At 32.7% G+C, this 52,930-nt stretch overlaps 2 protein-coding genes across 4 annotated transcripts in view; both read left to right on the top strand.

Moving 5' to 3' along the window:
- Positions 1–6,901: 6,901 nt before the first annotated feature.
- LOC127863655 (neurogenic locus Notch protein-like) lies at positions 6,902–46,290 on the top strand. Of its 3 annotated transcripts, XM_052403279.1 has the most exons (66): positions 6,902–7,040; positions 7,389–7,530; positions 7,844–8,139; positions 9,150–9,302; positions 9,535–9,667; positions 9,886–10,020; positions 11,483–11,616; positions 11,787–11,960; positions 12,229–12,272; positions 13,287–13,330; positions 13,490–13,581; positions 14,790–14,957; positions 15,214–15,260; positions 15,451–15,567; positions 17,103–17,231; positions 17,486–17,596; positions 17,707–17,802; positions 18,098–18,117; positions 18,268–18,392; positions 18,865–19,044; positions 21,021–21,067; positions 21,400–21,422; positions 21,632–21,732; positions 22,767–22,895; positions 23,254–23,312; positions 24,105–24,215; positions 24,863–24,976; positions 26,121–26,158; positions 26,337–26,443; positions 26,585–26,743; positions 27,011–27,054; positions 27,210–27,235; positions 27,536–27,654; positions 28,213–28,386; positions 29,348–29,412; positions 29,617–29,733; positions 29,901–29,932; positions 30,096–30,193; positions 30,658–30,816; positions 30,970–31,010; positions 33,042–33,067; positions 33,331–33,455; positions 33,758–33,919; positions 34,111–34,163; positions 34,808–34,927; positions 35,073–35,232; positions 35,455–35,604; positions 35,831–35,877; positions 35,976–36,004; positions 36,313–36,422; positions 36,691–36,831; positions 37,956–38,005; positions 38,226–38,339; positions 38,888–39,130; positions 39,489–39,754; positions 40,075–40,243; positions 40,538–40,639; positions 40,792–40,905; positions 41,110–41,220; positions 41,520–41,633; positions 41,939–42,021; positions 43,403–43,474; positions 43,702–43,783; positions 44,976–45,076; positions 45,580–45,645; positions 45,781–46,290. In XM_052403279.1, exons 2-66 carry the CDS (start codon positions 7,393–7,395, stop codon positions 45,859–45,861), a joined length of 6,990 nt encoding a protein of 2,329 aa, XP_052259239.1. In that variant the 5' UTR covers positions 6,902–7,040; positions 7,389–7,392; the 3' UTR covers positions 45,862–46,290. The 3 variants fall into 3 exon arrangements, with proteins under 3 accessions (XP_052259239.1, XP_052259241.1, XP_052259240.1); XM_052403281.1 differs by lacking the exon at positions 14,790–14,957; XM_052403280.1 differs by lacking the exon at positions 24,863–24,976.
- Positions 46,291–52,899: 6,609 nt separating this feature from the next.
- Positions 52,900–52,930, top strand: part of LOC127863654 (uncharacterized) — a 19,250-nt gene continuing 19,219 nt past the window's right edge. The window contains exon 1 of the mRNA XM_052403278.1: positions 52,900–52,930. This exon is cut by the window's right edge and continues 124 nt beyond it. The gene's annotated coding sequence lies outside the window, so the exon portion shown is untranslated.

The following is a 52,930-nucleotide window of genomic DNA, read 5'->3' as shown; positions in this document are numbered from 1 at the left end:
AAAGTGAATCCAGATTCGCAAGCCAGCGAATAAAAATTCGTTGTTGTCAATTTAGGTAAGCCAACTGTAGCTTAATACATGTTACGTTGTTAGTATAAGAATTGAATAGCATTTTTATGCATTTCATCGGCGTTTTAACTGACTAGAAAATTACGCCTAATTTACGTATAAACGCCTTAGACAAATGCGTCTTTTAGTACCCATTCCATCCGTCTTGAGTCGGATTTATTATGTACGAAACTAGCGAAATTAATTTAATAACTTTCATTTAATAATAAAACCAGGTGTTTGTAACACATATATACCATCCGACTTGCAGCCACATTGTAATTTCGACCTTTGATCTCTGGATTTGAAAATCATAAGATGCATTATTTGGATATTGTGTTAAAACAATTGTCTTGTTACACTGCCATTTTATATTTAACATACCTGCCGACCTAATAATCTATAGGCTTCTTTTATTCCTATTTAGCGCTCAAGTGTTTGTTGCCGGCTGAGGTTCTACATAAACGTACCCCGGAGACTCTTCAGTATACCGCAAAGTACAATGGAAATCGAAAATTCTCATTAAGTCACTGGGCTATACTCCCGGGTTATTTTTAGTGTTTTTGGTACCCTGAGAACTCTTAAGTATACTTCAAAGTACCCAGTGTAGTTTTTTAAGAAGTACCTAAGGCTACGTTGACCAATCGAGTCAAAGAAGCATACCAATATTTTACATTTGACATTTTGACATTAAAATCAAATGGCTTCATTCCACAACCAGTATACCAAATTGGATCGTAGGTCAAAGCGCTCTCTATATATCACGAGTCGCCAATATTTTTATTTTGACCATTAACGTTTTGATATCAACAGCAATATTCGTATTTTTTACAATTTACCAGTTTACTAACTTGCACGAAAATAGGTTTAATAATTCTCAAGGTATCGAGTGAGAACAAATTTACCGTGACAATACCGATATCTTTCACCTGTTAACCAAACCATCTATATGTGTCTTCCTTTTATAACCAAGTCACCATCATACCAATTAGCATTGTTCTACAGCGAATCGTTTTCTAGATATATCGTAGGTAGGAATAGTCTATGGACCTATGGACATACCGAACAAGCGATCGACAGACAATTGCCAATCACTGCCAATTCTTTTAAGGGGTTCATAAATAGTCTAAAATATAAAAATATTCTAAAAGATGTTGTTGTTGTTTTTTCATGAAACTTGGGTCTTAATATTAAAAGTTGTCACTCTATAGCTAACGGTTATCATAATTGCTATACATCAAATCCTATACATGTATTTTTTTAGACAAGAAGTTAACTAACGTCAAAAGTCGAGTAGATAAATGGTTGTGAAAATTGCCCTCTACCAGCGTCGTAGCCACGCTGAGGCACACCGAGGCAGTTGCCTCGGCTAACATTTGCAGAGCAATGTTGAGATAACAATGAAAAAAGGAAAATTTATGTCAAAGAATAAAATCTAATTTTTGGAAATTAAGGCAATTTAATGAATTTTAGGCACTATGATTTTCACAAACAAATATTAGCATTGAGTAACATTGGTTCATGTTGAGGCAGATAATTATTTCAATTTAATAACTTCAATTGATGCCGAAATGGCTCAACAAAATGATTTGAAAAATCCGTATATTAAACAAAGCGTCGCACTGCACACTTCGATCATGGTGGACATTGGAACGTACCGAGCTAGAATCGGTTGTTTTACGGCCAGGTCTGGGTCTATTTTGGACCTAGACAAACTTCGGGTGGTTGGCGTTTTCGGCTTTATTGGTATTCTCCTCTTTATAGCCGGCGTCGAGTTAAATCCGGGACCGTTTCAGGTGGTAAAATCTTTGTTTACATTAGAATTTTTAAATTATGATATACCGCCTATTAAACTTATTTGATATAAAGAAGTTCAAGTTCTTTTTAATAGTCAATGTAGTTGATTATTAGAACTGACAGAAAATGATGACGCAGTGCTAAAACAAAATTTTACACAAGAAAATTGAAAAAAAATGGCCAAAAACATTACTGATTTAAGTTGTACTCCTCATGCTAATCAATATGTTCTTGTGAAGCAATCGGTAACGCGTCAGACTCTGAATCCATTGACCACTATTATATTGTCACTGCGTTAGTTCTAACCCCAATAGGTCCGTTTTTCTCCAAATAACTTTTGATATGTGCTTATGATTGAAAACGCTTTTGATTTAATGAATTTAAACATTTTTTAAAGAGCCCTATGGTGCTTTCAAGTTCTACATGGATAAAAAAAAATCGTCCGTGAATTTGTTCTCGGTGAACTTGTCTGAACTACAACAGCAAGTTTACGGAAGCTGATTTGATGTAAACTCAAAAATAAAATATATAACAAACTCATAACGAATATGACGATAATTTAGGTATAAAATGTGGTTTAAATGACCTTTAAAACGCACCAGAGACGTTCTAGGTATAAAATGTTTTACGGTGGGGGGGGGACCCCCCTAGCATGACCTACGATACTGCCTCGGCTAAAATTTTGGTCTGGCTACGCCACTGTCTACTTGTCTGTTACAACAAATTCAATCAATATATAAGTAGAACAAAACAAATGTCGCACTTATTGATGGCAACAATTGTGGCTTTAGAAAATTCGAACCATGGAACAAATATGTTTAATATTAGATAAATTCATTCGCTTCAAAATGATTTTTCGATTGACTGTCATTCGTGATCGTTTGCGTAATCCTTGGGATCAAATCGTCTCTATTAGAAGACTATTCCCTGCCAATAACCAGTTTAACTCCTTTTAATTCTGACTAAGTAAGGTTGTAAAAAAGTTAATGTGGTGGATTGCCAAAAAGGGAAATATCTACCATAAGAGTATTTAAAAAAAAATCCAAAATTTCACAGCCAACTTTCAGATTATATTTTGAGTTTGTTACATTATATGCATAACGTTAAAATTGTGTTTTTTTGCTTTGTCGAATAACTACTCATAATTTTTTATCAACAAATGATTCAGATATAGCATGGGGTATTTATATAAATACAAATATTCTACATATTTTGGGGGAAAAAACTTAACTACACATTTGATTCAAGCTGGTATATTCACAGGTGATTAGCGTCTGGCTATGATATTTGGTGAAACATCATCTTGAATGATAAATAATCAAATTATAATGAAAAATAAACTTTTTTGAATAAAAAATAATTTCACTATCTAACAAGACTATTGACAAGCAATATATGTCCCCTACCGGATCCACCATTGTCAGATTTTTGTTGATTTTTTGTTGCCATAGCAACCATAATTTTTGACGTAGGCACGAAATGAAATGACGTGCATAATGTCCATATTGCCATCTATCCATGTTTCAAGTTTCATGAAAAAAATATGAAGAAATTTTAAAGTTATCGCAGGATCCAGAAAAGTGTGACAGACGGACTCACAGACAGACAGACACACAGAGTGAAAACCATAAGTCCCCTCTTGTGAAACCGGTAGGGGACAATTAATATATATTTGATAGTGAATTATTTTTTTCAAAAAAGTTTATTTTTCGTTATAATTTGATTATTTATCATTCAAAACTATAATTATATGATGATTCTTGTGTTGATATAATACTCTAGTCTCTTATAACTCGGTACCTTCGAGTGGCAGCATTTTATTATTATGCTTATGTTTTATTGTATGTTGTGATTGTATATATGCGGATGAGACTTTAATAAATTAAGAAACTTCAAAATGTTTTTTTCACTAATTAATATCATAGCCACACGCTAACCACCTGTGGGTATATTCGCAGTTATTGGCACAAGAATGTAAAATTCCTTGTAAAGCAGAGTAGAGCTACCCGTAAAAGGTGGAAAATTCAACAAGCTTTTTAGCGATTTGAGGTCAACAATCCCTCACACCTAGCTTACTAAACAAACAATATCTGATGCGAATATGCGAAATATTGTTTACCAAATAAAGCGCGCGAAGGCAGCAAACAGCACGTTTCGCTGTTAATGTAGTTAATTTTCACGAAGGTTCTCCTGATATTTAAATGTATGTCTTACGCTGTTAGAAAGGCAAACAGTGGGCCATATCCATTAATGAGTCAGAACGTCGAAACAGGGAAAGAAGGTTTATCTGTATGCGACGTTATTTTCACATGAAAGGTAGTCAAATTATGTCGATATGTCTGTTGCGTGGTTTTTGAACATTTGGGTCTGTATTGAAGCAAAATGTTTAAACTAATTTTTAAATTATTCATGTTTATTAATTGGTTGTGTTTGCTTTGATCTCCTTGTTTATAGATTTTATCAATATCAACCAATATCTTGATTCGGTTAAAGACTTATATAAATTATTTTCGATAATTTCATTCAGGAATTGTCTCATTGCGACCAATATTTATATTTGCACGATAATCCATTCCTTCAACGTGAACACTTTTACATATAATTCGCCGCAACATTTGCTCGGTGTTTTCGATTAAAAAAGCCATTCTCCAACATACGTGAATACTATTTTTCCATAGAAAATAAGCCTGTCTTCTCTCAAAATAAACTTCGTTATTGATCAATATCGCATTATATTTTAAACCGAACTAATTCGCTTTTATTTAAAATCTAAACTGAGAGTGAAACTTTATGGATTAATGCAGAATAATATCGTCGTTGTTCACGTTAGAGAGGCCCGGCGAATGTTCGTAGTTTATTGTTCTTGACAAAATAAAGTGTTACGAATTTTCCTGTTTCGCAAATTTGAAATACTTCACTGGCGTATATTTAAGAATATATTAGCGAATTACACATTTCTTCGTCAAATGTGCTCGCTTTACAAAACATTCGCTAATTATATCACTCTGTAAATCATTCTCAAGATATCTCGCTGAAACGAATGACGGTAACAAGACCGTAACGTTTTACCCGTAAACTTCAAAACTAAAAGGAATCTTTCTTTTCCACGAAGGAATTATCATAACAATTTGCATAGTATTAGATACAATTGGTTTCTAGATTTATTGACGGAACAAATAGTCTACCGACATAAATACAGTAGGGATCCAATACACGCATGCGTCTTCGAAGGGGGTAATAATTAATAGCTGTTAAAAATCAAATTTAAATCTTTACGATTTTTTTTCCTATCGTTAAACTTGTGTCTAAATATTAAAAGCTTTCACTAGATAGCCAACTACTATCATTATCGCTGTAAATCAAATCCTAAACATGTCATTAATTTTTAACAAGAAACCGCTGACGTCATATGCCTGGTTCGATAAACTTGTTGCGAAAATTGTCCTCTACTTGTATGATACAACGACTTAAATCAATATATACATAGAACAAATTAACCGTCGGACTCTTTATGGCGTTTGCTTTTTTTCAGATAGTCGGTCCATGGGATATATATCTTAAGCGATGGCCTGAGCAAGTAGATTATTGCTTCAAAATTATATCAATATACTGTCATTCTAGATCGATCTGCGTAATCCTTGGGATTAAATCGTCTCTATCAGCAGTCAGTTTCATGCTAATAAACTATTTAACTGATAAAAATTGTCTTTGTCTGATTCCTTTCAATTATAACTCGGATTGAACTGATGTTTTATGTTTAATAGAATAAACACGCAGCAATAAATGGTCCAGATGTACCTTGAAGTATATATTTTATGTATGCTAATTACCAGCACATAAGGTCTACATCCCTTTGGAAGAACGCTGGACCATACATCCGAGGATCGCAGGTTTGATCTCAGGTCCAGATATCTATTTTATATGGAAATCGGCCATATAATTAAGTGTATGCCATTCTCTCACTTCCTCTGATTGAAGCTGGTTGTCAGCTATTGGCATAAGTATGTGCAGGTCCTTGTCAACCGGTGTACCCGGGAAAAGGGTGAGATTTCAAAAACGGATTTTGGCGATAAAAAAAACAACACACAAATATACAATAAATTTAGAATTGTGTACGTTAACTGAGCACACTAAACAAAACATGTGTTGCATCATGCAAAATATTAGCAAGATAAATCGCGCGGTACCAGCATTAAGAACGTTTCGTTGAGTATGTAGGTTATTTGCATGAAGGTTCTCCTGACATTTAAACGGGTGTGATACGCTGGTTGGAAAGGGAAGCGATATGCTGGATTTAATAAACAGTGGGTCATAATTATTCATTAAAGAGTAAACACGTCAAATACAGGGTTATCACGATTGTTTAGGTCTGTATTTAAGGAAAGAGTTTTCATGGAAATTCGACTTAAAGACATAACATATTCTTGAATACAGTTGAATTTACAAAAACATTTTGAACTTCACAAATCTATGGGTTATGCCATCGTTAACATAACACTAGAAACACATGTGTATTTGAAAAATTGTTAGTAAGTGGGCTTTAAATGGAATATATATAATACTTATTTTCTCTCTCAATCCTTATGGTTAACCGACTATTAGTCATACATCGTTATAAACGTTAATCAATCATATAACTGCAATATCAAAAAGTCTTTGAATCGTCTCAAACTTTAATCGAAACAATAACCTACAATATAATAATATCTTTAAATTCAGTTCATGGTCATGAATTTGTGTAGATTGATCCTCTGGGAAATTTGTCCCCGTTCTAAATCACCATGACGTTCGTCTTTTGACTCCAAAGACCTCTGGGTAATCAGGATTATCACGAATTACAGATGAGAAGCATATGTCCGTAAGAAGATTAAGGCAATGGGACCATCGCTGATAGCAATCCGACATCTGCCAATACCGTCAAATGTAAATCCTTCTTGTCGTATCAGTGTTATCTTTAGTAACCTATCCAGTCACTCGGAATGTAGATCAGCTTACATGTTTTTGTAACAATGATACCATACGTTATTTTATACCACTTGTCGCGCAATTCGCCCCACAATCTCTTCAGAGCTTAGAAGAGTGGGGAGTGAACTAGACACATTAACTGAGTATGATATTGCATAGCGGGACGTTGTAGACTCGTTTATATTGGTATTTAAAGCCACTGTGAACGTCGCATGTTTACGGGCTGTAGAGTAAGTAGATTTTATCTAAGCATTGGATAATATAGACACGACTAACGGAATAGCACCTCATAGAATGCCAAAAGGCACAACATAATTATATTTGAATTATCCGTCTTTAACATGTTTTGAATTGACATGAATTGTAAAGGAAATCTTTCTTCAAGTGAACTTCTATCATCATCCAGTGATAGTTAATTATCTTTCTTTTCACATGTTTTAATAATATTGAATAAAAACGGTTTGTTACTCTGCTGTAGTTCAACGGTGTCGATAATATACGCTGAATTTTCCTTTAAAAATCGACGATGCCTTTATTTTTCATTCGCGAATAGACAATTACTAATGATTTGGTTTTAGAAACATGGGACACACAATGTTATTCCTAAGCGTGTTGCTTGTTCTGCTCGAAGCTACCCGTATGTCGGTTCAGACTCCAGTGTTTTACGGCGGTTACATCAACTATGACCTGGAGAAATTAAACGGCACGAATATGTACAAGGTTTGCAAGATAAATATTTATATTTGCGATAGACTTCTGCATTGTATTCACATAATGCTATGAAATGCAGAGAACTTCCATAGTATATTTCCATTATCAAAAAGGTGGCCTGTTTTTGAAACATTTAATATTTTATTCCATATCCCTTACATTGTTTGTTTTGAAATAAAATATACATTTATTATACTTCTTTCTCGAAGAATAAGTATTTTCAAAATAATGATCGTGTCATGCTAGTTGTCATTTTAGTGAAATAATTGGCCAAAATTGATATTCATTGAACTTTAATCAAATCAAACCTTCTCATTTCCAGGCTCAAGTGCAAGTTATCACAGGCTGGGAGCTTGGAACGGGACCTTGTGGAGACAACTGCAAAGTTAACCGGGTGGGAACTTCGACATTGGACACTAGGAGGTTAAAGGGCACTTTTGGCAATTACACATGGGATGCAAGAATAAATCAAACTACAATAAGCGGCGTATCAATCAATGATGTAGTTACGAATACAATGCAAGAAGTCGTCCTGGATGTAAGCGAGAGTGAGCAATGGGAACAAGATGTCGCTACATTTACGCTTGAACTTAATGGAACGCTCGATTTAGACATTAAGTAAGTTGACATAATTTAAATAACTAAGACATGCCATAAGACAAACCATACAATAAACAAATAAAAGCAATTGCAAAGTAATTATTAATTGTCGTTGTTTTTATTCGATATTTAGAACACCATATATTTGCATTATATAGTATTCTAGTATACATATTATCAAATTTTACGATGATTTATACAACAGGGTCAAATACTTCAATAACTTTTTTTTAATCTCGATATTCATTGTCAGTCGAATTTCTTTTGATTCCTATTTACCTCTTAATTCTTTGCTATATATAATAAATCTCCATTATTACACAGAAAGACTGATTTTTAAGTAATGAAAGAAAAAAGCACTGTTTAATAAAAGTAAAAACAAAAGGAAAGAAAATATGTGTTTTAATAGCAATATTTAACATACTTTCTGCTATAGAAAGAATCAAGATTCACAAACTCGTCATTTTTATATGCTTCTTTTTAACAACGAACATTGCTTTTAAGGGATAGAATAATTTGCTTACAATTGAGGAAAATGCTACCGAACATAAATGTTTGTAAGCAGTAAAATATTTAAATGTAGAATGTATTATTTCAATGAAATACACATTTTTATTCGATACAATTTGAACGATTACTCTCGAACGGTAATGAAACAAATTATTTTTCAAGTAACGAACAAAATATTGCGCAAAAGTGATACGTATAGCAGTAAACGAGTCAATTGTGAATCTTAGTATGATCGTTTACAGTTGAGTTACTTTAAATACGTGTCAAACTTACAAATGTATGCATATTTAATGATAAAAACACAATATGTATGGAAACGGGAATGGCATTCTGGTAGGCAGCCTTATTTCTTTCGTGCACTGACTTATAAACTACGGCGGTTGCGCACGATACGTCTCGTTGCAGACCTACAATTGGTAAAATGCTGCCGTTTTCCTCAATTTTAATTTAAGCTCTGTAAGGCGCAATATAAAATTACGTAGACAATGTAAGAATTCTTCGTTTAAACATCCTTTCAGTGTCGACGGGAACTACTGGAGGCACCTAACCTTACCAGTCCAAAGCTCGCTCTCGCTGCCATGGCATTTACAAACGCAAATTAAGCCCAACGTCAGAATCGACACAAAACAACCTAACCGAGCACCGAAGTTTTTACCCAAACCGTTTTACAGGTATCAGTTTTACATCTTTGTATTAAAGAGGTCAACAACACCTCATATAAAACGAAATACACGGCATCCGGCAGGAAACATATTGAACGACACCTGCGTATTTTTCTATGATGCGTATATGAACATTTCTTCCCTGTTCACTTGTTAAATCATAAAAACTATTCATTAGCACAATTTAAAAGCGCTACGTACCAAAAATATAAGTGTTGAATGGTTGAATGCTCCCTTGCAGAATTCTTCTAAACAAAACCACAACCATTCATTTCCCTGTATATGATGAAGATTATGACCTGGTAAAATGCCAAAAATCACAGGGCATAGAACTGGGGTCACTAACTTATCCAGACGGAATCACAGTGAGCACGGTAATATTTTTTTCAGTATACAGTGATGAGTAACAAGTAGATATTAGTTTAATACCAGTGCATGTGTTTTGTAGATATTTATGTTTGTATTGAAAGACAATGAGGAGTTAAACGCGCAAGACAAGAAACTTGTCATCTCCATAAACTGGCTTTACTTGTTAATTAACGTTTGGAGGAATTTTTAATTCATTTAAAATTATTTTTGTCTCAATCCCCAGAACTGCTCAGTTACGATCGCTGCCTTACAACGATACAGATATGAAAATGATTCCTGGATAGGAATCCCCATTTCTGTTAGGGACTTCCAGAAAACTAGCCCCGACTTTGGTGCACTTAGTTCATCTTCACTCGTGGTAATATTTTCTTGATACCATAGTTTTCGATTCTAGATAATCTACACTGATGGTAATATGTGCTTGATTTTCTTTTACTTGATTTTAGATAATCTCACTTACTTTCATTGCTGTGTTTTATCTATTGAGTTTATACTTACTCATTCGAATTATATCCTACCTTAAACAGCTAGCTATATTTACTGCAAACGTCACATAATTGCCATTTGGTACATTTCTGTAAAAGTTATATAACTCCTTTCGTTCAGATTATTATGCAGTTCACCAGAGATCTAAAAAAAGTTAACTTACTGTCAAAAACGCCATCCCGAAAGTGCATGACAAAGAGAATTCAATTTTAACTGCCACCCTTTGATAGAAGTGAGGTCTAGTTCTATTGCTATTCTTAATTCCGTCATTGGATTGAAAAGTCGCTCGGTCGCTTGGTCGTTTGGCCAGTCCTTTCAATAAGTTCGTTTCGTACCATTTTTACATACGATATTTCAATTATCTTTAATGTTTGCTTGGGTGGAAAGGAAGCTAGATGTATTGATATATTTTGATTTTATTCTCAACGGCTCAAAGGTAAAGGTCACAAGTGTTTCTAACGATATTAAGAGAAAGATTTTGTCTACTATTACTTTCTACCGGGTTGATATGCTATCATCTAAGTTGGAATGCAATTTATTTGGCTGGAAAAGGGAAGACGCCTTTTGCTGTTTGGGTCACCAGATCAAAAGTAATGGTAACGGAGACTTGTTACATTAAACTACTTTCCGCAAAACATATAGAATACGCGTTGACCCAAATTGGTCTACTGGTTGCTCGAGAGGAAACGAAATCGCCTATAAAGGTCCAGTTCTATAATTCAAAAGTCAAGGTCATGGCTTCAAGTAACACCAGAACAGTATTTTATCATATACAATCACGTGTCAACAGGCTATCAAGAGGAAGCATCATTTTAATGTCATCCAAATATGTATGCGGATTATTGTAGGAAAGAAATGAACCTAAACATTGTTAGGTCTATCCGTGTCAGGCTAGTACCACTGAGGCCTGTAACGTGAAACAGGTTTCACAAAATTCTAGTTGTCCTTTATCGTAGAATCATATAAAATAGTGCGCTGGTCAGTCTTGAAGACGAACATAAATGTCTTAAAACCATTATTTATCAAATTAATTCATGCACTCTGGTTGAGTGTGGCTCACTGGTATTGTCTTTCCGATTTGAACGTATTTAATATTTCAATAAACATCATGCTAATTAGTTGTAATTTTTGTGGAATAGTAAACAAAAGATTGATCCAGACTGATTAAACAATTTGGTTTTTTAAAATATAACAACGAAAATGAGATAAACGACCTGAATAGTTGTGCTTTGTTGTGTGGAATTTTATCAAAACTGCAACAATATTTGTTATTTATTGCTTAAACATAGACATGTGCATGTAATTATCTAAATTTCTAAGAGCGTTTTTGATAGTTCATTGTACACGTGACAACGCTCATCGTCGGCCCGCAGTTTATTTCTCCTACGGAAGCAGCTGCTACGAAATTTATCCTGTACATCGATTCAGCGTTCTTGATGGAAGTGTTTGCAAAGTCGAGCGATGGCGTGTGCGTACAACATTTAAAAAAAAATAATAACAGTTTGATATAAAATTAATAAACAATTAGTTTTTTTCCTCCTTGAATTTAACATTATAAGTTATAACATATTTGTTGGTTGTTATTTCAATGCAATACTATATAACGTGATGTTACTTTGTTCAAAATTGTGTTTTCAGTGAAATTAGCAAGTTTAATACATTGCATTTGAGGAACGAGTCCATAACAATGTCGGAATTAAAGCCGGATCCTGAAGGCCGAGATAACATTAAATACGTCGAATTAAAATGGACACCTTCAAAGGCCGATATTGGTCACCACATTGTTTGCCTTACCGTGACAGATAGTATTCAGTAAGTTTTATACTTCTATCATGTTATGCAACTTTAATTGAATTTATATAATATGACTTTACTACAAGTATGATTTCACAGTCAAACTAAGATGCGGCAAGTTAACTTGATGTACTGAAGAAAATGAATTCAAGTAGATAAAGAACATGTAATACTCCTATCTTTTGAACTTATTATTATTATTTTTTACCAATTCCGCTTTTTCCGAGAAAGCTATTAAATTAATAAGGCGGTTTGTTACAAATCCAGACGTATGCTTAATTTACAGAGTTACATCCAATGAAAGACGTTGTTTCAATTTACAAGTCAAAGGTACGTTGTTCACATATAAACACGACTTTTTGATTAGCATGAACAAAACTATTATTATTATTATATTTTTATTATCATTATTTTGATAATAATAATAATAATAATTATTATTATAAGTAGTAGTAGAAGTGTTATTATAATTATTATTAATATATTTATTAATATTATTACTATTATTATTATTATTATTATTATTATTATTATTATTTTTATTATTATTATTATTATTATTATTAATATTATTATTATTATTATTATTAATATTATAATTATTATTATTATTAGTAGTAGTAGTAGTAGTAGAAGTAGTAGTAGTAGTAGTAGTAGTAGTAGTAGTAGTAGTTGTAGTAGAAGTAGTAGTAGTAGAAGTAGTAGTAGTAGTATTAGTATTAGTATTAGTATTAGTATTAGTATTAGTATTAGTATTATTATTATCATTATTATTATTTTAGTAGTAGTAGTAATAGTAGTAGCATTAGTAGCAGAAGTAGTAGTAGTGGTTGTAGTAGAAGTAGTAGTAGTAGTAGTAGAAGTAGTAAGTAGTAGTAGTAGCAGTAGAAGTAGTAGTAGTAGTAGAAGTAGTAGTAGTAGTAGTAGTAGTAGTAGTAGTAGTAGTAGTAGTAGTAGTAGTAGTAGTAGTAGTAGTAGTAGTAGTAGTAGTAGTAGTAGTAGTAGTAGTAGTAGTAGTAGTAGTAGTAGTAGTAGTAGTAGAAGTAGTAGTAGTAGCAGTAGTAGTAGTTGTTGTAGTAGTAGTAGTAGTAGTAGTAGTAGTAGTAGTAGTAGTAGTAGTAGTAGTAGTAGTAGTAGTAATAGTAGTAGTAGTAGTAGTAGTAGTAGTAGTAGTAGTAGTAGTAGTAGTAGTAGTAGTAGTAGTAGTAGTAGTAGTAGTAGTAGTAGTGGAAGTAGTAGTAGTAGTAGTAGTAGTAGTAGTAGTAGTAGTAGTAGTAGTAGTAGTAGTAGTAGTAGTAGTAGTATGATATTATTATATTATTGATATTATTGTCTTTTTTTCAGACCGACTTTCGGGAGAATGGCAGAATCCAGCTCTATTACCTACAGTATGTATCTTTGTAAATAAGAGCTTTTTGCAATAACTCCTGGTGTGTTATTTATTGATATTTAAATGCTAACCGTCAGAGTTCATTAATAACAATGACGAAATGCGTATATAAATTCAGTTGTTGTACTACGTTTAAACTCCATATCATACATTTCAGACGGATCCTTATTTCTTGGAGTTTCCAAACGGCAGTTTTTCATGTCCAAAAGACGTGTATTGTACCATACCACTGTTTGTAGATTCTGAAAGGTACGTGCGAAATTCGGTATCAACATATTTGGTAAAAGCTATTTATACGTTTAAATGCAATGGGCATCAATCTTACACTAACAAACAAATCAGCATGCAGCATGAGAATACCATTTATTATTAAATGTTAGAGAGAAGGTTCAATAACTTGGAGTTGCTTGTTACAACTAAACAAGTAAAACGGACTCGGTATTCGAGAAATGTCCAGAATATTAATGCAAATATATCATTCAAGTCATATAATTAAATGACGTTGAATTTTGTGAGAGATGTTCCATAGACTATATTTTATCAATAATATTATGCCATGTAATAAAGCCAATTTCTTAGCTACAAAAAAGAACAGTAGGCGGTATGGAGCTCTACGATATTTCAATAAGCCACTGATTAACGGCTTTGTAAGTAAACTGATCAGAACATGAAGCGATTAATACTATAGTATCAGAATATTATGATTATGTCATCCTTAAAAAAGAAAACTAAATAAGACGAAAAGGCGGTTTACATTTTTGTATCAACTTGCTATACATTTCGACAAGCGGCTTCAATGGTTTATTTAATTGCTTTTTGTGGCAAGCTGCAACTAAGTGTTTAGTACATATTTGGGTCTTAATCAAGGCCGATCATCTCAATTTTAATGTCAACGCTGTTTGCCTTTATATAGTAAGTTATTGTGTAATTTTGCCAACTATAGCATAACTTAAATACATTGGGATATTGATTTACAATTCGTCATTCTTGAAAGCATTTGTTACTTAAAATGAACATGTCAGACATTTTTCATACGTGTTTTCAAGCTCACAAAGCATATGTTAAAGTTTCTAAACAAACATATATGCGATTCATCTTATATCTGACTCACATGTCACAGAGTTGAACTGTTCATTTCCAACATCTGAAGGAATCTGCCATAAAAGAAGTACTTTTTCTTGGTATTTTACATTGACTTGTGTAAAGCATGATTCAACTTCAATATGTCAAGTGATTTCTTTCGTACAAATTACCTTCAACGTATGATGTAAATTATTTATGAAGTTTACAAAGTTTTTAAAAATGCATTCAATATTTTAACATGCGAAACAAATTACGTTTATCGCACAGACGGACACGCATATTAGATAATTCAATAATATATCTTGTTGTATAATTATTATCCAATGTTTATGTCAGAATATGTAACAATGACATTCTTTAAAACTTTGTTGCAGAGAATTAAAAGATATCATCATAACACGAAATTACCTGAATTCAGCCACACTGACATTTCCTCGTAACGTAACTCATAACGGAACAATGCTTTACACATCGGATCTTACATTTCGTAATTTCTCAATAGGAGATGGACCTATCTGTCTTCAAGCAACGGACTTAGGCGGTTATATTTTGATTTTCACAACGTTAAATTAAAAACGTTAATTTTTTCAGCAAACGCACTTTGTCAACTTTTAAATACTCTTAAACAATAATAAAGAAGCAATTATTTTATCCATTGAAGCCAATCTTTGTAGATTTCGCATTAGACGATTGAACAGCATTCATGTATGCCTTTATGAAATTTTATGAATAAACGAAGATTTGTAACATTTTAATGTTTTGTTCAATAGCATTATTCGCATGTTTTGTTTCTTTAAGGTACACAAGCAGGGAAATCTGCATAAATGTGCATGTCTTTCCTCCGAGTACGTAAAAAAATGTCGCGCGTGATTTTTTGCTATCTCGTTGAAAGGGTTGAACCATACCTATACTGTCTACTTTAGTGCGAAAAGAAACACTTATAACATGGTAAAAAACATCTAATTTATGGTGATAAATGAAATTTGACGATTTTTATTTTAAATCGGAAATTTGTAAACCTGTGTTTCTTTGCAGATCCATGTTTATCCAGTCCTTGCATTAATTCTGGTACATGTGAGCCAGACAACGACGATTCGGGACTTTTTAAATGCATTTGTCCAGAACATTATTTCGGACGATTGTGTTCTCAACGTACGTATTTTGCATGTTATACGATAAATGGCTTCAAACGTGTTTAAATCTATTGTAAAACATTACGTTAAGAGTTGTTATGTTATCGTTGTCAATTGAAGGCATTCTCAAATGTCGAATCGGTAAACATGTCGCGGTCGATGAAAGCGTTTAAGGTATTATATACTAATTCCAATCCTTTTTTAATTTAATGTAAAACTTTTAAATTTGGTAAGAAAATATCGTCATTATTTTGCATGAATGGACCCAAAAACCCTACCGGTTTTGATTTGGTTGTTTGCTTGACGCAAGTTGTCCACTAACGTCTCCAACCGTTAATTAAACAGGTATTTTGTTTAATAACATCCAAACCTTTCCTGCACACTGGATGATAAAATAATTTAATAACGACGGTCTGCAATTTAAAATCGTCAATATTCTTTGAATACCGTGAAACTCATACTTCAGGTGACGAAAATACGTGTTAAAGATAAACATTTGATTACTGTTTGCCAATTGTGATCAGTATAAACGCAATAGTTTGTTTGATTTGAAAAAATTGTATATTTTATTCAACCATGAATTGTGCATATGCACGTTATAACTGGCAATTTATTATTTGTTTATTGATCCAGTGTAAAATAAACAATCTTTTCACTAGGATTCTCGGTCTCACCTGATGTTGTCCACGATTTTCTCATAGACCATAACTTACTGGGTTTTCGAAGATCAAGCACGATGCATGTCTTCCAGTGAAGCAAGATGATTTTTTAAGAGTATACCCATGCATGTTGCAATATATAAGTTAACTGTTACCTGATAACATCGGTCAACATTCGTGTTTCTTGATAACAACTTCAAGTACCGATACGAAAATTCCGCGCTTATATCAGTTCTTTACTAGACACATATTGAATGTAATTTTAGGTTCTTGATAACTCATTTCATCTTTTTAAAGTAAATATTATAAATCATTTATTGCGTATCAACGTTTCATTATATCTGATATTACTTTTGGTATTTCTTCTTTTCGTGTACACACAGTATACAAGAAATTAATAGAATCGGGTGCACTTCTTTTGCTTACTTTTTTTAAAAATAAATGTTTAAATAATATTATGCTCGTAGCATTCATGATATATAGAATAATAGCAATACTAATTTACAATGATCGTTTGTGTATAATAGGCATAATGAAGCGACCTATTGTTTGAACTTGGACCATTCCATTTACATAGATCGTTCTTTCAATTCCAACCATTTGGACACTTCGACGGACGTTCTATGCGGAATGCCTTTGATTTCTTAATATTTGGAAACATATATCTATATTATATAAACACAGGCGATTGCAAACCGCTTCACATGGGCATAAGCCATAATTTACCAATACAATCCATATGAACAAGTTGCACGTTATGCGCACGTGTTCCGTGCTTTAAAAATGTTACTATAATTTGATTTGTATGCTTTAAATGCAACATCTGCAAGAGTAAAACAGGTTTTGTTATAGCAATATCTTAATTTAATGTAAATGTATTCGTACCATTTAATAGTCAATAAAGTCTGCACTGTTGGCATATGCAATCATGGCCTATGTATACCAAATGGCAACAAATACTCATGCTATTGTACTGACGACGATGGCAATGGCAACCTATACACGACCCCCAACTGCTTAAACAGTAAGCATACATTATTTAAAAATACATATAAACCTGAATATTGTTTAACATGAATATAAAAACTCAAATCTTCGGACATCTATTTGCTTCCAATTTTATATTTTTCAAATTTCATATTTTAATCAATTAATTCTTTTTAAACGTAATAACGTTTATTATGGTTCTGTTTACATTTTACGATTTATTTCTATTCGATTGTATCTATAAAGTACTTGTATAACACTTAAATTAATGATTTTCTGTTGCGTTTACAGAGAATAACACTTGCCTGTCAAATACATGCGGCTCGAATGAATTGTGTGTCGATGGCATCTCGAAATATACCTGCATTGAGCGACCACCGCAAACACATTCTAACTCAGTTGGTAAGTGCTATTATCTTTCATCATAGCAGTTGCCCATTTGAATCAGAAAAATATGATGTAAATCGCAATTATTGAATAATACACATACTCGTTGTCATTTATACTCGCAGCTGATTTGTGCTCTTCTCCATGCAGTAACGGCGGTGTCTGCAAAGGTGGAACATGTATATGCAGACTTGGATTTTCAGGAGACAATTGTTCGCATGGTAAAAGCATAACAACAATTTTACCATTGTGTGTAATCTAGTTTTGTAAGAAATAAATAAGTAAGCATTAGAAATATCGGCAATGTGTATATAATTTAAAGGATTTGTGAAATGTGTTATTGCTCCTGTTTAATTATATTACGTAATAGTTAATAAGGATTGCACTTAACATGTGTATAAACATTTCCAAAACATATGTATATCCTCCAAAAATGTATTTCTAATTACAATATGATTCAATTTGTCAAATGTCTGGTTGATGTCATATTTAATCTTTTGCTTTTTTAAAATCTAGTTCCTGTCGGAAGTGCTCTTGTACGTATGCTTCTTTCTTCATTATCATTTATTTTTTTGTTGTTCATATCGTGCTTTCAGTATGTTCATTATGCAGCATAAGAGCTTGATATCCTCAATTCTTATTTGGTTAATATGACCTTTAATTGAACTATAATCTATCATTTCCAGGACCTACAACGCAAAGTGCAATTTGTGGATCCAACTCCACGACCCGGTAGTAGAATTGTTTGCTACTCAGAACATAAGGAAATAAGAAGCTGTAATATTGACGTATATATAGCAACAAATTCAAGGTTCGTGAATGAAAAAGCATCGTGTATGTAAATAAAGTATCAGATGATTAACATGTTAACATCTTTACTTGTAAATAAGCCTAGCCTTATAGCTCTTTAGGTGCTCGGTTATCGTTAATAAATATATTAATTTATAGATCTTGCTGTAATTTTCTAAAGCGATGTGTATTGCATACATACATGCTCTCAATTTTATTCATCACGCTACTTTGCTTTTTACATGCACGGGCATATCACTTTGAGACTTTATACTTTATTTAAAGTTTATTTTTGAACACGAACATTACCTTCAGAAAATGTCTGAGCTATTGCATTATTCGAAACTCTTCTGACATATTTGTTAATTGATACACGAACACGTCTGTGACGAATAAGGCGCACGTATAATGTTTCAAAATAATTAAGACGTACGTGCAACTTAATAAAGACGTAGAGTTGTATTGCCATCCATGTTATATTTCTTCATATTTAGTACAAAGCCAACAGTCACTATCTACCCGTCCCAAGAGCTTCACACATTTACAAACGCAGTATGTTCCGTTGAGAGCGATACCTATTTTGTTTTCAACAATGTATACAGATGTTTCGTGGATGTTATTGGTAACGTGCTATCTGTGACCGGGCGACATCTTTGTGTGAAAGCTTCAGATAGGTAATACGTCTTTTGCTGTTTCGAGTATCATAATGCATCGGGTGTCACACTGGTGGGTTAATTCAAACATTTCTGGCAAAAAGCGCCTTTGATATTGTAACCAACTTTGTCATTTTAATTTAATTTTACTAATACCGTAATTACTCCAAGTTGTCGGACACTTAAAATTTTCGGAGACCCTCTTTTTTGCCATTAAAATAGTTTTCGTGTTCTTAATTTTCGGACATGCGTGTTTTCGTCGATCATTAATACCTCTAAATTTTGGCGTGTATTCGCGTTATCGTGTGACACATCGAACATGAATTTTTTAAGCCGGATTAAGATCATAAAACCTTGCAGATGCATGCCTTAGAGCAATGAACCATTACACGTAATTTGGTTAATACATGTAACCATTTATACCGGTAGAAAACAATCGAATCACCCAACAGCATTTAAAATGCTATTGCCATTTTTTTAAACAGTATGTTAAGTGTTTTGACTTTTTTCTGTGTTTTGTATCATTTCTGGCTAGAGTAAGCAAATATGTAAAGTTGTTTTTATTTCAAACTTTAGTTCAAAGTAGAGAAAGAAGAGTAAACCACAATAAAATTAATGTGCATTGAATATTGCTTGCATTTCAATATAATTTTAATTTTCGGACACTTATTTTTTGTCTCTAAATGTACGGACACCTGAAATTTTTGAACATTTTTCGTATCTAAATTTTCGGTACATGCAGTACACTGCACGAAGTCAAGGTTGTATGTAACGCACTGTGTTGTCAATCAAACTTTTGTATTTAACACGCTTGTTCTTCTGGTCATTTTTAGTAGTAGTAGTAGTAGTAGTAGAAGAAGTAGAAGTAGAATTAGAAGTAGCAGTAGTAGAAGTAGTAGTAGTAGTAGTAGTATTAGTATTAGTAGTAGTAGTAGTAGTAGTAGTAGTAGTAGTAGTAGTAGTAGTAGTAGTAGTAGTAGTAGTAGAAGTAGATGTAGTAGTAATAGTAGTAGTAGTAGTAGTAGTAGTAGTAGCAGTAGTAGTAGTAGTAGTAGAAGTAGTAGTAGTAGTAGTAGTAGTAGTAGTAGTAGTAGTAGTAGTAGAAGTAGTAGAAGTAGTAGTAGTAGTAGTAGTAGTTGTAGTAGTAGTAGTAGTAGTAGTAGTAGTAGTAGTAGTAGTAGTAGTAGAAGAAGTAGTAGTAGTAGTAGTAGTAGTAGTAGTAGTAGTAGTAGTAGTAGTAGTAGTAGTAGTAGTAGTAGTAGTAGTAGTAGTAGTAGTAATAGTAGTAGAAGTAGTTATAGTAGTAGTAGTTATAGTAGTAATAGTAGAAGTAGAAGTAGTATTATAGTAGTAGTAATACTAATAGTAGAAGTAGAAGTAGTAGTATAGTAGTACTAATAGTAATAGTAGTAGTAGTAGTAGTAGTAGTAGTAGTAGTAGTAGTAGTAGTAGTAGTAGTAGTAGTAGTAGTAGTAGTAGTAGAAGTAGTAGAAGTAGTAGTAGCAGTAGTAGTAGTAGTAGTAGCAGTAGTAGTAGTAGTAGTAGTAGTAGTAGTAGTAGTAGTAGTAGTAGTAGAAGTAGAAGTAGTAGTAGTAGTAGTAGTAGTAGTAGTAGTAGTAGTAGTAGTAATAGTAGTAGTAGTAGTAGTAGTAGTAGTAGTAGTAGTAGTAGTAGTAGTAGTAGTAGTAGTAGTAGTAGTAAGAGCAGCAGTAGTAGAAGTAGTAGTAGTAGTAGTAGTAGTAGTAGTAGTAGAAGTAGTAGTAGTAGTAGTGGTAGTAGTAGTAGTAGAAGTAGTAGTAGTAGTAGTAGTAATATCAACATGATATTTAACAACTGCAGCATGTGGGACAGTTATACTATTAAAAACCACAAATAAAACGCTTCTCGGATTTCAATGCCAAAGAAAGGCTGAAGCCGAAGGGCGCTAAAACACTGCATAACAAGAAGGTTATATATTAAGTAAAATCTTAAATAAACATAATTTTTTGTTAATGTAGCGGCGCTTACGAAACAATATGCTGGGACTTGGTGTTCATCCACGATGGTAAATATGTTAATTGTTTAAACCCTGAAAATTTGAACGCTGAAATATATTTATATTGACGTGTGCATTGATATAAAATCAAATGTGGCAATTTAGTGTTATGTCTGTTCTAAATCGTATGTGCCCTTTAAGTATTTTTTACGAAACTTGCCAAAAAATGTTTATCTATTTTGTTTTACTGAATATAATAAGGAACTCAACAAAGGAACATATTCGCGTGTTTTGCTACATTAGTCAACTAATAATATTGTGTTTGAAAGCGTTCGGTCAGTAATACGTTTACATTTTAACGTATTTTGTAAAGACAACAACAACATATTTTTGAATTTCAGATCCAAATGCGACAGATGCCGTGGTAAGTAATTAAAAAAAAACGCCTAAATAAACCACATTTTGGCATCGTATAATTACTGTTCAATTATAATGGCTTGTCTTTCGATGGTTGTTTAATGTGTTTGTTTTCTTTTCCGTTTTATATTTTACTCACACACTTGCCCATTATTGCAAACTCTCACTCAATCGTTTTATCACTCAATGACTCATTCAATCACAATTCTTTTCAAGGTACGTTTTGTGATACCTACACCGTTACCAGGTAGCAGTTTTACCTGTGCCATCAGCAAACCGTGTCGAATGCTCCTTTACACATCATACAATAATTCTTGGTATGTGTTTCGTTTATTTATTTGTCCGTTCTTTGTTACTGTACATATTCAATATATTAATGAAATACTGATAAAATGTCATCATAATGGTATATGTATGAAATTAACTAGCAAACACACACAATCCAACTTTCTTCTGTCAACAAATATTACTTATACGTACTGGTGTGTGCTTTATACAACTTACATACGTTTACCTCTCAAGACCTGAACTAGCAGTAATTACACTCAGAATCGAACCAATATACGTATGTACAGAATACTAAATAATTGTATGTTAAAGATGAAGTTTGCTAAGAAACAACTGGGTTTAAGGACAATGTTTCATCTGTCTCCATAATAAGGTTTATTTTGTACACACCCTTCATTTATGCCCTAAAACTATGGCAAAGCCTGATTTTAGTGTATTATATAGGATTTTTCCTGCGTGTGCAGCTAAAGTTTAACTTCACGTGTTTTTAAGGTTAAATATTGAAAACAAATAAGCGAAGATATGTTTTACCAAAATGTTTTTTTTATATTTAAGCGAAAGCATTCGGTATAACGATCAATACAATACTCAACGTTGTAAACATAGCGGTCAAAACGTGTTTTATACACACATACAAATATTATAATATATTATGGGTTTTGATAAAGGGGGAGGTAATATTAGTATTATCATACTGATACTTTAAATACTTTAATGTTCGTTATGGAAAATCACTCAAATATTGAACACACAAAAGTGAAAATAATTAAGTTTTAAACTGTTAATCGTACAATTTTATTTAGTGAATAGCGTAAATTAAACCCACCGTTAACAATAAGTTAAGAGTTCTTAATATGACAATTACGTCAATATTTCAGCGTCGGGACGTTTGGCACAATTTTTTTAATATAGCCATTTACATGCAAATAAAACAACAAGCAATTAATTGGATTTTGATGAAATCCAATAATTAATTGTTCTCATTACCATATGAAATATATTACACATTTTACTTTTAACACTCTTATGTATCTGGCAATTCTTCTGACTATTTACTCACCAGCCAACAGGTCCAGTCCACTTCATCGGGTGTTACAGTGTTCGACACTATGAAAAGAGCACAAACATGCGTGACAGAGGTTGCCTTTCAGTTCGAACATGTTGGAACCCACGATATTTGTTTTTTATCTGCGTAAGGATCAGTCCAGTCCAATATATTTCTTTAAACCATAAACATGTAGCTGTGCATTATTCTTTTAATTAAGCCCTCGTTTACATAATTACAAATTTCGCTGACAAATTAATCTCAAAGTACTTAAAAATTAGTATACGACTTGATTGAATATTTCAGACGTCGTGTGAATAATTATGTTCATGAAAAGGATAGCTTTTTTAAAACATGTAGTAAGTGTTGTGTACCAGTTTTGTTTGTGTTTATATGCTATTATATTTGTTAACTGCTATGTTTCTTTTTAATTTTATTTTGATTTGTATGCAACATTTTATATCTAAACAAATTGTTTGTAATAATACGTGTATATAAATTGTAGATCAATCGGCTATCAGGCACGTTGCTTTAGCGTGACAGTGATGAATTCTGCTGTAAATGGTAGGTAACAAACATGCGTTTATACAGATTCTACACCATCTTAATCAAGGTATAAGTCAGTCACACACATAGAAAATTAAGTCGACAATTAAATATGCTTTTTGAGCCTCCATTTCTTATACGTTCACTACATCCTAGGCCGTTGTTTAATGTTATTGATACCATATCCGAACCCCATGTGCCTTTACGACATCTGAATTTTAAGCTCAAATGTGAAGGTTTTAATGTTGAGCCTTAATTTAGGTCAGCATCTCCTTTATGTCTGCTTTTCACCAAACGTACTGTATGATTTGTATAAAATTTGGCTCAAACTTTTTTCTTTCAGACCATACGCTCTAGGCATAAGCAAACTTAATTTAAAAATCATGATTACAGGTTGACTTTTTGAACTTTATTTTCATGTATGTTCTATATATCTGTACGTATTATTCGAATATTTTAATTTCTCCTTACCTTTGAAAACGGATTCCTTTCCACGCATTGAAAGCGTAACATTGTATTTTGTGTGTCAATATCTCAACAACAAAACGCTATCTTTATTCGCATCTTTATGTCGAGGTTGGAAACGTCCATTATTGCCTTTGGTCTGCACAAATGTTTACTTACTAAATGCCACCTACCATAAGATAAGCATCTTACTACTTTAAACGGAATTAGTAATGCAAGCGTCGACATTGGTTACGACTCCGAACTGTAAAGATTATAAATAAGTAATTACATTTGAATGTTTGTTGTTGTTTTAAAATATGTTGATATGAAATGTACATCTAAAGATGTATGCTTTATCACCAGACGTTTGTTCTGATACAACATGTCACAACGATGGCGCATGTATCACAAAAAGTCCAGACAAATACAAGTGCATCTGCAAAGAAGGGTTCACAGGAGTTAAATGCGAACAAGGTTTGTAATTTACATATGTTAAATGTGACAAAAGATTAATTGGACATTCAATGTGTTTTCCTTTAATTTTAGCATTTTCAATTTTGGGCATACGTCATGATAAGCATTATGTCTTGTAAATAATCTGTTCTCCATTGATTAGTTATAGTACAAAATACTGAAAGTCAACGAATATTTCGCAAAGTATTTTGTAAATAAAATTAACCCATAAAATCAGTGTTCCTTATTGCAATAGCCAAAATTTCAACGCTAGATGTGGTATGGTAACATAAATTTGATTGGAACAAAAATGCTCGGATATCGTAGAAGGAAAATCACATGGACTACATTGTGACACACAAACAATAAAAACGAGCATTTTGTATCGCGTTAAATCTGTGTTACCAGACCACATCTAGCGTTGAATGTTGGCTATTTTGACACGGAACATAGATTTTGTACTTTTCGGAATAGTTATTGATTTTGAGTGATTATGGGCGGGTAAGAGTTTTTAATTCGTTCTGTAAATTATTAAAAGAAACAAACAAACATATAGATCTATACATGAAAATACAGACTACATATTTAACATTATGCGCAGTTGTAAATACAGATACGCGTACGATTTAATTGATACATATATATACAATTAAAACATTTATTCTCAGGACCGTGTTTAGATAGAGATAATACGTGTATGCATAATGGAACCTGCTTTGTGAACAACCACGCGATAACTTGTGTCTGTAAAGAAGGTAACAGCGGGGATATGTGCGAGAACGGTATTATTCTTTTCAGTTACGTTACATACAGATTTATGTGTTTTAAATTATTCTCAAAAATTGGAATTTAACAGCAATATGATAAAAGTCTTCATTAGCTTGTGTTGAAGGAAATCGTTCAATTAATCGAAAATCACATTAACATGCACGCATAATAAATTGACAAGTTTATATTTTTTACATAACAACACTCATAACTACAAATGCAGCAAATGTATTTCCATATTGGGCATTTAGTGAATTATGATCGAAAGTTTCATATTTATTTCATGCTCTCCGGTGGTTTATAGAGAAATATCAGTGAATAAAAACGGGTAATTCACTGTTTCAAACAGTGAAAAATTACAGTGAATATTATTGATAATTTCATTGTTTTTCTGTGAATTGGCGTCATTTTTGACAAAATGACGTCATTCTTCCAGCGAAATTCTCAAGTTTATCTTGGTTTCTATGCCAATAAACGCTAAAAAAAGCATAAAATAAAAATAAAATATGTTGGATTCAATGGAATATTGATTTTAATTCACTCGTGATCATAGAAAATTTATATTTTATATGATCACTCGTGAATTAAAATCGATATACCACCGAATCCAGCAAATATCCTGTATTTAATTATTAATATCAATGAAATATAGACATAACGCAGCATCCTTCTTATGAAGATATGCTTCATTTCAGCCTTATAGTTCTAGTAACGACACGAACAATACATTAAAACATAAATTAGCTTGCAGTTAATTGATTTCAATGGAACCCGTCTCAAGCGCATACGCATGAAAACAGTCTCAGTGGGTGTAGACGGATTGTATAAAAAAACTTACAGTTAATATCAAAATACGTGGTCCTTCTTTTTTCCATTATAGCATAGTTTCATTCAATCTAAAAACTTTGCATGAGTATAAATAGTCACGCACAAAAATATGTATGCACTATTTTTATCAGCTCATGCGAAAAATTTATATTGCAAATTCAAGAAAAAGTATGAACAAAATCAGATAAATGAACTAAAAAGTGTAACCGCTGTACATATCACGTTTTGAAAAAACAAAACAATGTGATTGTGTCATAGTATTCAATCATTTGAAGAAACGAAATTCTTTCATATCATGTTGCGTTTATTTATTATTTTAATGTTTTGTAGTTTTAACCAGCGCATCCGAAATTGCTCTTACGGGTCGGGTAAGTGTTATACTACTCTGCTCAGCTCATGTTTCACAAATGACATACTAATATGCAATTAATCTAATTAACGGCTAATGGATAAACGATACTTTGTTGGAGAAGACGTGTTTATTGCTGCAACATGCATGTTCGTTTGCTTTGTATATATAAACAAGTGTTCATTTTCTTTTCTCAGTCACCAGTATTTACGGGCACATCAGCAATCAAAACTATCAGTTGCAACAACAACAGAGAATGCGGATTTTCTGCTTTAGTTATAGGAATCAGCACTGGCAATACGAGGTTTATAATCTAACTCCCTATACATTGTTGTGTACGATTCTGATTTTAACAGCTTTACAATGACGTGAAATAATTTATTAATATACACAATCATTATTCAATTAACATCGTGAAAATAAACGTTGGTTGTAAATATTAAAGCCCGATAGTGAAAGGACGCGTCAGTTCAACACTTTCCAACATCGAGATAAGAATTGAAGAACTACCTTCTAGACCTGATTTCCACCAGACAGTTATATCTTTCATTCCAACCGAGGTGGGCGTGTTTGATATGTGTATACTGACCGTCAATGCCAGTGGGTAAGTAGAATGATTGATATAAGATATTTATTATCATGATCGTTTGTTTGCAGCTGACAAACATATTTTTTCATGCAATACACAAGTCTGATATAGGCTAATTTGCAAAGAACATGCAAGAATTAAGGAACAAAATCCCGCTCATGTACGATGATAGCTAATTAATGTGTGTGTGTTGAACAACAAATCTGCAAATGTTTAAAAGCATTTATATTACAATGGCTTTTACTTATTTGTGAAACGCTTCTAAAGTTGTGTAAATTTCAGAACAAACCAAGATGAACTGTGTTTGGAAGTTCATGTTGAGGAAGGTACTGATTTATATTGCTTAGAATTGTTCATTGCCTTTATAACAAAACGATACCTTGTCTACTGCTTACTATTTGTTATTTTGAAATTGATATATTCCTGTCATTTATAACTGTAATAAAATGAATCCATATAGTTGTATGTTGTTGTTTTGCAGGCGTAATGTCCCAATATGGTGCTAAGGTATGAGCCATTTTCAAATATTCATCAATCAAACTTTTATTTGAAAATCAAATGTTGTAACACTCTGTTAAAGAGCTTTTGTCAAATTTAAATATTATTTACAATAAATTAGGATTAGTTCGATTTATAGTCAATACAAGTATGGATCGGAACTTCAATTTAGGTGAAAATTATTTAAAATGTACAAGAACTCTAATTATAAGGAGCATATACTTATGTCAGGTGTTAATGAATTGCAAATCATTTATGATTATTATAAACATTATGATGAATGACAAATAATAATGATATTATTAATAGGATATGCCTCACTTTGTATTACCGAGTCTGCCTCTGGATTCAAAACTTGAATGCGAGCTCAAAACAGTTTGCCACGTGACCTTCACAGCGCACCCTGGTTTCCAGCATGAATTTGAATGGTAAGTTAATCCAGGTACCTAGCTAGAACAAAGTTGGTAAATCCATTCTGCTAACCTGCAATAACATGCTCGGTTGATATACCCTGGTACCTTTGTGAGGTTAATTACATCTTGAAGTCGCGCTGGATCCCAAGTGGTGAGTTCATGTTGATGCGCAGTAAAATCCCTTTGATAAGTAATTCGTTATTTCAAGCATTATTATTGAAAAGTAAGCCCTGATTATCAGCTTTATTTGCGTTGCTTAGAGCATTCTGGTTTCATACAAGAAACAGATCGGTAGGTACATAATGATGCAAGATTTGAAAGTTCTTCCTTGTACGAAGCTAATGCACAATTTGTAAGTTCATACGTTTATCCATTTTGGAACACAATCAATAGGTAGTTACTTAGTACTTAATGCAATCAAGCTGAAACAGGCGAATACATGAATGTGCCAAACAGAGAACAATTAAAAAAATATTAACAGTATTTACTTTTATTACAAAGACTTTGAAATACAATAAAAAAAGAAAACCTATTTTATTCGCCAAGTAAGTATTTAGCATTATTTATTTACAGTATCAAGCCATCTTTATTGAGCTCTGACTTTGTGAACACACACATATTTTCCACGTGCTCTTCCTGTATTGACGAAAGCAATACGAACGCATCTTGTACGTTAGATGTGGCATATAGACCTTCAGTTCAGAATAAAGCAGAGAACAAAGTGTGCATTGCGCTTATAAGAAGAAAGTAAGGTGTTGCTAATTAACTTCCAATGTTAAGCATTTGCATGTTATATAAAGTAAATTATGTGGAAAAAATGAATCAGGTGGTGTTTTTATTTGAAGTCTAATTGTTTGTGAGACTTGAACACACACACAAACACACACACACACACACACACATATATATATATATATATATATATACCAATATATAGTGCCAGTTACGCGGTCTCGGTAGTTTTCAGACTGTACTTACGAGGTCAATATAAAAAACGGGGTCTATATACAACCCCGCATTCTAGGCTCCTTTAATTACTATGAGGGGGGTGTAGGGGAGGTAATGCAATCAAATCTCACAATAAGGTCTTAAATCGAAAACCACAATCACGTCTGAAAATGAAATTGTATATACCTCGCAAATAAGTTCGCTATATATTTCCTTGTATAAGACGTTAAATAAATGGCGTGTTCATAAATAACAATATATAAGGTACCCTTATATACCTTAATTCGTGTTAATATCGGATAAAAAAGGGTATGGAGATACAGGTTTTTTATGTGGGAACCCCATAACCTATTTCTAAATCAGAGACCCCGTAACTTGCCTTATGTGTGAATATATATATATATATATATATATATATATATATATATATATATATAAATGTGGTGCCACTACCTCGATACTACTTGCCTCAAAAGACTGATAGGCAATTTTATAAAATATATGCTTAAAGCTTTATGTTTAATTACAACGCTAGAGCAGACTGTACGTTAAGTATTTTGTAAATATTTAATGCCATACTTAAATGTTTGTTAAACGTATTTCATGATATTGTTTAACCATTATTGGTGCGTAGTCATATAAGATATATGTAGTGTCGTATAACAAATACGTGTATATGTATTTGTATGTTTGAATATGATCGATGTGTCAGTTAAATTAGTTTCTCGAGTGAAAATGCAATTTAATAACTATATCGCAGAACCGGTGTTACTGGTGAAGACAGGTGCTTCACGGTTACTGTAAGAAATACATCCAAAACAAATGGTAAGACGTATCATGCTATTTCACTAAATCAGGATTTAGTCTTCTATTTAATTACAATATGATCGTAGTTATATCTTAATTTATATTACATTACATTACATAAAGTATTGTGTTTCCAATATGGTCGAGTTTGAGAACCCCTTATTAGTTTTAATTGATACTGTCTTTTATTAAATGTGTTCAATCGTTCATGCTTTTGTGCAGACATGACCGGCTGTCAACGGCTGCAATGTGCTAACGGTGGTTTCTGCGATGGGCATGACCCTTTAAAGCCCGTGTGTTTCTGCAAACAAGGATATGGTGGATCAACTTGTGCTACATGTAAGATTGAATATCGATATACGTCTGCTCCTCTGTTCCCATAACTAGTTCGACAATGAGAACACACATACTATGGTCTTGCCCTGAAAAGAAAATGTCAATATAATTTTGCGTCGTCATAATATCGTTCATCAATGCGTATATTAACGTTAATTGTATTTTTGCAGCTATCTCGATCAATCCACCCATAAGTAATACGGTATGTATACGTTAAATGCTTTGAGAAATACGTATAATAGTGTGACCTCATGTAAGATGCAAGCATTGAAGTTAATTTATACCCTTGATAAATCTTTATTAATTATAACATAGTGGGTTTGATTTATTGAAAAGAACGTCATGTTTTTAATGTATTTTTCAAGACATCCTTCGTCGGAACCAACGGAGGATTGCCGACAGGGATTCAGTGTCGCCTGCTGGAGACGTGTTTGTTCAAGTTTCAAGTGTGTGGAAGCTCAGCGTAAGAGATTACCTAGTTTCATAAGACTCTTTCCCCTATGTAGTGAACGTTGTTAACACGGTTTTACGAAGATACTCCTTCACTCAATGTTCATGTTGTGAAACAGTTGTGCATGTATAATGAATCATAGACAAATTTGATATATCATTCCAAAATTGATAATAAAAAAGATGTATTATGTTGTGACATCTATGATAATGTTTATTTACTAAATAATACAATTACCCCGTGTGTATTTAAAAAGCCTGTCGAGAAATCGTCGTATTGTTTCCAGTTTCATGATTTATCAAAAAAGCCGTAATGTAAAATTAAATACAGTTCGTGTATACAAATATGATTTTAAACACTTAAGATTATTAGGTCCGCAGAAACAGTAAAAAAAAAAAACAGTAATAAATCTTAACTGCATCACATAACTGTATTTCATTGACAGTTTCGTACATCATTTATCATTATTATTTAAGTTCAAAATTCCAAATTGGCCTAACAACGCCATATTTGGAAGTTGGGGAACCGGTTATAGATCAGTTCTCTGGACAGCAATGTGCCAACGGAACAGTTAATGTCTTATCATCAGAGCTGGGAACACATAGATTCTGTATTCAACATGTACAAAGTGGCGGGTAAATCTTGTGATATTTTGCAAAACGTTTCTTTACTGCTACGTAACTCAACACGAAAATCCGTTAATTTATGCCATTTTATTACGTATTTGGTTAATAAGTGATTTAAGTATTTATTAACACACATATATGTTAAAATGCTTTATTCAACAGGTTAGTTGATGACGAACTCTGTCCAACAATACGCATTACAGGTACGTGAATAACTATAAGAATTAAAGCAGTTTAAACATATAGCATAAAGGTGTATCTTTTACAAAAACAGTCTTTTGTGTATTACAGGATTATTTAAATAATGTGATTTTAATACGAATCGAAAATGAAAATTAATATTCATTCCACATTGGTTAAGACATTTTGAGTTGTTACAGTATTAAATGCTTTTAAAGGCCACTAGTCATATTATATATTATTGCTTGCAAGCTAATGATCTAACAATAAATGATAATGGAGAGATCTTTAGATCAGATGCTTAAAAGTTAGTTATAAGACTATCTTGTTGAAAACTATTGTTTGAAAAAGTGTGTCTGAAATTTTTAAATTCATTTGTTATCGGGTATGGTTATTATTTTATCAGTTCTGATTATATAATGTTAAAGTTTTAACAGTGTGAAAGTTGCACCACATGTTCAGAGCATTTCAAATTTCGAAATAAAAATTAATTTTAAAGGTTTGTATAATTTAAAAGTATGTACCTTTTAGTACGAATTAACATGAACATTGATTTCATGATACATGTGTATTCTTTACTAAATCGGTGATTTAATAAGTCTGCACATTTGAAGTACAGGATCACTCCTTGAACATTTTAATTTTGGAATTGTTGAGACAAAATTGTGGTAAATGACTGCATAATTCCGTATGGCTTAATGCACTTCCTGTGTTAAAAAGTAGATAACCATCCTGACTCGTTACAAATAAGCATGCAAACTCAAAATTGCGTCTATTTCAAAGGGGCCTTTTCACAGATTGTGGCATGTTTTGAAGTTTGTCATTAAATGCTTTATTTTTAATAAAAGTAAACATTGGATCTAAAGAGCTCAAGAATATCAAGAATAAGATTTTTTGTATTGAAAAAAGTAACCCTCAACTGGGCTCGAACCACTGACCCATTGGAGTCCTGGAGTAAGAGTCTACCACTTAGACCACTCGGCTATCCGTGCTAATACAATGAAGTATGTATTTTATACTTTATATAAGCAATCCTCGAAGTTCCACAAAATGTGACAACCACAACAGAACTCTCCAAATTATTCAATTGTTTCGCGTTGCAAGGCTTTATAATTTGCATGTTTATAAAGCGTCAACAGATGCATAGTATTGCTATTTTAGTGCATGGTAAATGTTCAGAATTACTGTTCCCTCACAAATATCATAATTAAATTTGCGAATCTGAAACAATGATTTTCAATTTTGTGAATTTCTTAAACGTGAAAAGGCCCCTTTAAGATGTCGGCATTTGTAGACTTGGTTCTTGACTCGAGTTTAAATTGGCTGCATAGAAAGTTGGTTAGCACACACACATTTGAATTGCTATCAGTACTATTTTGGTTTTGTATTCTAAGTTATTTTTATGTATTTCTTAATTTGTATTGTGTTCTTTGTTTGAAGAATTGTGCTCGAACGTATATGTTTGTATTTTGCGAGATATTGGGACTGCTAAATAATAGCCCTTTTGTTTAAAAAAAAAAATATCACTTTAAAATTCAGATGATGTTAATAAAAACATAACTCAATGCGGAACAATTATGCATATGCATCATGTTAGATTCAATTTTCCGAAAATTATGTATGTAATTTACGTTAAGTTGTAGTAAACAATATTTATTATTTATGTTTTATTTTTACCGATACTGACTTCTCCATTTTACTTTCATATTCTGCTTCTGGTGCTTAATGTTTAAAACATCACCGTAAAATAAAAAATAAAAAATTCTGGCCTCAACTTAAGTACAAAAGCCCTTTAAATTAATTGCATAGTGAAAGGATAAACTGAAATAAAAATGATTACTTCGTGTTCCTCTTTATATTTCTTAAATAATATGTTCACAAATATTTCGTTTTATTGAAATATACTGTTGACACATGTGCAAGCTAATAAACTTGTTACGCATTCACAATACGCCGTTATAAAACTTTATTTTGATACAACAAGTAATCTAGATAATCATATATAAATGCATGTTTTAATCTCATTTAATGATTGTATAACGTTTTTTATACAGGAGGAGCCTCCTCGCCGATTGACCAGGTACAGTATTTGAAGAACCAAATGTAGTGATGCAGTTGTGATTTTAACATTTGACTATTACGATATTGTAATTATAATAATAGGAACACGGTACATACACATGTATATATGTATGTTGCCATAAAACGGCCCATAAAGATCATCTTTGATCACATTTCACATATAGGATGTATATTGCACACAAAAACGTCACATAATTGTAAATGAAATATTAACACATATTCCTTTTTCAAGGCGTTCATGTAAGACACGCTTTTTTTCAGAATAAACCCCACTTCCTGTCTCCGACATTTGAAAGCGGATCTACCCTGGCGTGCACCAAAGGCGAAAATCTGCATTTGAAGCCGTTCTACACTAATGGAAACAGTGTCGGGTCTTTAAAAGACTGGTAATACTGAAAATACAATAAAGATATTTTATTTATTTTGCACGAGTTGTTAGTGCATGTGTTGTGTTGTTATTAAATAGACAATCAAGTATAAATCTCATTTACACTTAAGTAAGATTTCGGTAAAAATGAAAACATTTTGAACTTGTCAGATTTGCCAAACAGGAATTTCACCTCACATGGAAATCGTATCTTTAATTAAACGTAATTGAGCTATTATCAGCATATGGCCATGCTGCCGTAGCATACAGTACGTTATAGTATTTGCTATGGTAACCAGATAAATGTATAAATGTCTGCAGTCCTACGCTGACGGAGAGCAGCCAACAACCGGTAGACGGAGTATACATATTCCCTGCTGAATTTTTAGCCAATATCTGTTCAAGTGACATTGTCTACAAGGTACCATCTCCAGCCGCGGCTGGTTCAGAGTCGAAGCTCTGCATCAAAGTCTCTGTCCTCGGGTATGATCTCGATATGTGGATATTCATTATTGTAAATAAAAAATATTAAAATATCTATGCCAATTATAATCTTTCAAAACGCCGTATTCGTATTTTATCAAGAATACCTATTATAATTTAAGTGGCTGTTAAATATAGTGTGTAATAGTATAAATATATGTATCAATTTTTACTTATATTTATCATTTTAGAAAACAAGGTGAAGAAAGGTGCATCATGTTGAGAGTTGCCGAAGCGACACATGGTATTACTTCATTTTTGTGCAATGTGTCGTGCAATTTATAAGTATATTATATACAAATTTCATGTCAACGCACCTTTTAGTAGGTTTGTTTTTGATTTTTCCATGTATCCTTAAAAACAAACAACTACATTGTATCCGCTTCTAACGGATCCTACCAGTCTTGTGTGGGGAGGCATTTGTCTCAAAATCGCGTCGATATATTGTACCCCTGTGAGGCTGTGACAAGTAAACATTATGAACAGTTTTTAACATTGAAATGTTTATGACCATGACACAAAATTAACACATGTCTTGAAAAAGACCATGCTCAATCGTTGTAACCTTGCAATAACATCGGCGTGATACATGGTTGACAATGGATTCAACGTGGTCAATAATCGTCTTTGAAACGTGCTCGATCATGTTTTGATCTTGATCAACCAAAATTTGACAACGTTTACTTCACAGGGGTTAAACGTTAAACGTTTCTCAATAAAAAAAGGGCCCTAAAGTCGTATATCTGCAACAATCATTTAATATTGAAATGTTTTAAATTCTTAACATTCGGTTATTGAGTTAATTAATATTGATTGGTTTAATATTATCAGCTTATGTGAGTATTGGTGTCGTTCTTTTATACGATAGTATTAATATCTTCCCTCCAGACATTCATCCGTGCAAAGGCGTTGTGTGCGCAGCGAACTCCGTATGTGTTTCTGATCTGGAAGCCAACTCTTCAATATGTGTTTGTAGGAATGGCGCAACTGGTAAAAACTGTTCACAGAGTAAGTCATTTTCCAATATTGTTTGTCAAATAACCAGTGATTAATTTTATTACCAGATTATTCATACATTTTGTATTCGTATTGCATTGTGATTAAGTTATACAATAATTTATCAAATGTTAATTAAATAAACATCAATACACAGCCAACGAGCCCCACAATCTTCCTGGAATTCAAAACCTCCCAAATACGACATCTGATGGCCCTCATTTTGATGGAAGCAGTAGTCTACCTAAGAACATTTCATGCGTTGCTGGAAAACCTTGCTTAATTAGTGTTCCGTACCAAGGGATCGCGTCCAAACAGTACGTATTTAACCGAAATGTATATTCATTCTTTAAGCGAATTAACAAAATGTTTAAACCTGAAATAGATAGTGTTTGGCCAAAGATTTATATTATCGTTTGGCTATTCTTTTTAAACAATACTTGAATACACATTGGCAAGTAAGAACATTCTACGGAATACTGTTTCTGGCAAAAGGTATTGATGAATGTGTTTTCCAGATATAGTATTTTAATTTGCAGCCCAGTACCTGGGAGCTGTGATTTTAATACAGGCAATGTCACGGTAACCTCATTCACAGGGTCTTCCCATTCACTTCTTGTCAATGTAACAGTTCAAGAAGGAAGATATAGGTGCTGCTATCAGACCACCTCGGATGGCACAAGCGATGGGTTTGTAAAAACACCTGCGATAAAAAGTATCCGTATTGATTACTCTTACATTTTTTAAGACGCGATTAATACTCGACAATAGATAATGTATTACTAGCACACACTGTCTTGTTGTTTTTGTAGTTTTTTTTTGGTTGAGGTTATTCCTTTCCAATAAGGCGTTAGAAGCGCCATTCGAACAATGAACAGTTATTTTGTTACATTCAACAAGATTATTTTTTTACAGTGTCAATGTTGACGAATTATGTTTCGATGTCAACATAGGTAAAGAAGGTAAATTTTGGATTGTCTATCACGATGTTTTTATTTCTATCATATTGCATATTATTGTAAAAGTATTGATAAAAATGTATTCATGTTAATGTTTCCAGACAAAGGCCACATCAATGCAACGATTGACGTATGTATGAGTATTATAGAATGAACATATAAGAAATAATATATTACTTATTATCTTTATTCAAAGTATAAAGATATTCAAACAAAAATAAAGCACTTGTTTAGCCGTAACAGCTTTTAAAAAGCGTTAGCTATAATATGTGAGCATTTTGTGAAGTATTAAATGAATTCGTTTCGTAATTATTTTGGTGTAATGCGTTTACTTTCTAAGTATTTTCTCTCAAGGATTCAGAGATCACTTACTTTTACGGGTATGTTTTATGCCGTAATGTTTCTTAAGTCATGCAAACAACGTTCACATATATATAGATAATACCCAAATTCTTGACACCGACACCGAGTGAAAATTCAGTACTGATGTGTCAACCCTGTATAACCTGCCACATACGTGTTGGTTCTGCATTAAATGATGGCCGTTGGTAGGTATAACTCACTTGTTCACATTTAAGTAGTATTTAACATTATATAAATCTTTACATTTCTCATTTTAATACATATCAATATGACAATATTACTAACTATAAAATAGTATTAAATATAGTGCATTGGATATTATTTGGTGAATAAAATGTTTCCGTGAGAAACGTAATAAAAGAAAAAAGCTTTTATTAAATTTAGTTTAATAAAAACCCTTGTGTACGGTATTTGAAGAGTTCTTAATGTTTTATCATAACATTTTTCATGCAGCGAGCAGGTTCGAATGTGTGGGAATCTAATAGCAGGCGCGCACGTTTTTCAAACGCAACCAACTGCTGACAAATGCATCACTGATGTTGGTTATGCTACTTCTTTTACTTCTGGATCAACCACGTTTTGCGTTAAGTCAGGGTAATGTGTCTTTACAGAACTAATTGGATGTTTCCATTGTAGAAACACGATTAAAAAATTTAAAATGCTTAAGATTTTTATTTCACCTCAAACGATATAATCTCAAAATTTGGCTTATATAAGAGAAAAACTAAAATGTTTCATCTTTAGCTACTCCGTATTCTACGTAAATAAAAGACAGCCTTAAGCGTTGTGGTTTTAAACAGATTGAAATACTAAATTTACCAATAAAATGTAATTTTGTCTGACAATGCAATTGATCATTTTGTTGCACGTGTTATTGTATGTGCTATAAACGTGCATTCTATAAACAATATAAATTATTGCTGACACTACATCGATAGGGCATTCCAAACTTAAAACATTCCTAGCAACACATATAGACATAAATGTAATTATACATTACAAAATTCAAAAAGTACTTTTAATTATATTATGCTTTCCTGTGGTTTATAGACAAATATCAGTGAATTAAAACTGATATTTCACTGTTTCGAACAGTGAAAAATAACAGTGAAAAAATATCGATATTGTTCATTGTTTTACTGTGAAATGACGTAATGTTTTTGACTAAATGACGTCATAAATCCAGCGAAATTATCCAGTTAAACTCTTTTACAATGTAAATAAGCGGTGAAAAAAGCATAAAATAAAAAGAAAATTTATTGGATTTGATAGAATATCGATTTTTATTCACTCGTGATCAGAGAAAATATATATTTTCACTCGTGGCTGCGCCACTCGTGAACATATTATTTTATATGATCACTCGTGAAATAAATCAATATTCCATCGATTCCAATAAATATCCTCTATTTATTTTAAGAGAACCGATGGGCATGTATTTTATGTTGAAGATTGCATCGAGATGAAATTATCCGATTATGAAGATCGTTCAAAGTTTGAAAGTGTGAACTATATTATTTGTTCACAAGTGTACCGTGTTATTGAATGATTACATGACTAGACAGGCGTGTTTTAAATCATCCCTAAAACGAATGACCAGAAAATTCTGACTTCTGTAAATATTAAGTTGACGATGTATATTTCCCAAGTATGAAAAGACGAAAACAGAAGATTGGTTTATAAATGCACACAAGTTTACGCATAAACTTTTGTTACAGTGTACATGGAGAAGAACGGAGTTTTGAAGTTGAAATAAAACATCAGACAGGTAGACGTGTGTACTGTTAATACGATAGTTTATCGGGTTTGGAAATAATTGGTGATTTCGTACTTACATGTAGTTCCAGAGTACAGTTTAATCGTAAAAGGTGTCTTCAGCTGTCTAAAACTGCAATTGTCGAATAATTCGTGTTATTAAAATCTTTATATTCAGTAGCATGTAATAATGCATTTAGAACGTAATTATTTTGTTATAATGTTTCTTGCAGAGTTTGGAATTTGCCAAAAATTACACTGTTTGAACGGAGGAAAATGCGTTTCTACCGAATCTAATGCAACTTGTCAATGCCCCTTTGGTTACGGCGGTAAAACTTGCGAAGTTGGTACGTTATGCATATTATTTGATATATCGACGTTTTCACTTCACAACGTAATGACATTAATAATGTCTGGCATTAATGAAAGTATTGCCTCTTAGTGTTCTCTGTCGACAAATCATTTGATGTTTACGCGATCAACATGATATTATAAATACATGTTTGAGTAGTAAAATCAGTGATATTGACTGACGTACAATAAGTTGTGAAAATGTCATACTGAATACGAATATGCCGTAGTTAATTATCGTTATTTGAAGTAACAATATCGCTCAGTTGTAGGTAAATTTTATATGAAGGCACACTGTTATAGATAATAGATAATACACAATTTTTAGACAATACGTCAAGGTTTATTTAACGAAAATTCACACAAAATACCACAAACTGTCCTTCAACATTTTAAATAACTTTTCATTGTGTTCTTAGCTGAGAAAACACAAGCAGATTTGTATAATAAAAGCACTTAAAAAATGAATTCTGAAGTTGCATAAGGTGTTTATGTATAATAAAGAATAGTGCAATCTGTTTTGTTCAAACAACCTCCACAACAGCGACATCTACAACAATGTCCAACACAACACAAAGTCAAGCATCTTCAATTGACTCTGGTGGTAATTCCATTGGTGGAACTACGATGTTGCCTTATGTGAGCAGTTGTAACTTTGACAATGACACCAACTGCATCTGGCACAATGTCCATGCCGGTGACAATTTTAACTGGACACTTCATCAAGGAGAGACACCCTCGGAAAACACAGGTCCAACATATGATCATACTACAGGAACTCCCCAAGGTGTGTTACCCTTAAACAAAAGTAAACATACATCTGGAAAATAGTTATTGTTTTCATTGGTATCCTCGATATTGTGTCATAATAGTAACTGTGTTGATCAAGCTAATTAATTCCAAGTATAGTTATATATGCTTGTGTTGCGCGTGTTTGTGTTGTGTCAAGCGCTTTGGTTTTGTGTTGGACTTTTTTTTCAAATTGTCGCTTGCCCGAAATAAAAGAAACGTTCATAAAATAAGTGGAGCAGCGTAAGTTTCATGTTGTTCATATTCTCATACGCATCTTTTAACTAGTAAACACTAAACAGAGTCGTGTACAAATGTAAATGTACATTATGCGACTGTTAACGTTTTCTTTTCAGGCAAATACTATTATATAGAAACAAGTGCCCCAAGACAGGCTAATGAAACTGCTTGGTTAGAAAGTGAATACATTGCATCATCTAACGGAGAAGCACACTGCTTGGAATTCTGGTATTATATGTTTGGTACTAGTATTGGTTATTTGAACGTACGATTGTCAGAAAACACAACCGTGCCTGGATATAATATCTGGTCCATGGAAGGAAATCAAGGGCCAAAATGGATATTTGCGCAAGTACCAGTGACAACGGATGGTCTCAATCGGGTAGGTACTTCATAAGTTGATATTAACAAACATGTGCAATGATGATTGTCTTCTCCATAATGAATTTACCATGTGTTATGATGTTTCTCAAACGATATTGCCTATTTTCATGAACAAATGTAGAACCAACACGGATACTTACTTCCAATGATGGTCGTAAATAAGTTTAGGGCAAATAAACATACATATTTCTTCTAAAAGCAATTTACATCGATTAAGGTAAAATGGTATTCGGTCTTTAAATCTCGTCGTCTCATGTATTATTAAAATTATCAAACACTATGATTATAAACCGTTATACCATGCATTTATATTTTCAGATTATATTTGAAGGTACAGTAGGAAATGGTTATGAGGGTGACATTGCTCTTGATGATGTCTCGTTTAAACAAGGCAACTGCTTCATTGCCACGAAGATTACATCGGTAGCGTCTAGAATTGTGACATCAACCGTTCCGACTACGAGAATGCCAGCCCTTATTGGACAAGGTATATTTCGTTTGAAAAAAAAGAAATCCAGTAAGCCTACGAAAAAAGAAATGCGTTTATTGACTGTATTACTAATTGCATGGAATTACAATATTGAATATATTTACTAAAGCAAAAATTACCTGTCTCAGTTACGAAAGACGTCAACAAATGTTTAAATCATTAATTATAATGTTATTATTCTAAATAAATAACATAGGTTTGCTCTTCAAAGGTTACTGAGCCATCAAAAATGGAATGTGTGTTATTAAGGTTTATGACCACAACTTTCGTTTATCTTTGTGTGTTACACAGGTTGCTATGGCGACCCATGCGTTCGAGGCGTGTGCTATGTTCACTTTGACGAATACTTTTGTCTTTGTCCATCTGGGTTCAATGGGATAAACTGTGAAATAGGTATGCATGTAAACTTTGTTAAATCTGCATTAACACTTACTTAAATTTGCTTAAGGCAATTCGTGCTTCAATTGTTTGTTATTTCATAAATATGTATATTAAATTTAGTGTACAATTTATTTAAATTGGTGTAAAATTGCTTCGTCTTGCAGATACAGACGAATGCAGATCAGCCCCTTGCAAGAATGGGGCAACGTGTGAAGACGGTATTGATAAGTTTATTTGCCACTGTCCTGATGGATATACTGGGCATTTATGCGAAACATGTAAGCATGTTCTCGCTCTTATTAATACTGTTCTAATAAGATGAAATTTCTGTGTCCACTTATCAAATTGAAGTGAACCACTAAAACCACAAATTATTCTTTTGACATTAAGTAACACATTGTTGCTGCATGGTTTCGCATTCAAATTATGTGACTTTATCCAGTACATGCAATCGTGTCCTGTATGTATGCATTATATTTTAGATATGGATCCTTGTAACTCAAATCCATGTGTGAGAGGGAAGTGTTTTTCTCACCTAAAACTTCACATTTGCATTTGTCCAGCGGGCTATTCTGGACAGTTTTGCGAGAGACGTAGGTTTCAATATAGTTCAACGCCAAATTGTTGTATTTACGACCCGTATATTGTTGTATATTTTATTTCGGAAAATATTAATATACAGTTTTCAATACAATAATAATATTTAAGTATTTGAAGTTGTAAAACGCAAAACGCATTGAACATATGTGGTTTGATTTGTTATGTGTAAGATCCTAATAAACAGTTTCATGGTCTAAATGACATTTGCTACATCTATTTCAACCCGAAACATACACACACGTTAATATGCATATGTGCACTGTCTTAACGTATCGATGTATAATCATTTAAGATTTCGACCATTGTGCGAGCCATCCGTGTGAAAATAATGGCCGATGCAAGAATGTCAATTCTTCGTACACATGCGAGTGTCGATTCGGATTTTCAGGACAAGATTGCTCTAAAGGTAGGGTATCCGTCAATTGCTTCATATACATTGGTGTTTGCCAATATTTCGGATTTTAATTCATCATAAAGGACTTAATCTTCTTAATGTTTGAAAAACGATCTTACCGATTTTTTTCCGATAATTCTTAATAGTTACGGGTTTAATAAGCCATTTGATCTAAAACATGTAAGAAACATACATAAAGTAACAAAGTTTATATATATATATATATATATATGTTTAAATGTGCTTTTAAACATTAACGTCAAACACATTTAGATTATGTCCCTTTACGATCTTTTTTATGCAATGCATGTTGACAGAACATGGAACAAAATGCTTCGCTTGTAAAGGCAGTAAACTGGATTCTATTTGCAACACGGTTACTACGTGCAACTCAGACGAGGTAAATTAGAAGTAGACAACATCAATGCATTACACATAAATCAAAACTGTTTTGTTTGTAAATCGCTTAGATAACACAAAACTTGTTTATTTTAATATGCACGTTATTTTAATATGCACGTTTTTGACATGATTTTCTTGAAGCAAGTTTATACGATTTCTATGTCAACATTTTGTAATTTCAATCTTATACCAACATATTCATATGACCGAATAATATTAAAATAAACAATTTATATTCTTTGTATGGTATCAAAAAGTCGTTCACTTCAGTACAATTATTTAACGATCAAGATGATCGTCGATACCGACTCGTCTACTCATATATTACTCACATAATTGTGTCTGTGTATGAACGAAGCAGCCTAAAGTATTTTCGAGCACATGTCTTGTGTAAATAAAAGTAGTTTTATGACATACAGCAGACAATTATTGAACTAATACATGTCTTTCTTTTATTTTCTGGTAAAACTTTGTGCGACCTTTTTATTCTAGTTTTTGATTCAGCAGTATGGTAATGGCCTTGAAAAAGGCATTGGGTCATTTACTCTCTCTTAAACTATGTGCGTTTTAGACGCGGTTGTTTTTTTAAAGCAGTTGGTAAATTAATATAACAAGATGGTCACAATTGTCCGTAAACACTCACTTGACCTACAGGTACAAGACTAGTCGTAGACTTGACCTGATGACAAAATGTTTTATCCATATTCAAACATAACCTTGAAATAATTAAGATAAACATTGAAGATTTTGTAAAAAACATGTAGCTTTTAGCGTTGATACAAAGTTTGTGTACGGTTTTACCTGGTGACCCTTGGTTTGGATGCACGTCACTCAGATTCAGACTATGCATAAACATTGTAAAAAAACATTATGATACAGTTTCTTCTTTTAGAGCCATACATGTTGCTTGTAGATTGAAACAATATTTGAAATTGTGACATACACGTGACTCGAAATAGGACCTATTGCTTTCCATTTAACATTCTAAGGCGTCGATCTCAGTTTTTTCCTTCTTTGTAATGTATGTGTGCTTCATGTGCAGTGCACTTGTTTTGAACATGGTTTCTTTCCTGCTAATGTACTTCACGTTGCACTTAATGTGTTCTAGATAATTAAATAAAATATGGAGACATTTTAACTTTGTGACCAACTATTCTCACGATCTAACAATACATGTTACCTCTAGAGTGGTAACGATCTAAACATTGACGCACGACACACGACAGACGACGGAAGCCCAAAAAAATAATACCAAATATTCTTACAGTGATCACTTCATTCTCATGCGAGCTGAAACACGTCTTTTGCAAACTTTGAACTAAAATAAAACACATGAGAATGCAATATATGTGGAACTTTTTCACCTTGATTTGTTTCAGTCCTGCTACGTTGACACATTTCTTGACGGCGATGGATCAATTAGATATCATGCAGGATGCAGACAAAGTTCGGTGTGTATCCTTTCTGCTGACTATATTAAACGTTCTACGTAAAGTGGTACTTAAACACTTTTTTTAATCGGATCAAATCATGCCCCTATTAGAAACCTATAAAAACTTAATAAATAATAATTACTGTTCCCATTCAACTTTGAATCGTTAAATCCGTATTTGTATTGAAAGTTTAACACTTTCGTGATTTAGTTCATTCATCTACAAAATGCTATGCTTATTTACAGAACTGTATGCCATATACAGGAGATAATTGCACACATTGTTGCGATACTGATTACTGCAACGATAACGGGTGTGGACTGACAGGTACGTGCCCATTATCACAAAAACATGAATACCATTTCCTTGAGCACGTATACATGAATATGTACGTTTTGAAGCCCGTCTTTTCGAAGAAACGTTTAGCCATTCTAAATGCAACAGCGTTAACGTTTTTCTGTTAGTAACATTCTCAAAACATATTCAACACATTGAAATGACCCTGTAGGCCAAGTTTGATAAACAAGATGAACATATGCCAATATAAGTGGCAATTCGACACATACTCGCTATATAAGCAGAATATGAATTTGGGAATTTAATTCACTCTTAACAATAATAATTCTCTTGCAAAATGACGTCATGGACGAACTGTGTACCACACGATGGCATTTTTTCAAATATTTGTCCATGTTCAGCTAAACCAATTGCACTGTAAAGAAGATAACATTCATTGTTTAGGTTGTGCAGCATCTCAAAGTGCTTTACGGATTCAAAAACAGTAAACATTTCTTCCACGAATTTAAGTAACGCCAAATCTCAAGTTTTTTTAGTTAGGGCATTTTGTTTGACGAAAATATGTATATATTGATTATAGGTAGGTAAAACATTTCAGAAAAAGGCTTGATACTTACTTGCATGTTTCCACATTAAAAAAATAAACTCATATGCGAATTTTAGTAACTATAATTTATAAATAAAAAAAAATATGGGTCTTCTTAACTGAGAAAGTTTCTAAAATTTTCATTTTTTCAATCAATTTTTCACGACCAAATTGATTTAGTGTTATGAAACTAAAGATATACATTATTTATTTCAATGCTTCGTATGGGTTGCATGTGGCTATATAAAATTAAGTTTGATGAAAGTAAGTTAAAAGTCACTTTAACAAAATTTGTAGAAATATTTAAATTCATTTCGAATTTATCTTATGACAAATAATATGTGTAGTTCGCAATTTAGAAAAAAATATTTTTTTTATCAACAAACTACATTATTTGTCTTATGATTCACTAGCAAATAATTCATTTTACAAAATAAATGCAGAAAAACTACCAAGAACAAGAAACGTTTCGGACGTCTTCTTCTCACTGCTCTTTCTTATAATCTAATGACATAAAAACCATTGTGTTTGTTCTTTAAGTTTATATAATATATTCGCATTATTACAAAGTTCGCTTAGTGTGAGTTACGTGTGACCATATATATACACGACAATTTTCCAATCATTTTATTTCAGGCTACCATCCTGCAAGTCAGCGTGGGCCGATATGTTTTGACTGCGATGATATGACTGACATGACTTTTTGCAAGCAGATCACGCAATGTGCTCCCGACGAGGTAATTGTTTCTATATGGAAATCGGTGAAAATTATTATTTTCTTCTTCTTTACATGAAGTTTATATCAAAAGACCATATTCGGTGGTTTTAATTTTTTTTCTTATACCTGGTGAAGTGGCATGAACTGTTTAGTCTGTTTGTTCCGAAATTACATTCACATTAATTGCAAGTTGCATGACTGAATAACTTCTTTACAGCAGATAAACAGAACACAAAATACCTATGCGTGTTATGCCATCATGTTCGTTCAAGTTCATATAGAAAATTGATTTGATTGTTTAACAAAAAGTTTGCTTTGGGTTATTGCATATCTTTCATAAATGCAGAATACAATGTTCCGTCGTATTATTAGGCAATTCTTAAAAGCACGAATATCAAACACTTTCTTCCTTTACTAAAAACTTATTTTAACAGATACACGTGAAATCATCAGACACGTATAAACTGTTCTATTGTGTGTAATAATCTCGGAAAATATGCCAATTGTTTAACTTTGCTACAGATGTGTACAGTTTATGGAAGTCCGTCAATGAACTACGACAGCAAATGTATTTCCAAGGATAATCAGGTTTGTCTTAGTTTGAACCAAGTGCGGAACATGTACTTGTTGACATAGATAGACCCTTTATGATATAGTTTTGTACGTAAACAATGTCGCAATACATATGTTAGATACACATCATTGTTTTGTTTCTTCTTTTAGTGTGATGCCCAAGGTGGTAACAGGTTCTGTCAGTTTTGCTGCATCCACGACATGTGTAATCAAAATTGCACTAAGCACTAAAATGGTCTAGCGGATATGTATACGAAACTCTTCTCTTGATAATGTATTTGGAGTTTTTGTTCATTACTCTATAATAACATTTGTCGTTGTAAAATGCTGGAATGTAATGACGCGACACAATTGGTGCATATTCGAAACAAAGTATTGTTGTGTATTTAAACATATATGCTACGTTATAAAGGATTTTATTTATTTGTATATTAATGAATCGTTTTTCTTGTGCCTCTGTTTTACGTAAATATACCTACAGAGCTAATATAACTGGTTTTGATGTTTTGTTATAGGTTTTATCTTTCAATTGTTTCCAAATGGTTCCTGAAAGATGTTAAATGTCTATAAGTAAAAAAATGCATATTTATACATGTATTAATCGGAAAGACACGTTATGACGTGTTAATGTTAATTTCTATAAATAAAATTAGTCTAGATCGTTACGATTTTATATGTGTTGACACATTTAAAATCCCTCTCAAACGACAATATTTCAATTTATATACTGAAATAGCATCTGTTCTTACGATAAGATACATCTATATTAGTTCCTCGATTTACTACACAGATGTTATAGGCTTTCGCGTTTATTACCAAATTTTCAAACCTCGGTCGATTTAGTTTGGTTGTTTATCATTACATCGAACAAATTGTTAACAGACGCAGGATATGCAACACTGATATATTTGAACATGTTATTGGACTAAGACCTTCGACAACATTCGTTCGAAGTATAGTAATATGAGCTGTGTAAATGTCGTGGAGCGTTACACTAGAACATCCACGCAAAAAAGCCACAAAGGATCTTTCAACATGATATATTAGCTGCTCACACAAAGGCGGTTATTAATTGTAAACACGATTCTAAAATCATTGGCAATTTAACGCAACACGAACAGTTTTCAAAACTTAATTATTCCATCGATGGATTTCTTCTTAATTTCAAATACAAACACATAAATCGTAGGTTAATATTACCTCAAATGAACATTGCATTAGTCCACGGTTTGATGAACAATATTTAATTCAGAAATGACATGCACAAATAATAAAAAATCACAATATGACATAATCTTAACCTATTTACTTTCAGTAGAAAGACTTAATACATGCTTTTAACAATGGTAAATTTAGAGTTGCTTAATATCACTTTTGTAAACGTATATTTCTTATGACAGATATCATATAACTGTAATCCAGAACACAAGATATCCAGTCGACGAATGATTAATCTGTTCTCGAATATGATTCCATTTGAGTACATTTGACAAATGTAAATTTAATACATTCGTTAACGGTTCATGAAAAAAAGGATGATGGTTTAATCCTCGATTTCCTAAGGAAACCTGGGCGTAAATATGTTTAGTCATGCATAAAAGGATATAGAATGCAAAATCGAAACAGCTGTGAACCAATCAACTTCAGTTAAGTCACTGTTGACCGTATGAAACGAATATGCATGCTTTCAACCAAATACGATGACACGTGTAATGCAGGATCTACACTTTATAAAGTGCGTTCACTGTTGCTATAAAAAAATGGGCAAGACGAAGACGTAACAAGTTGAAATGAACAACTACATTATATTTTGATTTTATACTATCGACTCTACCGCAAACCTATGATATTCAAGTATATACATGTATGTTTCTATCGCAGATTATACCGATACTTAAGCGTTCTTCAACAATCAATAATATTTATGTATTACACATGTAAATATGACAATTTTGGGCATTTAGATCGGCAGCATGTTCTGTTATTTATCAATATCTCGACCATATTATGCGAATTAACGTCTTCAGCACACAATGATGTCACAAAAGGGATCAACATGTGTAGCTAACGTGTACGTAGATGCTTTCGCTGAAATGATTAACTTAATAAAACTTTACACTTTTCACCAAGGAACTGTATTTCTTAAAATGCCTACCAGCCAAATCATGATCGCGTTGTATAAAATAACATGAAATAAAATCACGTCAGCTTATGTATTTTAGCAAGTATACACATATGATTTTCTCCCTATAATGTTTATTCTTACAATACAGTTGAGTTATCATTATTGAAAACTATGAGTGTACTGGATTGTTCGATGATCGCTGTTCTAAGCGGCACTTTTCCGAAATGTCATACGGAATTTATCTTGTCTGGTCGTCCTAGTCGCCCATCAAATGTTCGTATTTTGGCGAAACTCAAACTGTATGATTTCTAGAGCAGCGACCCTTTAACTTATTCATCAACACGCAGTTGTTAATATTAAAACGTTACCAGTTTTCAGATATATTTTTCAGATTTATGTTTAGTTATTTATGAGCAGTTCGGATTTTGCACTTGTACATATTATCGCAGTATAAAACATTGAAATTGTATGGTCTGTGTGTGTAAAAGGTTCATCAGCAGTTTGTTTTGGATAGGTTTTTGCTTACGTATTGACATAACTATTTGGTTTGTTAAGCATATAGGTCCTTCATGATACATATCTAGTTTAATGTTAAGTGTTAAGTTGTTGTATACAACATGAAAGAATACAGTTCCGCACAAGTATAATAACGTAATTTTTCTCTACAAAGATAGACGATTCTTGTATTAAGATAATGAATTGACAAAGGTAATCCTACATGATAGCACAAACACTATCATAATACTCTAACATCCATTTAATAAAGTTCAAATGAATAATCATAAATGTATAATAAACACGTGTCTTGAAAAAAATAAAAATAACACTTAATATAAGGATCAATAAACATGTTTGAATAAAGACTGCATGAAACATCAAAAAGATAAAGATCGAATTAAGTATTTAACAATGACACAGACGACGGTTGAATCCTTTGGCAAAAAAATATTCTAGAAGTCTAGCTGTTGCCGTGCATGTCGACGCGCCAAAGTAGGCGTGACCTTTTGCGTCGGGAAGAACCTTGACGGCGGTCGAGACATCGGACATGGTTTATTGTACACTACATCAATGGTGTCCGAGTCACCATTTCCTTTGAACTTTTTGATCGCGAGATAGATAATCACGCCTACGATCATCGCTCCAGCCATTCCACCGGCCCCGACACCAGCAGCCTTGTGCAAAGAATTGCTTGGTGGCACAGATTTCCTCTTAATGATCACGACAATTGCTTTATTGTCCTTGTCTATCGTAACCACACAGCTCACGAGGCCCGTCTTGACTTGTTTCTTCTGTAAAGGTAATCAAGTTACTCGGTATAACAGTTCATGCGTAACGTAAATTATTAATCAATGACGTGTACAACTGCAGATCGAAATAAGAATCTGAACGCTCGATGCATATATCGGTAGCTACATAAAAACAATAAATACAATCTGTATTATTCGGTACGTTTTGTTTTATTTTATTCTTTTATTAGTTTATTTTGCATGAATGTTTTGTTTCAATGTTAAGAAAAGCACGTGAAATACAAAGTATTATCGTTTCTTTTTTTATAAATTATTTTACACAAATATATATATAAATGATCAGATGGGTGGATTTTGTAAATTACATACAATTTATAATTTATATGTAATGCAGCATTTACATAAGTAGCGGTATTGTGAATTAATTTTTCTGTTTTGTCATGAAATTTAAATTAAATGAACATTAAACTGAAACGTAAGGGCTTAAATAAGTGAACACGTTACATCGTATATCATCGCTGTCATCGGTACAGTAATACCTTAGATGTAAATGTAAATTTATAGAAGCCGCAAATGTTCTTGGATTTTTCATACTGAAGGAGTTACGTTGTCCAGTCAACACTTTGCAATATCGTTCGTCATGTAAACGGAACATCTGGAACAATGTTTGCAACAACACACACACACACACGCACACGCACACAAACACACACACACACACACACACGCACACGCACACGCACACGCACACACACACACACACACACACACACACACACACACACACACACACACACACACACACACACACACACACACACACACACACACACACACACACACACACACACACACACACACACACACACACACACACACACACACACACACACACACACACACACACACACACACACACACACACACACACACACACACACACACACACACACACAAACCGTTAAAGACATGATGTGTTCATCGTCTATTGGACAAATTGAAATCGATAGATCGTTTTATGAATGATTTTTTTTTCCGAAAACTCTTTTTATTAACATGAATTGTTAAAATATGTATGTATGTATGTAACACTAATACAAAGATGTGAAGATGGTTGCATATAACTGTTATAATAGGCCAAACATTCGAAGGGGTAGATTCTCCAACGGGAAACAAGTGAGGTCGCCAATAACGAGGTTACAAAGCTGTCAAGGTGATGTCAGTACCTATAAAACAAAAATAACATTTGTGCCTTTGGTTTTGGGCACGTTTGATTATTGCGCACAAACCACGTACAACGTACAAGGTGCTAAAAATATAATATAGGGGAAAATCACGCGTACGTGTTGTTTTTGCTGTATCAATATGAATAGTGCACATTGCTTTTCCTTTATTGTTGAATATGTTTCACAAACGAGTTTATGATTTCAGTGTTAATACAGACAAGCGGTGTTGTAGAATAAGTAAGAGCATTTTTGTTGCAATGATTTCTTGTAGTAGTATCAAAGTTGCGGCTCACTGGTTCGATTGTAATATTCTCCATATTGATTAACAAGTATAGTTTTAAAATGATTAACATACTTGTGCCTTTTCTTTGAAAATTGCCATCATTTGGATTTTTTTCATTATCAGTGTATGATGCAAGTATATTTTAATATGATTACCTCTACATTTTAAAATAAAATTACAGGCTCAAAGTTGTATAGTTTTTAACCTGAATTTGTAGCCTCTAAAGTATCTGTCTAATTTTCAAATTTTGCGGTAAACGTTGTGTTACTGCAGTGCTTAAACATACGTAAGATATTCGATTGGTCGTTCAAAAAAGGCTTTGTAATGAACATATGCGTAATATACATACATAATATTCAAGTAATTAAAGTAATTTGAAATGGGTTGCATTACACTATTGTGTTTAAAATGCACCTTAGTGAATATTGATGGCCTAAATAATTTTTATGAAGGCTAAAGCTTAGATTTGTTAGTACTATATATATATATATATATATATGTATATATATATCTATATATATATATATATATAGATATATATATATATATATATATATATATATATATATATATATATATATATATATATATATATATATATATATATATATATATATATATATATATATATTACGTTGAATATCTTAATAACTTAAACCAAAGTTTGCCGTTAAATACCACCCATGCCCAATGTTATGTCAGTCAATACCACTAGATCATAATTCAGAGTAATTATAGTAGCAATCTATTGATACCCCTGCACAACTCGACCATTGCGTGTCCAGAAGGGAACCTATGTTACTTTGTTGTCCAGACAGTTAAATCGCAAAATCGTTCGTGGTTTGATATTCAAACATTACACTAGAAGACTTAGTGTTGCATAGTATCATGAAGTATTTATATATTTGTTATTAATGTTCTTTACCTTAACGATTTAACACACCTTAATATTTATGCTAGTGTAGTTTTGCTTTTACAGTGAATTAAAGTTGAACTACTTAGATTTAAGTGCAAAAGTAACAGAATCGCCGACCAATCATACAGACGTTTGCAAATACAACGCTTTGTACCGGCCTGGATCATCTCAGCAAATGCCGACCCAGATCTGTTCAAGTAACACTGTATCTGACTTAAGTTGTATCACATGGAACGTCAAATTGTTCGTTACTCCGAGCAAAACTACTCACCCACAAGTCGGCGTCAATTGAAACTTCACACATGTGTCTGATCACATTGTTTAAGGGAACTGAACACGTTCCATTACAGTTTTGTATCCCTGTTTACACGTGTGAAAGTCCGACGAACGTGTGCGTGCAGGATGAAATGTAGGTTGAAGTGTGCGCGCAACAGGAACATATCTCTCAAACTAATACACATATTAAAGTGAAACGCCAACCATAGTTTAAGGATCATCATGAAAGAGGGCCATAACTCTGACCTGCAATTATTCATATTCATACTTTTTGTACATAGTAACTAAAATAACTAAATAACTGCAGTAAGAATGAATGTATTGTAGTGTAATTTTCTGTTAAATAAGCTTTAATGCAAACCTTTAGAATAAAGTGAATTAAATTCAACTAACTTATTGGTAAAACGTTTTTGTAAGACATTTCATGGTCACATTTATTATTTTTATTTATAATAATAAATCGTCCAATTCATATAAACTATACAATAACTTCATAAATTCAACTTCAAATATGTCTTTTGGGTCATTATATGAGGTGACAGATGGAAAACATTCATTATACTATCAAAGCGGAAAAAAGTCGAGCTCGATGTTTTAAGTTTCTTCTATCGTTTTATTTAGAGATTATATAATTCATATGACATCTTTTATGAACGTTTATCAATGTATTTTAATTTACATCATGAAGTGTTAAGCAATTGGAATATGCGCCAGGAAAACCCATACATTTCTGAAAAATATCCATTTTCCTATGCATCGTTATAAAGACTTCTCGGCACAAATATGCTAATGTTCTGTTAGGACCGATGGTGACGTTATTTCTGGAAACAAAGGATGTACAAATATTGACGTGTATTCAGCGCAACAAGCAGGTATTAAAAAAAGAAAGAAGACACTGAAACTGATACTCGTTTTTTTTAAATCTACAAATACATTTGTCTGATGATGACTAAAGTGATATCATCTACCCTTTCAGAGTCACAAAAAGTTCTTGCGAACAAAAACATTGTTTAAATGGCGGTTGTTGTTACTCGTCGAGCAATATTTCCAAATGCGTATGTCGACCAGGTTTTGAAGGACAAACGCGCTCAAACGGTAACCCTTCGATATGAAAGAACACAGCATTAATACATATTCTTCTAGACTAATATACATTATTATTAATTTGTGAGGTTTGATGTAATGTTCGGTGTGTATATGTGGATTTGTGAAGCATTTTAAATATTT

This window comes from Dreissena polymorpha, unplaced genomic scaffold, assembly GCF_020536995.1.
Source record: "Dreissena polymorpha isolate Duluth1 unplaced genomic scaffold, UMN_Dpol_1.0 chrUn024, whole genome shotgun sequence".
Taxonomy (NCBI): Eukaryota; Metazoa; Mollusca; class Bivalvia; order Myida; family Dreissenidae; genus Dreissena; species Dreissena polymorpha.
This window is presented reverse-complemented; position numbering and strand designations above follow the sequence as displayed.

Excerpts from the sequence above, each read along its gene's own strand:
- LOC127863655 (XM_052403279.1), top strand. The coding sequence starts at position 7,393 with ATGGGACACACAATGTTATTCCTAAGCGTGTTGCTTGTTCTGCTCGAA. Across the intron at positions 40,640-40,791 it reads TGGGATAAACTGTGAAATAG|ATACAGACGAATGCAGATCA; the intron begins GTATGCATGTAA and ends TTCGTCTTGCAG. Across the intron at positions 41,634-41,938 it reads AGGACAAGATTGCTCTAAAG|AACATGGAACAAAATGCTTC; the intron begins GTAGGGTATCCG and ends GCATGTTGACAG.